General features: G+C 36.4%; 4 protein-coding genes across 4 annotated transcripts in view; 2 read left to right on the plus strand and 2 right to left on the minus strand.

Moving 5' to 3' along the window:
* Positions 1-3091: 3091 nt before the first annotated feature.
* LOC129880570 (calmodulin-binding transcription activator 4) lies at positions 3092-50822 on the plus strand. The gene is made up of 13 exons (XM_055954657.1): positions 3092-3423; positions 13798-13923; positions 14013-14128; positions 14308-14396; positions 14681-14726; positions 15081-15477; positions 31983-32080; positions 32282-32372; positions 32467-32690; positions 33478-34163; positions 48339-48924; positions 49161-49451; positions 50363-50822. The coding sequence occupies exons 1-13, from the start codon at positions 3411-3413 to the stop codon at positions 50459-50461; spliced, it is 2862 nt and encodes a 953-aa protein (XP_055810632.1). The 5' UTR covers positions 3092-3410; the 3' UTR covers positions 50462-50822.
* A 3204-nt stretch (positions 50823-54026) lies between these two features.
* Positions 54027-55204, plus strand: LOC129880571 (uncharacterized). The gene is made up of 2 exons (XM_055954658.1): positions 54027-54295; positions 54580-55204. The coding sequence occupies exons 1-2, from the start codon at positions 54122-54124 to the stop codon at positions 55009-55011; spliced, it is 606 nt and encodes a 201-aa protein (XP_055810633.1). The 5' UTR covers positions 54027-54121; the 3' UTR covers positions 55012-55204.
* A 63-nt stretch (positions 55205-55267) lies between these two features.
* On the minus strand, positions 55268-57804 carry LOC129880572 (nuclear transport factor 2A-like). The gene is made up of 2 exons (XM_055954659.1): positions 57327-57804; positions 55268-55493 (listed from the first exon to the last, which is right to left on the minus strand). The coding sequence occupies exons 1-2, from the start codon at positions 57621-57623 to the stop codon at positions 55419-55421; spliced, it is 372 nt and encodes a 123-aa protein (XP_055810634.1). The 5' UTR covers positions 57624-57804; the 3' UTR covers positions 55268-55418.
* An 11553-nt stretch (positions 57805-69357) lies between these two features.
* LOC129880573 (histidine kinase 3) overlaps positions 69358-72089 on the minus strand; it is a 6623-nt gene continuing 3891 nt past the window's right edge. Inside the window, exons 10-11 of the mRNA XM_055954660.1 lie at positions 70548-71680; positions 69358-70332 (exon numbers count right to left, since the gene is read on the minus strand). Of these exons, the coding sequence (XP_055810635.1) occupies positions 70068-70332; positions 70548-71680 (1398 nt within the window). The 3' untranslated portion in view covers positions 69358-70067. The remainder of the gene's footprint in view (positions 70333-70547; positions 71681-72089) is intronic.

Genomic DNA, 72089 nt, shown 5'->3' on the forward strand with positions numbered 1-72089 from the left:
CACCGGTGGTCGGATTCTTGACTCTTATCGAAGTTCTTTATCTCCAAAGATAGTAGAAGCTCTTATTTGTACTCAACAATGATTAAGATCAACTTCCAAAGAATGCAAGCTTGAAGATCTTTTAGAAGAAATTCAGAAACTTGAGATAGTTGAAAAAGATAAATTTACATATTTAACTCTTTATGAATATGTCTTTTATGTTTTAAAAAGTTTTAACGCCTACTTTGTTAAACTTTCTTCTTTCTTTTTTCAGAATATGCTGGCACAACCTTGAGCATTGATTAGTTTGGATGTTGCAATTGAAATTCATAGTGCAACTATTTTGCTCTTTGATAGTTAATTTTCAGGTTTTTGCTGCTGCTTCACCTGAAGTACTTTTGGATTATGCTATTGACTTATTTTTTGTATTTAATTACACTTTTATGCAAGCAATTAAGTGATCTTTCTCTGGTGACAGTTGGATATATGGTTCTTTTGTGTTGAATGTTGATCATTCGGAGGACTGTTTAAAGACCTTGTTATTTTTCTCAACTTGATTAATGAAAAAGTAATGTATATAATTAACCTTTTATGGGCTAGCCTTCTTAATTTTGTTGTTGTGGAGGTTGTACTACTATGCAGTAGTTGTTGTCTTCCTCGTGGTGGAAATTTTGTAATTTCTTTTGAGGATTTTTGCATATGCTGTTGTGCTGATCCGTGCTTTCAGTTTTCTTTCAAATAGTTTCATCTTGGAGAAAGGTAAAGTAGCAAGTTTTCTATTGGCTACGGCTGGAATGCTTCAATTACTTCATGCAATAGTGAAAAAAATGATGCTTCTTGAAGGACTTCTTTTTGTTCTGGTGGTTCCTATTCTCAGATTCAGTATCGAACTTGTACAGTCAAAACAGGCTGTCAATTTTTTATTTTTGAAGTCATTTTCTTCGTGGACCGTAGGAGTTGAACAATCCACCAACTTATGGATTTATGTTGCTGATATTTTGCCCTTTTTAGAGCTTATCATTTTAGCTTATATACTTTACAAGAACATCAGACATAGTTCCAGTCAGGACATATTCAAATTTGTTATTATTGGAACCATATACCTCTCTCTTATAGCTCTAGCTTGGACTTTAGATGGTAACTTATTTAGCTTATATACTTTTCTTCTGTCCTCACTATCTCTGAACGAGTTCAGATATCTTTGAAGATTAATGACAGTTGTTTTGAAATTCTATTGTTTTGCAGTATGAAGATAGTAAATAAGTTTGTCAATTTTTTTGCATTATAAAATATATTATTTCAACCCGTAAAAAACGAACCTAACCGATAAAACTGACAAAATTGATAAAAACGAAACCGATAGAATTTATCTATAATGGTTTGGTTTGGTTTGAATATTTAAAAAAATTGCCTTAATTGATTTGATTTAGTTTTAGCTAAAAATCGAGTTAAACCGGACCATGAACACCCCTAGTACAGAATAAAGGAGAAAATGTTTATTATTCATTTTTATTTGAAAAAATGATTTTTTAAAGCAAAATTAAAAACTTAAAATAATTTCCTCCCACCATTTGTATATAAAATAATTTTTGAGACAATATTAATTAATTGATACAATACGCATAATAAATATGGGATAAAATAATAAACTCCAATTTTATCCCAAAATTGTTATGGTTTATCTCACCAACCAAGCAATGTTATAGATTATGATAATAGAGTTTTTGACTAAAAATATCCCTTAATTATGAGGCAAACTTAAGGTACATCTATGTGTTATAAAAGTTAACAAAAAACATCTCTTATCTATGTTAAAAATTACAATATTCATTCTTCTGTTAGTTTCTTGGCAAAAACTAATGGCTATGGTCATTTTTCTTCCTCCCTTTTCCTGCTTTATTCCCTGTATTTTTCCTCTTCAACCTTCTAATCGACGTGTGACGATTTTTATGCAGTAGTGATCAGTACAGTAATTCGACGAGTGAATATGGGCTAAAATCCATCTGGATCAAATAGCGAAGGCCAATAGACAACGAAAATGAAAACGGATCGGATGAACAAAGACAGGAGAGGATTCAACGGAAGTAAAGGCTTCAGTGAAAATTCTTAGTACAAGAAACTCCATTTCTATATAATCTTTCAACCTTACTCTTTATGATATGAATGTTTCAACAATTGCATAAAATAGAAGATTTACTTAATCAATATACAATTTTTTTTTCTTTTTAAATAAGTTTTTCATTATATTTATTATTGCCAGTTCTTTTATTTCAATGCTTCAATTGTAGCTTTGATTGTTTTGTTCATATCTATTAAGACTTATTCCTTGATATATTTTTTCTTTTTTGATTTAAGTGTGCATTTGACAAATTGGATTTTGAATAAATTGATTGGTAGATGACAAAATCAATCAAGTTGCATGTAGTATTTTATGTTGTTTATTCAACTTTGAATTTTATCTTTTCTTGAATCCAAGTTGTCAAGCCAAACTGCCGACTTTTAGACCATAGTCGTTAGTTTTTTCCAAGAAACTAATAAAAGGATGAATATTGTGATTTTTGATTTAGATAAGAGATGTTTTTTGGTCACTTTTATAATATAACGATATACTTTAAGTTTGTCCCATAATTAGGGATGTTTTTAGCCAAAAGCTTAACTTATTCAGTTACAAACTGGAGTCAGCTGTAAACCAACAAGCTTACACGTTCAGATAGTCCTCTTTTTTTTCTTTCCAGAATAAGAGTCGATTTGGATGAGACCAACTTAAAGCCCCCTTTTAGCTTTTGGACGTGTTTGCCTAATGCTAACTTTAAATCATAAAATTCTTAAAATCAGTCAAAAATGAAAAGTTATGATTTTTAATTTTTTTTCTAGGTGCTTAAAGCCATTTTATTTGACCATGAAAATTACTTTTATATCCCTTATATTTTAACTAAATTCCCAAACTACCCTTTTTATTCTTTTAACCCTAAAATTCAAACACTTATTTTCAATATAAGCACTTTTATCCAAACACTCAACTACTTATTTATAAAAATAACTTTCAACACTTATAAATTCTAAAACACTTCATACATAAAATTATTTTTTTTAAGGCATCCAAACTAACTCTAAATTAACTAAAACAAACAAAACTCCATTTCTGAAGCGTGGTAGCTTTCACTCTCAGGCTCAGGCTGAGCTCGTTACAGAGGCTCTATCGACTCTTACAAAATTCAAGCCGTCCTTTTCCAGTCAAAATACACTCTCTCTCTCTCTCTCTCTCTCTCTCTCTCTCTCTCTACACCACCACCAGTGCCACCGTTGCCGTTTCCGTCTAGGACGATTTTGGGTGGCCATACGATCTGTTCAACTTTGGTTGAAAATTTGATATGAAAGCCGTCGGGAAGATTTCTCTGCACTTCTGAAGTTTTTATTCAGTGCTACAAATTATGACCGAATCAGGTAAAATAACTGTACTTGGATCACTTATGCGTTAAGCCCTTTTCTTTTATTCATTTATTCCTGTTACTGTGAGCTCACTCATTTTTGTGCTAAATCTCTTCAATTAGTTTTGTGTCGGGAAATGCTTTTTCTTTAGATGAATTGACTTCTGTGTTTCAGTATTTATGGAGTTGGTTAAACCCCTATATGTTCAATTTTTAAATCTTTTAATCAAGACAGAATTTTGACTGATCTGAGATACCAGATTGAAGAGCTACAATGGATGTCAATAATCATCTTTCGAAAGTACCTTTCTCGGGTATACGTTAGTAACGACTTATCCCAAATCTTTATGCGGATCATAAATCCTCCTCTTTATCTGGACATGGGACCGGCTATCCTCTGTCAGCATAGGTGGAGATACTTTTGTCTTACAAAAAAACAACATATTCAATGGAGTTTGAGGAGGGTAGATTGTATTCATACCTCACTCTTACCTTAGAGGAACAGAGACTTTTTTGATAAGCCTCAGCTCAAGGAAAAACAATCCAAAGCAGTCTAGGAAAAGAAGTAACGGAAGTATAAAAAACAATATATAATAACAAAAACAACACATAGTAACAAAACTATAATAAACTTATATGAAAGTCAAGGTACAACTAATCAACAGATAGTAAAATCAATCAAAGGACAAGAAACTATAAGGGAAATACTATGACTACTAATATGAATGGGCAACAAGACAATGTATTGCTACCTAATACCTTTTTGTCCTAATTCGTGACCTCCACAACCTCCTAACTCCTATCTAAGGTCATGTCCTTCATAAGCTAAAATTGTGCCACGTGTTGTCTAATTAAAGGAAAAAGAATTGAGTATTGAAAAGAAATAAGTTGAGTATACCAAAATGGATATAGAGGATTAGTATAGCTGACAAGTGACACCTACTAATTTGAGACGGATGTATGTATAGTTGATAGATTGACTATTTCCTGGGCATGATTTCCTTGGTTAGTGGTGATCTATCATGATTTCCTTGCTTAGTGGTGATCTAGACTTTTTTGGTTTACAAATGCTAACGGCATGTCAGACTGGAAAAACATGAATTACTATGTATTTTATTTGTGGATTGTCGTGGTTGTTGTGTTATTGTTTTATTGTCATGATATATTCTCTTTGGAGTGAGAATGGATGAGCTCTATCGGACAAAATTGCAGTATTCTATGCCAAGTGAAAGAGAATACTAATAAAGAAAAGCAAAACGCTATCCTTTACTTCAATTAAAAAACAGAAGCAAAAAAGTTAGTCTCTTTCAGCTGATTGACTAAAGTGAAAAGGTTGTCTCATTCAACTAATTGACTAAAGTGAAAAGGTTGTCTCAAGGGCACACTCACAACAACAACAACAACATACCTCGTGAATTCCACAAATGGGGTCTGGGGAGGGTAGAATGTGTGCAGACCTTACCATTATCTTGTGGAGGTAGATGTGCTGTTTTCGAAAGATCCTCAGTGCAACAAATCTAGGTACAAAGAAGACAGAGACAATGACGAAAAAATGGCAGGTAACAACAAAATAGTGGGATAATTGAAATATCAAAACAAGAACTACAATAATACTAGTATAATGACAATGACAAACACCAACCATCCTAAGCAAGACAATAATACACTACCTATTAACCTTCTACCCTAATGCATGTCTTTCACACCCTCCTATTTAGGGTCATGTCCTTGGTAACCTAAATTTGGGTCTTGTCCTGTCTTATCACCTCTCCCCAATACTTCTTCGACCTACCTCTGACTCTCCTCGTATCCTGTATAACTAACCTCTTGTACCTCCTCATTGGTGCATCTCCTATTCATATGTCTAAACCATCTTAATATTGCTTTCCTCATCTTACCACGGAGGCCACACCCACCTTATTACAAAATCCTCATCTTTAACCTTATCGCTCATAGTATGACCATACATCCACCTTCAACATCCTCATCTCCGCAATATGCATCTTCTGGACATGAGAGTTTTTGACTGGCCAACACTACGCCTCATACAACAAAGTCGGTCTAACGACCACGCTATAAAACTCACCTTTGAGCTTCGATGGTACTCTTTTATCACACAAGACTCCAGAGGCAAGGATTCACTTCATCCATGCCGCACCAGTACGATGTGTGATATCATTGTCGATGCCCCCACTCCCTTGAATTATAAACCCAAGACATTTGAATCTGTCGCTCTTGGGCACACTCACTTTTGATTTAAAATGGTTCTTTCTCCTCCCTCCCATGTTAGTTGGGCTTTGGCTTTCCTTTGTGCTTGCCTAGTCAGTCAGTCAATCAAGGTGACCGATAATTGATTATCTAGGCTTGCTCCAATGGGAAGGGCTAATTAAAGAGTGGTCTCCGACCGACCCTCTCTAGAAGTCTAAGGATCCCAGCTAGTTCGTAGTCCATGGTTAAACACCTCTTCTTGCATGGATTACAAACAGTGCAAAATAAATTCCTTTACTCAATGTCTTCAAAAAGGGGAAATTTCCCACCTACATAAAATGGAAGATCTTAACAGAGTAGCAGTTTGATGATATGCTATCCTGTTGTGAAATCATGCAAGAAACCTCACTTGTAAATGGTTAAACACTAAAATATTGCACATAATACTGACATAAGTTAGATGAAGTTGCAGTACACATTTGCTTGAATCCATCTCCTCAATGGATATCATAGCTCTTTTAACCCTCATCTCTCTTGTGCAAGTGAGCTCTTCCTATTCATGCCTTTCCCTGGATTCGTCTCATTGTCCATCCAAACCATTTCACGCATGGGATGGATAAATAAATTATAAACAATACCACTTGTGAACAGCAAAGGAGAGCCATTAATTTGTAAAGTCATTTAACATTAAGACTCATCATTTGATTGGCATATGAATAATGACATAATAGACTGAGTTGTTATGATAAAACATGGCTATTCGAGCTTCCCTCGGAAGTAAGAGAATCTGAACAGCCAATCTAAAACCTTAAGGCAATGACTGGAGTGACCCAAAAAATTTTAAACCACTTCGGATGTCATTTTATACTTGACGTGAGACACTATATTACCCACCCTTTGGCTAACGTGACTCAAGTTTGGAATTTACATGTGGACATATGAGTGGATTATGGGCATGCAAAAGGTTGATTTTGGTGCCATGTGAGAAGAATCTAAGCATTTAACACAGAGTACGTGAATGCGCGAGTTGCCTGAAGTTACAGTGGTTAGGAGAGATCAGAAACCTGCATGCAATTCGAGAGACTCAGGCATGCAGAAGTTTGAAACGAAAAGCTGTTTGCAACTTGAGCCTTATAAAAAAAATGTTGTTTGTAATTTGAGCCTTATAAAAATGTCGTTTGCAACTTGAGAGAGTTGGACATGCAAAACCTCTGTGGGCTTGCAATGCACATTGCTTGTGCAGTCTTTGTTGACCTGTGATGTTATTGCTTCTACTTTGGGGAGAGGTCTTAGTATGTCTAGTAGTTATTAGTATTCTCTATTGAATTTGTTTGTTTGCTTGTTTTGAGGTAAATACATTTTAAATGGCACTTGTGACATAAGTAGGCTTTTCATGTTAGAGATCAGAGGAGCAGGTGCAGACTTGTATTCAGTATCTGGGAGTAGATGTCAATGTGGAGCTGAGAAGAAAAGGCAACTATATGCGACCTCTTCTACTGCATTAATTTGGGTAGAAATCCAACATTTTTGAAACTTGTCAAATGGGTCAATCCAAGTTGACCTGGTCCATTAAGGGTTAGACCCGTCGGGTGTGGTCTCATAGGTTCAGTTCAAGTTCTTTACATGCCGGGTCTAACCCCTTTATGAAACACTTGCACCAGGTCTGACCCCTTGACCGCTAATCCCTTTAACCGGGTTGAACAGTTGAGGGGTTTTGATTATTTTGTTTTTCCAGATATGTTATGTTTATATTTATGTTATATACTTAATTAATAATATATCATAGTTAAGTTGTTAGATAACAAAAACTTATAAGAGACAAATACAAATTGTTACCTTTATAAAAACAAATATTCAGTTTGTCCCAATTTATGTGAATGTGTTTGACTGGGCACATAGTTTGAGAATGTAAGGAAGACTTTTGAAACTTATGGTCTAAAATAAACTATAAATATTTGTGTGAATAGGAAGTTCAAACTTCAATTATTACTAAATTTAGAATCGTGTAATTATTTTTAGGACTGACTAAAAAAGAAAGAGTGTCGGATGTCCTTCCTACTTATATGATGGTTATTTTCCCTATTACTAAAAGAATGAAGAAAAAGATCGACAAGTTAAGAAGAGATTTCTTATGGCATGGCAATAAAATGAACAAGGGTTTTAATCTGGTAAGGTGGGACGTTCTCACTATAAAAAGAAGAAGAAGCAGGGATGGAAATCAAGAATCTTAGTTTACATAACATGAACTTGCTACAAAAATGGTTATGGAGATTCAACTCAGAAGAAATGGCACTGTGGAGAAACTTTATCATTCAGAAGTTTGAGATAGAGACTAGAGAGGACGTGGATCACTAAAGAAATTACGAGTCCTTTTGATAGTTTTATATGGAGTCTACAAGAAATCAATGGCAGGATCTTCAGAGGAATATGGAAATCATGGTGGAAAATGGTAGAAAGACAACCTTTTGGTTAGATCACTGGCTGGGTCATAACACTCAAATATACCTTCTCGGATCTCTATTCCATAAGCTCTCAGACTCATGCTCTGGTAGATCAATTTTGGTTTCAACATGGATGGGTTGAATTAGAAAAATTGACAGGTTTCCAGTCTACTTCAGATGCTAGGATCTTTTGGTGGAATCTCAAAATATTCAGATAGGCGCAGATGCAGACTGAACAAGAAAGGTATCTTCTTTGTGAAGTCTTCATATCGGTTAAGGTATCCTGTTTTGTTTGGCTGGTGGTAAGCAAAGCTTGTTTAACTCGAGAAAATATACAAAGAAGAGGTCTCCAGATTTGTTCAAGATGTATGCTTTCTAATTAGGACGGAGAAAGTATTGAACATTTATTTATGCATTGTAGAATAACTACAAATTTGGGCACATGTTCATTTGTATTTGGGTATAAATTGGGTTATGCCTGGTTCTACTGAGGAGTTGGTGAGCTGCTGGAAGAGTGCGGGGAAAAGGAATTTTGAGGAGGATTAGTGGTAGATCATTCCAGCGTGTATATGGTGGAAAATTTGGAAGGAAAGAAATTCCAGATATTTTGAAGACGAGATCAGTCCCATCCGGAAAGTTTTGAATTGTCTTTCTTTTTTATTTTTGGTGTAAAACAGAATATGTGGGGGGAAGTAAGAGACTTGGTAGATGTAAGTGCGTAGTATTTTGGATAGGAGTTCCTTTTTTACCTTTTTTCAACGGTAAAGTTCCCCTCTTAACATGTTTTTGTTGTTAAGAATATAGCAATACAATGGGTTACCTGTTTCAAAAGAAAAGAGCGTCACATAAATTGAGACGGAGGAGTATAAGAATACAAAAGAAAGAAAAAAATTATACTTTATTAATTTTTGAATTTGAAATTTGAATGCTGAAAAGCATTCTTAAAAATTGGCTAACTCAAAATTTGAAATGAGAAAAAGAAAATAGCTATTTCTCATGGAAATAGAAAATCACCAACTTTACTAAAATGCAACTTCGCTAAGTATTACAAGCTATGTTGCTCGGACTCGGGTGCGGGTGTCGGATACGGGTATGGATCTAGAGGTCGGACTCGGCATGATCTAAATTTTAAGATTCGTGGGTTCGGATCCGGGTGCGGGGATTCGGCAAAAATAATTCAAAATTCTAATAATATAGCTACAAGAATATGCCTAGATTATGAGAGCTTTTCTCTTCTCATGTCGAAATTAATATTTAGTTTTTAAATAATTTTTTGAAATATTAAAAAATTAGAAACATCATGATTTTAAAGAAATAAAAGATGACAAATGTTGATAATGTTAAGAGTAAGATAAGCAATTTTAAAAGTCAATTAGGATAAAGAGGGAGAATATCTATTATTCAAAATTGAGAAGAGAGTTTAATTTTTAAAGCAAAATTGGATAAATAATTTTCACCCTATATAAAAAAAAATCTTATAACTGTGATTTGACAAATTTGAATGTACTAAGCATTCCAATTCTTGGCAACTTTTATGATAATTTTTTAATTTAAAAGTTCAATTGAGTATATGTAGGTCATTAGTGGGATTTTTATAATTAAGGGACAAAATTTAGGTGAAATAATATTGTAAACAATGTGCACGTGACTATCCACCTCTTCATTATACCAGTGTTTCAAAATGCACACTCAAAAGCCAAAAACAACAAACTCTCAAAAGAATCAAAAGAAACTGAGTTATCTTCCCCGGATGGTTGACCCAGTCATTTCCCCCAATTTCTTTAATCTCTCTTCTTCCCAGCAACCATGAAAATCGAAATAGGAAAAATTATGGACCTATTCAAGTCCCTCCCACCTGCTGCATACACGCAAGGCAAGTCGACCACTCTGCTAAGCAAACAATGTTGAAGACATCTGAAACAGTGATAGAGAAACTAGTTAAATTTTCTACATAATATTGAAGGTATGCCATCCCATGTCTTCAAATCTCTACTTTTTGTTATCTTGAGAAATCATAATCTCAAAATTTTTCTTTAATGTGGTCATGAATTTCGATCAAAGTGTCCGATCTCTATTGACCAGATCTGACACGAATTCCGTACCCAAACCCGTGTCGGTGTCGTGTCGACACGGGTACGGCGACAAAAGTGCCGGGTCCGAGCAACGTAGATTACAAGTAAATTTGACTAATTCTTATGGGAATTGTTTTTAGTAACTTTCATTTCTTAAAGGTAAGTTCTATAGAGTGGTGGTTAGACCGACTATGTTGGATGACCGGAGTGTTGGCATGTTAAGAACTCATATTCAGAAGATGAAAGTCGAGAGATGAAGATGTTGAGGTGGATGTGTGGGCATACCAGAAGACACAAGATTAAGAATGAAGATATCCAGGACGTGGATAGGAATGGCCTCTAAGCTAGACAAGATGTGGAAAGCGAGACTGAGATAGTTTTCCCTCGTGAGGAGGTGTGAACAGTTGGCAGTGGCGGACATCACGAGAGGTAGGCAGACCAAAAAAGTATTGAAGGAAAATGATTAGACATGACATGCCATATCTTGATCTTACTAAGGACATGACCTTAGATATGAGAGTTTGGAGGTTGCTGATTAGGGTAGAAGGTTAGTTGGTGGTTGCGTGTTCTCTCGTTTCCATGTGTGATAGGCTTGGTTGTTATACTTTTGACCTTCTTTCTTATTCGTAGTATTAGCACTATACTTGAAGTTTTTTGTTTTTCGATTTTGACTTCCATTGGTATTTTTTGTGCTATGATTATTGCATTATCTTGCTTTTGTTATTGTTCTTTCCCCTGTTTGTTGTGTTACACTCCCCATTTCACGTTGATTTGTTGTTGTTATTGCACCCATAACTGTATTCCCTTTTTTCAGACTGTTTGACGGGAGTTATGTTAGCCGTGGGTCTATCGGAAACTTCTCTATCTCTATAAGGTAGGGGTAAAGTTCATGTACATTCTACCCTCCGTAGACTCTACTTGTGGGATTACATTGGGTATGTCGTCGCCGTTGTTGTTGTTAGCCAATGGGTTATGGACCGGTTCATGAACAAATTTGATTAAGGGGTCAAAATAATGAACCCAACTCAAACCCCTCAAGTAAGAGGGTCGGGTCAATTAGGGTTTGGGGAGAAATTAGGGGCCTATTTTGAGAGGTTATATGAAGAGAAAATTAAAAGGAATGGCCAATCGGTCATTATTTTAGCGGAAAATGGCCCAATTATCAGCTAATTATCGAAAATGGCCCAAGTTTTGCTCCACTCTTAGCTGGCGTTTGTCCATAGATTTTCAATATTTTTGGGAAACTGGATTCGGGTAAAGTTTGGATTGAAGTTTGAACATGTCTCACCTATAGCTTTTGGGTAATATATATCACTTTTTTAAAAAAGAAACACGAAGCATGATTTATACCATAAGTTCAAAAAACTATTAAAAGTACCCACAAGTTTGACACAAACTTATCATTTTTTATAATGCACTGGATAATAACATTATCTAAAAATTATAATACAATATTTTAATAAAAACTACTAATAACAAAATTACCTGCTATTACAATTAGTTACGAAGATCCACCTTTGCAAAATAAATAAATAATACTCCCTCCGTTTAAAAAAGAATGACCTGGTTTGACTTGGCACGGAGTTTAAGAAAATAAAGAAAACTTTCAATCTTGTGGTCTTAAATTAAAGTTATGTCAAGTGTACAAAAATGCTCTTTAATCTTGTGGCCTGAAACATGCCATGTGGAAATGTGTTGCCAAAAAAAGAAAGTGGTCATTCTTCTTGAAACAGACTAAAAAGGAAAGGAGGTCATTCTTTTTGAAATTGAGGGAGTAAAAAACAATAGTAAATAGCTATTCTTTAATATAATCTTCCCACCACGACAAGCATGCATTTCCTGATCAGATGATTGAGAAGACAAAACAACATTGTTACTTTGAGGGGTTGGGTAGATAGAATTATTGTTGGTCATAATTAATGGGCTTTTATTTATAAAATATAAAATTTGGGGTAAATTTTAAAATTATAAAAGAACTAAACAAGTATATTTTGGCCCAAAATTCCACTTTCTTGTAGTTTTTGGGATTTGGGTTTTATTCCAAAAAAGAATTCCCAAAACTTGATAAATTTTATGCCCAAACAAATTTTGCCAAAAAATTTCCTAAAAATGCTTTCAAAATCTATGGCCAAATGGGTTCTTATTCTTCTCTCTCCCGCTCTTAAAATTTGAATTTTTTTATATTTGTTCTAGTAAATTTGTTATCCTTTTAAATTAATAGTAGAATCAATATCCATTTTTTTTCATTTGATTTTGTGATAATAGTGTGGATACATTGTTTATACATTATATATACATGGCTATACACTATTTATACAATAAGATATATTGTATACACATTATATAACAATGTATAAATGTTGTATAACTTGTATATGGATGTATATACTTTTCTTATATATACTTATACATCATATATAGACAATTATACACTATTTATACAATATGTATAGATACATACATTTCTTATATGTACTTATACATCATGTATAGACTGTTATACACTATTTATACAACATAGATACACTACATATACATGCGGCCATTAGCTGAATATTTTTTTTTGGTGCCCCGTATTTTTGTATAAGAAACCCTTATATGAACTGTTTCATGGGTTGATGACGCTCCACTTGACAAGTCTATTGTCTATGATCAATCCACTTCACACTACAGAAACACATTTTAGCGATTTTGTTTCCCTTGGCCAATTCGATCACGATATAGTAAGCCCCAAGGGACCTACCAAATCCTTATGCAAATTTTCAATAAAGTCGTCACATGAATTTTCGGTGCCTACTAGAGCATAAGGGAGTAATGGTACTGAGAGAGAGTAACTGTAGGTGGCATTATCCAATGTAGTCAGGAGAATGCTCATATTTTTTATAATAGGACGTCGATGAATAAATAAATAAATGATGTGGTAGTGGATGAATATTGTCAATTGAAGCATTGCTAACTCTAGCTTACCTGATTGAAATTGGAAAAGCCATGTTTCCTTTGAGAAGCAAATGTGTGTGATGTGGCCATAATTAATATCTACTTTCTCAGTATTTTTAGAAGAGGAAAAAAAGAGCAGAAAATCTGTGTACCCTGCTCCAAGTTTCATAAGGGCCACTACTCCTTCCCTAAAAGTTTGTGAAACTACAGGGATTTTGGTTGGTATAGTGAAAGAGCCTACATGGGATGGTTTGTGACGATAAATGAGGTAAGAAATATGAACCTGTATTGACAATAAAGCAATCTATCACTTCTAACTGTTCTGGCAGATAAATGACTTCAGTACTTGAAGCTAGTCCTTGGATTGTAAGAACTACTTGTACACTCCCTGGCAAAGGCTTCAAACGTCTTATGGTCTTCATTTCGGAGACATGTAACAGAACAAAATCCAAGAGTTCTGATCTAGCATAACATATGTGTAATTTAAATTTGTAGTGCGCACAGCACACCAAATATAATCCCGTTGTCACTATTTCTATTATGACTCAACTTTCTAATTTTATAGTTGTTCTCCATAAGTAACCACCTGAAACTGTTACTTTGTTAATATAGTTGTTTTCTTTGGGAAACTACTGATTGACCTTATGAATTTTGCCGCTTTGAGAATGGGTTTTAGTGATATGTATCTGCTGAACTAGAAGATTTAGCAACTGCTGCTATTCTATATTTCAGGATATGATATCAATGATTTGGTTCGAGAAGCCCAAATCAGGTGGTTGAAACCTGCTGAAGTTCTCTTTATACTGCGAAATCATGAGAACCACCAGCTCTCCAGTGAGCCATCTCAAAAGCCACCTAGTAGTCTCCTAACCCTCTTTCATTGGAATCCTGTTTTTAGATGGTTATCCTCTTTCATCATATCATCTGAGAAAGTGTTCTATCAACAGGCGGATCATTGTTTCTCTTTAACAAGAGGGTCCTCAGGTTCTTCCGTAAAGATGGTCATAGTTGGCGCAAGAAGAAAGATGGGAGAACTGTTGGGGAGGCACATGAACGCCTTAAGGTAAGCATTTTTATGAAACTCGTCTTGTTGATATTACAAATGACTTTCTAAGAAAATTTGGTGTATTTTTCACATGGATAGAATCAATCCTCAAAATGTGTGCATCTGATGTTCATCTCGCGTTTCCCTGACAATTTTTCATTGAATAAGAAATTCCAAGTTGTTTCTTCCATGACCAGGTTGGAAATGCTGAAGCCCTGAACTGTTATTATGCACATGGAGAGCAAAATACAAACTTCCAGAGACGCAGCTATTGGATGTTGGATCCGTGAGTGTACTTTCTTCTATTTATCTGTAAAATGGTGTTTTATGGGTATGATAACTTTAAAGAAAGAGGCACTGAACTCTCCAGAGTTTCAAATGATAGAGAAATTATTAGGAGTTGCAAAAAAATGAACAAAACAAATATGGAATGCGCTTAAGCTTAAGATTCTAGAGCTTCCTTTTCTGTCACCTCTCTCTCTCTCTTAATCTCTCAGAGAAAAAAGTTGGGTGGTTACTGATTGTCGATTTTTTTCTTTTAATTGTTCACAACTTTGCATGCTTGGGCAGTGCGTACGACCACATTGTCTTGGTTCACTACAGAGACATAACCGAGGTCAGTCTTCTGGAACATGTATACATAAATATCATGCCATGATAAGAGTTCTTGGTACCACCTGAAATTACTTCTCATCAACCAAAGGAGATCTATTCACCATTAAGTTTTTGTTCTTCAGTTTCAACCATCGTGTCTGTAATTTTAATCCTCTGTGAATGCTGCTATAATGTGATGTTGGAGGTGCTTTCCAAGATATCTATTCATCTGTATGTACAGCTAACATTGGAGAACTAAATATTTATTTAATGCATCTTATCAACCTGTTTATCATCTAAAACTTACGTAAGTTGCAATATAATATGTGAAAAGTATAATTAGTCCTAACATCATTTGTTTTACATGTGAGCACAGGGTAGACAGAATCCAGCCTTCATGTCAGAAACTTCTCCAATTTCTTCTGCTTTCTCTCCCAGTCCAAGTTCCTATTCTACTCAACATACGGGCTCTACTGTCATTGCCAGTGAATCTTATGAGCAATACCAGAACCAATCTAGCCCTGGAGAAATTTGCTCTGATGCAGTCATCAATATTAACAGGACGTCAGACACCACAGGGAGAACAGAGGAGGTCATCAGTTCTCCGGGGCTTGAGATGAGTCAAGCATTGCGAAGGCTCGAGGAGCAGTTAAGTTTAAATGATGACAGCATCAAAGAAATTGATCCTCTCTATGCTGATGCAATTAATGACGACAGTTCACTTATCCAGATGCAGGGGAATTCAAACAGTCTGCTGTTGCAACATCATTCAGGTTTGTCATTTTTATAGCTTAATATTATTGTAGAATGCATTCACTTGAGCCAAGGGTCTCACTTGAGCCGAGGGTCTTTCGGAAACAGCCTCTCTACCTCCACGAGGTAGTGGTAAGGTCTGCGTACACTCTATCTTCCCTAGACCCCACTTTGTGGGATTTCACTGGGTATGTTGTTATTGTTGCATTCTAACCTGTCTTTGCCTAGCAAGATACGTCTAGTTCTCCCTCTGCTTTCCTACCTCAGTAGGAAATTGGAAGTCTCTGATTTCAAAGAAAAAGCTGAGGCAAGAGCCATACCTTCTGGACATATGGATCCTTATGATTCTCTGCTTTGGATTTCTATTACTGGCAATTCAAAGCTTTGGGATTTGCTTACTTATTTGTGTTTTGTCATGAAGTAGGTAGATATTTTTGTCAATTTGTTTGGTGTGGCTGGCTGCTTGTTCTTGGGCTTGAAACTGTTGACCTGGACTCTTAACAGTAGCTTTTTTGAGTTAGAAGTGTTTGCAACTGGGTGTTTGGTTTATTTATTTATTTACCCTAATCATTTAACCTCAGCTTAATGTTGATTGGTACATCAGCATCTGAAGGTCCATTTTGGAGTTGGTCAAATACTGTACACCATTAGAGTTATTCCATTAAATTTAAACACGTAACTACTTATAGTTTTTCATGGCCCAAATAGGATTTAAGTAGTACCATTTTCTAGGCTTTTATATGTTGTAATTATCCACTAATGAATATTGTATCCGTATAATTGTGTTGTGGAATACTGCTTGTGTAAAGATCTTACCACTAGCATTTAAATTATTACCTATTAAAAAAAAAAATTAAAAAAAGTGAAAGTGTAGCTTTTAAGATCTGACACCAGTCATCAACTTGATGCCTCCTCTTGGATATTTACTTCTGTATTGTTACATTTACACAAAGAAAAGAGTTCTAGGAGCTGAAGCTCGAAGAATGCTAATGGCTACTCAGGAATTCTGTCCGAGATAATAGTTATGAATACAGAGAATTGAAAGAAGAGATATAAGAAGAAGATTGTTAATTCATTGAATGAGTATGATCTGTTACAATTGAGACTTTATAGCTAATACACAAAAATAGGGCTAACAACTTTCTAACTAACTAAATAACAATTGGAATGCTTATCAGGTAACTGTCATCTACAGTACTATAACAGAACTTGGGACTATAGTGTTAACAACTTTAGTGAAATGATGCTGTTTTAACTATTTTACTACAATTGATCTCCACTAACTCAAATGCCACATCATCACTACTAATCCATCTTAATCCAACTCCATAGTATTGATCCTGTAACTTGCATCAATACCCCCTACAGGAGAATAGACTTGACCTCAAGGCTGAAATGAATGGAACCTATGCTGAACATCTGAAAGAAATTCCCAAGTAGCCTGTTGAGAATCAATATCTGTCCATTTGATTAGCACCTGAGCAACAACTTTGTTACCTCTCTTTACCAACCTTCTTTCTAAAACAGCTTCAGGTAGAAGACAATAAGGGATTGACAAGTTAAACAGAGTGGGATGGTTAATGGCTGCAGGAAGTTCATGACACCTTTTCCGCAATGACACATGGAAGGTGAGGTGAATCAGGACATCAGGTGGAAGTAAGAGTTTGTTAACAACAGTTCCCACCTTAGCAGCAACAGGATATGGACCAACATATTTAGCTGCTAGTTTGTTGAAAGGTCTCACAGTAACAGAAATTTGCTGCTGAAGTTTTAAGTAGACCCAATCTTCAACTTCAAAAGACCTATGTTTGTCAGCTATGTCCTTCATTCTCTGCTGAGCCCTTTGCATATGAAATTTCAAGAGGGAAATAATGGCTTCCCTAGCATCTAGAGACCTATCAACCATTTCTGAAGAAGACTCTCCCACCAAATGAGGAAGGTGAATTGGAGGTTTTTGTCACTACCCGAGTCTACACCCTAGTTGTGACCGACACTTAGGATTGGAAACGACCCCAAGCGGACCCTTGGTACTGGCATGTTGCTAATCAACTAAACTAACCTTCTATGAAGTGCAAGCAGAAGCTAAAACATAATTAATTGAAATAAATACTCATGTATCTGAATGAAATGACTGAAAATATCTATGGAATTGATCAACTAATATCTGAATGAAAGCCTCTACTAACTGGAATGAAAAAGAAATAAGTTTCTTGGGACATGACCCCCAGCTACCTCAAAACAAATAACTGTCTAAAAATAAATCCTAAGTACTAGCTACTTCATGAAGTCCCCGAATGAGGAGGACTCACCAACTGTAGACTGGAAGTGCTGCAACCTGATTAGCCACAAGTGTGAGAGCGAACGCCTGAATCTATATCATAATAGGATGCAGTGCACAGAAAAGTATGCGGTCAGTACGTGGAATGTGCTGAGTGTGTAAAGGGACTCTAAACATAATCATTTTCGATAATATCATGCTATAAAACTTATCAGTTTTCAATAATCATGAATTAATGAGTGAAAGTAGAATGTCTTGAAATTTCGGTGAATGATTTGAGAATCTGCTTTCTAATCTGTATGGAAATTCTCTTCTATAGTTTTCAACTGAAAATATACATATATATGTACATATCTAAGCTGTTGTTCTGAGAAATCAGATGATAAATCAAGCATGTAGAAACAATAATACTTTTACTGGGGAGTTTCTTACAACCGACATATACCATATGAGCTTATGATATCCAACTTATAATCCTAGTTGGGAGGGTTGTCCTATACCTTTCTAGGGTATAGAATTGTCACGACCCAAAAACTAAGGTCATGATGGCACACATCCCAACGCCCCACCAGATGTGTAAGCCTAAAACTAAAACTCATATGAGACTCACAAAGGAGAACTCAGGCCGCAAAATAAACAAAAGCTGAAAACAAGTAAAATTCCAAAAATCGGGTATCATAAGTGTAAAGAGCATCTAATACACTGATCGATTCTGATATACTTCATAAGTCTTTGAATAATAGTAAAGAGTGGAAGTAAAAGCTAGAACTAATGGTGGTCCGAATCCCAAGACCTCATCATTAGTCTGAATAGTAAATATCCGCAAGAGAATGAGATCAGTTGCCATGCAGAATACCCTGACTAGGATCTGCATCAAAAAGGGACACAAAAGTAGGGGTGAGTACAATCCACATGTACTCAGTAGGTTTAATTGACTGAGTAAAAAGAATTAATCAAAAACTAGGAAATAAACTAAGGAACGCTTCCACCTGCAGGTAGAAAAGTCCCACTCTGGCTACGTTGCCGCCAATTTATATAGAACGACGCAATTAAAGTAAATACATAATTACAGTTCAATATCGCAGTTAAACAGATAGATCAAATATCACAGTTATTAATGCAATGCAATGCATTATGATGATGCAATGATATGATTGTACGATGGGATCAAGGTTGTCGCACAACCTGTTGTATACACCTGCTGAACTGTGCTACCAAGCAGGACCCATGGGGGTCTCGCTGACCATATTCCTCGTCACAATCTCAATGTATCAATTACTTCGCCACCCAGCTCGTGGCCAAGGACTCATGATACTAATATCTCATCCGCTTGCCACCTACTCGTGGTCAAGGATATATGAAAGGTGTCACATTTTCTTTCTCAAAAAGATTTTCTACAGTTCTCAACTTTGCAATGATCAATGATAATATGAATGAGGATGATTGCATTTACAACATATAAGGCATGGAGGTAATATTCAACTCAACATGTAGTACAAGGTTCAAAGTTCTCAAAACTTAACCTAAACATGATGTTCACTCTCAATAGACAGTAATGGGAAGGAAATACTTCAAAATAAATGTTCACCCCTTCCTCAACAATATCTCAATACTCAGGCAGGCTCAAACCCTCAACTCAACCCTTGAGGCGGGCATTACAAGTCAAATAACCTCTTCATATCTCTAAGTCAGTCAAGTCATGGATTACACAGTCTCAATCACAGATAAAATATCACATAAGATCCCCACTCGAGCTACACAACATATATAAGCCCCCACATGGGCATCACAATATAAATTATCTGTCCCAAACTACTCTACGACCCCATCTCAAAGTCTATAACATAGAATTTGACTAATCACCCCAACTCAGCCCTAAGAAGGATAGCCAAACCTACCTCAATTGCCGAAACCTCACTCGAACGCTCTACCAAACAAACAATCTTTGAATTCGACGCCCAAAAAGACAATCCACTATCAAGAATGAAACATACGCGTCATAAGGAGTCCAATGACACCCATATTGATAAGTTTCGGAATTGGGGGTAAAATAGTCCAAAAATTGATTAATCTCGAAAAGGGTTGATCTGGAAATTTCTTTCGAAAACACGTTCTACTCATTCAGAGAAGTTTGTGGGTGAAAAAACCATAAAAATAGACCAAGAAATCATCAAAAATTAAAGAAATGCGAAATCAAGGTTTTGGGAGTAAAATCTTCCTTTGAAACGTTGATTCTTGAATGAATTAAGAAGAGGAATTTAGGAGAAATTGATTAAAAAAAATATATAAGAGGGCTTACCCAGACGAGATTCTCCTAGAATTAGCTTAAAAATACCTTATCCCTAGATCCCAAATGAGTAACAATGGCGGAATGGAGGAAAAATGGGAGAAAACCCAACTTAACACTGTTCAGGTAAAAAATGACCTTCGCGATCGTGGGACACTAACCCCGCAATCGGGTAGTATTGGGTTGAGACACCTTCACGAATGCGAGCCTCTTGGCCGTGATCATGATGCTCTAGGGGGAGGACCCTTCGCGAACGCATGGAATATGACGCGATCGCAATGAGTAAGGGACTCAGCACCAAAATACAATTCACAGCAGTTTGTCAAGTTTAAAAATGCTCTTGATTGGACCCTTAAAACTCATTCAAGGTCTGAGGAAAATAAACTGGATATGTTACTACACTGAATTCGACATTGCAGACTCAATGGGATCGTCATATTTTCGAAAAGAAGTCGTTTTGACCAAAATACCCTTCCGGACCCTTTATTGACCTAAAACTCAACTTTTGGCCTAAAAGCTCAAAACGACGATTAAGGTACCGGGGCTCTAAGTCAATGTTCAACTAGACCAAACTCGACGTTCCGGATGCAACGGAATTGACAAAATTCTAAAACCCCCTAATCTATATCCGAAATCCCAACTACACACTTCAATTACACGGGGGTCATATCACCCTCCTGAACTATTTAAAATTGTAATTATTGTCACCCTAAAATGCCATAATCAGTTATGTATCTTGTGGTGTAATACAAGCGCACGCCACATCAATGCCACGTCAATGCCACATAATAAATACAATAAATTTATAATTATTTTTACTATATTTTTTTCCTTTCTTTTTTTCATTTTATACCCATTACAAAACCTCCATTATAACTGATGGCATCACCATCACCATCCCTAAATCCAACCCCCTCCTTGTCGCAATTAACCCGCCGGGAAGAGAAAGAACAATTAATTTTTCCGATGAGTGAAAGTACTCTCTATGGCTAGAATAATTCTCTCCCAAACGACGCTGTATTGATATTTCAATCGAATTTTTCTACAGCTTCTTCCATTGTTGCACAATTTATTCCATGGATTTTTGTGTCATTTCACAATCTTAATGCAATTTAGTTTTTTCCTCTTCCTAATGTTGGTTAAAATAGCAAACCCAATTCAATTAATTAGAATTTCTCCATTTTGAAGATACTCATTACTTTTGGGTCTTGATTTGTATTTTGTATATTGTTCATTAGTATAGCATGAATATAGGGGTTAAATGAGTTGAAGATGTTATGTGAGATTATATGGGTAGTGTTGAGGGAAATTTGTGTAAGAATGAAATTATTTCTCATGTTTGTTGGAGTCCACATTTGAGAGGAGAATTTATTTTTTTATATGAGTTCTTATAGAAAGAGATTATTATTTTCAGAATTTTAATTGAAAAATATTAACTAAGTAGATTTAAGGGTTAGGATTGATGAAGAAATTTTGTAGAGGAATGTGAAGAGTACAGGTTAGATATGAAAATGAAGAAGATGAAGGCACGTGGGTGGGTGGGTGGGGGAGGTTATTCAATGGGAAAGAGAGGTAAAAAAAAAGAAAAAAAGAGGAGATATTATTAAAAATAAAGTTTTAATATTTATTTGTGGTGTTCACTCTCTCAAAGAGAGTGAAATACACTAACTTTGCCACATAAGCATATAGGACCCCCGTGTAATTGGGATTTTGGGTATAGATTAGGGGGGTTTTAGACTATTTTCTCTAGTTTATTTGCTAAATTCATGCTTGAAATCATCAAGATTAAATAAAATGCTAAACCTTTGCTCAAAACTTGGGACTAGGAAACACTTGCAAAAACTCATGCATAGTCGCTTTAACAAGAGCAATAGTCATATATTAACATAAGAAAACTAAATTTCAAGAAGTATGCATAATTGGATATGAATCCTAATTCACAAAATCATGAAAATCATATTGAAAAATCTGAACTTTTGGATCTGAGGATGAAAGGAAGTCTTCATTGAAGTCCTACATACCTTAATTGCTCCAAATACCCAAAAAATATGATCTTGGAAGAAGAAGAACCACAAAACCTTTCTTGAACCTTGGAGATGAGTTCTTGAGAAGTTTTCTTGAAAGTATATGAATTTAATGTGTAGGAGGTATTAATTGGTGTTAAAATGAAGAAATTATGAAATTCTATTGTCAAATCTTACCTTGGATGATGGATGAACCTCGGAGGAAGTTGGGTTCTTGAAAACTTCTCTTTCTAGGGAAACTTTTCGAACTTGGGAGGTGAACCACGACTTTGGGGTCTTTTATAGCGTTTCTGATGTGCACTATCGCAAAAATACCGTATTGGGCTCGCAGCTGGCATGCAACAAGGCAGTAGCAACTGTCTTCAGTACGCTATTGCGCTGCTGACGGCACGGGCGCGCAGCAAGGCAGTTTCAGTAAAATAGTCATAACTTCATGTACAAATATCGGGTTGATGAACGGTTTGTTGTGTTGGAAACTAGACTCAAATGCCTTTAATTTGATATGTTATGGTCCACATAACTCTTCATATTTTAGGAGATATGCTCGATTGAAGTTGACCATGTATGGTCTTATACGAAAACTTAATCGATAGAGAAGCTTTCAACTCAATTTTGTGCCAGGAGTCCCTTATAACCTTAATTCACATCCAATACACTTTCCACACTTATGATTGGACCTTTACACCAAGTCACAATCAAATTCATTGGGTTCGGGCCTATACGCATACAGATAATGGTTCGGACCTTTGCTTAGAAGTTGTGGGTTGTTAGAGTTTCTGACCATATAAGAACTCATAAGGAGAACATTCAATGGTGGTGTGGTAAGTGGTATTATACCACCATTCAACAAGTGGAAGATACTTAGGACAATCCTTAGGGCTATCAGAGCAAAAACACCTCAAGTAGGTTTCAAGAGTTCTGTTTAAGACCTCAGTTTGACCATCTGTTTGAGGGTGATGAGCAATACTTCTCTGCAGATGAACACCTTGTAATGTGAATAATTCTTGCCAAAAGTTGCCAAGGAAAACAAGATACCTATCACTGGTGATTGTAGCAGGCATACCATGGAGTTTATAGACATGATCCAAGAAGCATTGAGCTACTGATCGTGCAGTGTATGGATGGTGCAGGCTCATGAAGTGTCCATACTTGCTCAATCTATCAACAACCACCAATATAACCTCCTTTCCCTCAGATTTAGGCGAACCTTCAATAAAATCCAAATATGTATCTGTCTGAACCCCATCAAGGATTGGCTATGGCTGTAAAAGCCCTGGATGTGTAGAAGCATCATACTTGTGCCTTTGACAAATGTCACATTTATTGATAAAATCTCTAACATCTTGCACAAGAGACTTCCAATAAAAAAGAGACTACAATCTCTTAACAGTAGCATCCATACCAGAGTGATCACTCTGACTAGTAGAATGCCAAAGCTCAATAATGGTTTTCCTCAACTCTGCATTTGAGCCTACCACCAACCTACCTTTCCATCTGAGTTGATTGCTATACCATGTAAAGAACTTAAAAGGATGAGACTGTAATTTAGTGATCAAGGTTTGGAGAGAAGCATCATGTATCCAAAATTCTTAATTTGCTCATACAATGGATCGTGAGGAGACACTAAGGATATAGCCAACAATTCAGACTCACGCATCCTAGATAATGCATCTGCAACTTTGTTATCAACCCCTTTCTTGTACTCAATGGAAAAGTCAAAAACCATCAATTTAGATATGCAAGCAACCTGGAAATCAGTGTGAATATTATGCTCCACAAGTGTTTGAGAGCCTTCTGGTCAGTTCTTAGAAAGAAAAGCTCGCTTAGTAAGTAGTGTGACCATTTAGACACAGCAAAAATGAGAGCAAGAAGTTCCCTATCATATACAAACATAGCTTGATGTCTAGGGGCCAGAGACTTACTAATATAAGCAATGGGATGCCCTTGTTACATCAATACAGCTTCACTTGCATCAGTCTTTACCACAAAGGGTTTGGAGTAGTCAGGCATAGCTAAAACATGAGGAGAAATCAAAGCTTGTTTAAGCTTCTCAAAAGTTGTAGTGCAATTATCAGTCCAGATATAGCCATCCTTCTTAAGTAGATCATGTAAGGGTCTACCTGTTAAAAACCAAAACCTTGAATAAACCTTTTGTAATAACCAACAAGTCCCAAGAAACCCATCATCTGTTTAATATTGCTTGGGACAGGCCATTTCTCCACAACTGTGATCTTTTTAGGATTAGTAGAGACTCCTTCCTTACTAATAAAATGACCTAAGTACTCAACCTTAGGCACCCCACATGCACATTTGGACATGTTAGCATACAACTGAAACTTCTGCATCAATTCAAACACAACCCTTACATGTTCGATGTGATCAGACAGTCTTACTGTAGATGAGTATATCATCAAAGAAGACTAACACTGTCTTCCTCAATAGTGGTTTAAAAACTGAGTTGATGAGACTTTTGAAGGAAGATGGAGCATTCGTTAAACCAAATGGCATGACCAAAAACTCATAATGGCCTTCATGAGTTTTAAGGGCTATCTTTTGAGCATCCTTTTCATACATTCTCATCTGGTGATAGCCAGCTCTAAGATCAATCTTAGAGAACACCACAGCACCCCATAATTCATCCAAAAGATCCTCTAAAATTGGAATTGGGAACTTATCTTTAATGGTCAAGTGATTTAATTCCCTGTAATCAACACAGTCTCCAGCTTCCATCTTTTTTTCCCAACACACACCACAGGTGAAGCATAGGGGCTAGTGTTAGACTGTATCACCCCTTGATCAAGCATCTCTTGCTCAAGTTTTTCTATAATGTCCTTCTTAACACCAGGGTATTTGTAAGGCCTCTTATTCACAGGACATGCAGATTCTACCAATGGAATCCTGTGATTAAAAGTACCTCTATGTGGCGGCAAAGTAGTAGGCAATTCAAATATGCTAGCAAATTGATCAATTAATGTTGATAATTCAGGTGCAACTGTAATACCTTGATCAGCTTGGATATTGTGGCACTAGTGTCGCTCCTCAACATCATTTAGCAAGGACATCATAAAGAACCGAGTATCCTCTCCCTCCAACCTATTCACTGCCTTAGCTCTTGTTGCCTGTAATGTAGTGCTAGCCCCTCTCAACACATGCCTTTTGCCTTTATATCTTAACTCTACTGTCCTGTTCTTGAAGTCAAACAAGATTCTGCCCAGAGTATTCAACCATTGCACCCCTAAGACAATATCCACACTACCCAATGGAAGTAACAGAAAATCAGATGCAAATGTAGTACCCTGCATTACCCACTGCAAATCTTTGCATACAGAAGTTGCACTCGTTTACCATCTGCAACAGTGACTGATTGAGCCATGATTGTGATGGTTTTTGATACGCCCAAACTTACACTTCAATTAAGAAGTATAAAGCGGTCGCTGTCAAATATCGAACCCAACTAGGTTGTGGTCTAACCCAAGGGAATGCGGAGGAAATAAGTCTACTAGCATTTAAACTCAGTGGTAGTCAATATTTCCAACCAATAAACATGCATAAAGTAAATGAGGGGTTTTGTTGTTTTAGTAAGTAAATGTTTTAACAGACTTAAGGTTGTAAACAATATGAGATGGTAACTAGGATTGTGTTCCCCATGACATGTAACTCAGTAGTCGTTAGGTATTGGTGATATCGTATCAATGCATCACATGCAAAATCTAGCAAGTTATGTACATCTAAACATCTCCCAATCATATTAAATGTATTTCACTCATCAACTTTCGGTCTCAGAGTGTATTACCAACTAACCCTTGCTTTTGATCTCAAAAAACTATCCCCTCGCGGGCTCAAGTTCTTAGACGGAGGTTTAGACCTCAAATCTATGTTGTAGTTTTTTTTTCTTAATTACTACCCCTCTATGGAGAAAGTAATGAATAAAGACGAGTTTTAACGCGTGCGCTCTTTAAAAGGAAAACAAGATGAAGAAAACTACAATGTAATGCTAAATATGACAATCACATATACGTTTGCCTACTTCATTATTGAGTCATGGTTCCCACAACCCTAGTTATGGGTTTTGCTACTCATATTCGCAAGGAATGAATCAAGAATCAATATAGAATTCATGAGACAATACTTGCGTATATGAAAAAGTAAACCTTGATTCACAAGACGAAGAATGAATCAAGAATGAACAAAAGATTAGATTGCACATTTGAATCTTGAAAAGTAGTCGAAGTATGTTCTCACAATGGTCACAATACTCAAAAATCGGTAAAAACCCGTCATCCTTGAAGTAAAACGAGTTTGGGTATTTATAGAAGTACAAAACCCAATCCTAAACCAACTAGGAAAACATAAGTTGGCAGAGTTCACTCCAAGGCTTCACAATCCGTATTCTCTATCACACCCCATGGGCCTTTGCTCCTTCACGGGCAATCATCATGTCTTGTGTTCTTCACTACGCCTCGTATTGGGGTCCATGGTACTTCCCTTGAACAATTTCAACTTCTTTCAACAGGTCCTTCACGAGCTCTGATCACGAACCATGGTGAACTCCAAGCCAGTGAAGGGTCTCGTGGTGTTCCACTTAGCCAAAATTCCATCAGCTTCAAGCTTCAACCATATCAGCATAACGCCAGCCACCATGGCCCGTACAGGGCACCACTGACCGTGGTGGCACTCGTAATCCCTGGCCTGCAACATTTCTCAGCAAAAATTCCTTAGATCTTCAAAATCATCCCAAAACTCATGCAGGACTTAGTTTTCCTGTAAAATGAACAAAACACACATCATATCCACAGAAACATGCTTGAAACTCACACTAATCCACCGTTTTGAGCATCGAAAGTGTCGTAAATATGCGACACATCAATTTTTACACCCTAGCATCTTGTCCACTTCTTAGTCAATGAAATTGTGGGTAATACCAGTGTCAATTAAGACCTGCAATGGCCTCTTTTCATGGTAGCCAGTGACTCTATGGTCTGATAACCAGTCACTCCTATAAATGCTTGGACTGATATGGTAATGAATTCATCAACCTCCTCCTTATCTTCTGTATCCAAGTCTTCTTCCTCTACCACATCCACCATGAAAATCTGTCTGCTGGTCTTGCATTTGTGACCAGTGTTATCAAAGGCGAAAAGCGCAAAAAAGCTCTAAGGTCTGTTGGGGCTTTAAGCACGAAGCACAAATAAAGCGTGGGTTTTAATGAAAAAAGGCGCAAACGGAGAAAAAAATACAAATATGTATGTTTAGTCCAAGACTAATAATTATAAACATGCATGACTAATATATGACCAAAGAAATTGAAAACAAATTATGATAAAGTGAAATATCAATTGTTTAGTGTCACTTCTTAAGAAGAGTCTCATTGGCAAGGAAAAGTTTGCCTTTGAACCTTGATGACGACACTGAAGCGCACATAGAGCGAGGCAAAGCGCTCAACGCGTTTTGAGCCTCGCTTCAGGGCTTAAATGCGCTTAAAGCGCGCCTTTGACTACATTGTTTGTGACCCAACACATACTTTTCATCACAGAAAAAATAAAGACCCTTATGTCATGACCCGCCACTTGATTATCAGAAAGGGGGAGAATCTAGAGTCTTGAAAAGGTTAATAGAAGACTCTAGAATGTCTAAGAGAATTTTTGAAAAGATTTAGATAAATCTAGAACATTGTAGAGAAGTCTTGATAGCCCTTAGAATACTCTAGATTGTAGAGATTTCTAGAAGAGGGACTAGTTTGTAAATATGGAAGGACTTGTGTAGTAATTATTATTTGCACTTGCCCCTAGTGAATAGTATAAATAGGAGGGGCCATTCATTTGTACAACCATCAAGCAACAAACAATCTTCCTAAGCAATATACAAGTTGTCACGACCCAAAAACTGAGGTCATGATGGCACACATCTCAAAACCCAATCTGATGTGTAACCCTAAAAATAAAACTCATACAAGACTCCCAAAGGGGAAAGTGATGCCACGATTTAAATAAAAAGAAAAAAAAATAAAGAAATTATCCCAAAACCTGGTGTCATAAGTATAAAGAGCATCTAATACAAGGTTCGAATCTGAAGATACAACATAAGTCTCTGAATGATACAAAAGACTGAAAAATAAAGATAGACTAGTGACGATCCGAATTCTAGGACCTCACCACTAATCTGAGAATACACAATCCGCTAGAATATTAACTGCCACGTGGGGTACCCCGACTAGTATCTGCATCAAAAAGGGACACAGAAGTAGGGGTGAGTACAATTCACATGTACTCAGTAGGTTTTAGCTGACTGAGTATAAGGAATTAATCAAACCTATGAAATAAACTAAGGAACGCTTCCACCTGCATACAGAAAAGTCCCACTTCGGCATCGGTGCTGCCAGTTTATATATATATTGGCGCGAGTAAAGTAAACCCATAATAACAGCTCATAATCACAATTAATCAGATAATTCAAGCAGCACAGATATCAATGCAATGCAATGCAATATGATGATGCAATGATGTGGTGGTACGGTGGAATCAAGACTATCGCACAGCCTGTCGTATACACCTGCCGAGCTGTGCTACCAAGCAGGACCCATGGGGGTCTCGCAGACCATATACCTCAATCACAATATCTCGTTATCCTTGCCACCTCCTCGTGGTCAAGGGATCACAATGCATCCACTACCCTGCCGGAAAACTGCCTCGGTCAGGGACTCAAGATACAAAGGTTAGGATCACAATGCATCCACTACCCTGCCGGAAAACTGCCTCGGTAAGATACAAAGGTTGGGATCACAATGCATCCACTACCCTGCCGGAAAACTGCCTCGGTCAGGGACTCAAGATACAAAGGTTTAAAGGTGTTTCATTTTCTTTCTCAAAAAGAATTTCCATATTTCTCAACTTCCCATGTTTCATGATATGATGAATGAGGATGAATGCATCAAAACACATATGCATGGAAGTAATAATCAACTCACATGTGGTATAAGGTTCAAAGTTCTCAAAACTTAACCTACACATGCTATTCACCCTCAATAAATAGTAACGGGGAGAACACACTTTCATTTAAATATTCACCCTTTTCTCAACAATATTTCAATACTCAAGTATGCTTAAAACCCCCAACTCAATCTCTCAGGCAGCATCACAAGTCAAATAATATACTCAAGCCTCTCTCTTAGGCAAATCATAATTCACATGCTCTCAAAGCAAATAAGATAACAAATAAGGCCCCCACACGGGCTATGTAATACAAATAAACCCCGTCACGGCAACACATTAATAAATAAGCCTCCACACGGACATCACAATATATATAACATTCTCAACTCATACTACAACCCCATCCCAAAGTCTATAACATATGAATGACTAATTACCCCATCTCAATCTCAAAGAAAGATAGCCAAACCTACCTCAATTGCCGAAGCCGCACTCGAATACCTCCACCGGACAAGCAACTCTCGAATTCAGCGCCCGGAATGACAACCCACTATCAACAATGAAACATACACGTCACAAGGAGTCCAATGACACCCATATTGATAGGTTTCGGAACCGGGGGTAAAATGGTCCAAAAATTAACTATTTTCGAAAAGGGTCAAATCTGGAAATTTATTGAACAATCCCATTCTATTGGTAATAAGGAACTCATGGTTGAAAAACCCATAAAAATAGAGCTCAAAACGAGTTGGAAATCACAATTTTCCTTAAATTCGGATTAGGGAAGAAACAAAGATTTTTGGGGTTTGAAACTAAAATTTAAGAGTTAAAATCGTCAAAAACTTAATGAAAAAGGAAGGTTTTAGGTCAAAAATCACTTACCCAACACTTTGCCTCAAAAATCTCTTCTCAAATCACCTCAAGGAGTTCAAGAACTCAAACAAATGATGAAAAATATTGAAATGGGAAGAAAGGGGCATTTTCTGCCCAAAAAGTTACTGTTCACGCGTGTTACTGTTCACGCGTGTTTTGTACAAATTTTCGAAAATCACCCTCAAGGTCATTACACAAGTCTTCTTTAAAAAAGCTCTTTTGTCTTTCTTAAATCTAGTGTTCCTTAGTGATCTAGTCCAAAAAGGCTTACTTGAGCTTACAAGATCGTGAAAGAGTCGTAAGTTGTCGAGTGCTGCACGGAAGTCTTAGTGGAAGTCTAAGTTCGTGACACTTAGCTCTCTTTTCATCCATCTTTGTTGCAGTCAGTCTCCTTCCATTGTTATTACTGCTGAATCTGCCTGGCCTATTAGCCTGTGTCTCTACTGGTTTCTTGAAGGAAGTAGATGGAACTACTGCTTTCTGAAAGAAGGGTGGCTTCATGTGGTTGGGAGTAGGCAGTATAGGGCCTTGTGCTGGTCTAACAACAGATCCCAAACCCCAGGACTTAGCCTGTGCTTTAAACACCTCCGCTTGTAAATTGCAATCTTATAGGCTTGCATCAAGGTTCTTGGAGGTTGTATCCTAGCATTCTTATTCAACTCAGCTTTGAGTCCTCCTAATAAGCAACTAATGGTGTTTTCAGTAGATAAGTTCACCCCTGTCATCAACCTATCAAACTCAGCTTGGTACTCCCTCACACTACCCTTCTGAGTTAGGTTCTTCAAAGCCTCCATAGGATCTTCAAATTCTTCCCCAAACCTCCCACTCAAGGCTCACACATATTCAGTCCAAGAAGGATCCAACATAGAACTTCTAGATCTCATATAGGACCTATGGCAAGTAATGGCTTCACCCTCTAAATAAATTGATGCCACTTTTACCCTTTGATCAAATGCAGTCTCATCCATATAAAAAAAACTGATCAACTCTACACAACCAATCCCTCAAATCTGGACCAGAAAATTTGGGGAATGCTACCCTAGAGCAACGCGTAAGGAAATTGCTAGAGTGGTGTGTCTCTTTAGGGTCTGGTTTCATGTTGAATTTCCACTGACCCAGCTCTATCATTTGAAGATTCTTCTCTTCCTTTTCCCTAATTCCCAAACGAGCCATAGTTTCCTTGATTTCTCCCAATTCCTCATCAGCTTGAGAGTTTCTATCAGTCATGGAAGTCATTCCCTCCATTAATTTCTGCAACTGTTCTTGAATCTGAACCAACCTATCCTCCATTTCTCCTGAAGATTGACCTTGACTCTTGCTTCTAGTTCTTTTCATGCCAAGAATCGAGTGGATCTGATACCAATTGTTATGCTTACACAAAGAAAACAGCTCTAGGAGCTGAAGCTCGAAGAATGCTAATGGCTACTCAAGGATTCTCTCCGAGATAATAGCTATGAATACAGAGAATTGCAAGAAGACGTAGAAGAAGAAGATTGTTATTTCATTGAATTGAGTATGATCTGTTACAATTGAGACTTTATAGCTAATACAGAAGAATAGGGCTAACAACTTTCTAACCAACTAACAATTGGACTGCTTATCGGGCAACTTTCATCTAGAGTGCTATAACAGAATTTGGGACTATAGTGTTAACAACTTTAGTGAAATGACACTCTTTTAACTACTCCCTTCGTCCCATGTGACACTCTTTCCTTTTTAGTCCGTCCCAAAAATAATGTCACCTTACTATTATTAGAAACAATTTATCTTTAAAATTGCTCTTTTACCCTTAATGAAATGAATTTCAATCACACAAATATCTATGGATGATTTTAGACCACAAGTTTCAAAAGTCTTCCTCTTTTTCTTGAACATCGTGCCAAGTGAAATGGTGCCACATAAAATGGGACGGAGGGAGTACTTTACTACAATGTGTATCCACTTACTCAAATGCCACATCATCACTACTAATCCATCTTAATCCAACTCCATAGTATTGATCCTGTAATTTGCATCACGTGTCTTTTGTATGCGTTGTTTCTTGTACTTATTTTTAACTTTAGATGGAGTTCTCATCTTTTTATTGTTCAGAAGTGATAAATGTGAATATGCTGATAAGAGTGTTCCTCTGTAGGTGAGAGAAGTGAATCTCATCATCAAGATCTGACCCAGGATGGTCAGATGTGGAAGGATATGCTGGATCACTACGGGGTTTCTGCAGCTGCTGAATATGTGAGAGAAGTGTACTTTGTAGTTATCTCTGTTTCATTAGGACTGTAGATGCATATAACATTAAAATATAGTGTGAGATTTGACCTTATTTCAGGGCCTTCTGGCCAAATACAACATCTGCCTCTTCTCATATACTCATATCAGCTATGCTATTTAATTTTAAAACTTAGTCATCTTTTTTCCTGTCTGTACGTACCATAGGCAATGCTTCAAACCTCATCAGAGAGAAGGGCCATAGAAGCATATGAAAGCTACAAGGGGCCTAATTTCAGCGACAAGGAGGCTCAGACGGGTAATAATTTTTTTCACCTCCAAAGGATAATTTATGTCCACTACCTCTAGAATGTGAGTTAGTTAATTTCTGGAAAACTCGTATTTCCTTGCAGCTCCTGTACCAGCTTTTAAACAACTCGAAGATTTCAAGTATCGTACGTATCCTCCTGATATAACTACTTTTGGATCCAACCCTGACGAGTATATGACAATATTTGACCAAGATCAGATTAGTTCTTCTCTTGAAGATGAGATGAGCTTAACTATTACTCAGAAGCAGAAATTTACAATTCGACATATATCCCCTGATTGGGGGTATTCATCTGAGGCAACAAAGGTATATGTCATGAATTAGTTGATTGTTGCTGTTTGTACCACAAAATTTGTCTGCGCTCCATGGTTTTGGACTTGGTAGTGTTTGTTGAACTTCTGTTTTCTGCATGTGCAAGTAATGTCGAAATTTCCCCAGTGGATTGCTTGTATGTTTAAAACAAGATACGCATTATATTCCCACAAGTTGAGTCTGGTGAGGGTGGGGCTATACACAGACCTCACCCTACCTTTGTAGGGTAGAGAGGATTGCTTATATGTTTGTTTAGTCATTTCTAATTTCAGTATCCTATTTTCCATGCACCAGTATCTTATGATTATTATGGCTTCCAAAGCACACAGATTTCCATAATTTTGCGACTGGCTACTTTAAATGGTATTACTTCAAAATCTTGGATGAAATGCTTTATTTGATGGCTTAATGTGGCTCATTATTGCTGGACACTGAAAAATAATATCACACTTTAAAGTAATAAAAGGTCAAAAGGAAGAAGAGCTGCTACTGGCTCCAGCAACCAAGTCATGATGGCTAATTCAGCTGTCTTTTATCGACCTTGGAGATGCTCAATGATGAAAACCCCTTAAACTTAGATATCTTTGTTCAGTTGAAATCCCTGTAAACTTTGATAGCTTTCCAAGAAAGCTGTTTTAATCCTTCTGTCTACCTTATATGTATGACCATGATCAGGATATCGATAAGTTAGTTACTATGGTGTATTTAATAGTTTTCAACTGGTTTTCATCTAGTTATTTAAAATTATTATTATTTTGAACATTCTAGCTCTTCAATGCAGGTTGTTATCATTGGATCTTTTCTTTGTAATCCTTCAGAGTGCACGTGGACTTGCATGTTTGGTGATATTGAAGTTCCTGTTCAGATCATTCAAGAAGGTGTCATCTGTTGTCAAGCTCCTCGTCACTTGCCTGGTAAAGTCACCCTCTGTGTTACTAGTGGCAATCAGGAGTCGTGCAGTGAGATTAGAGAGTTTGAATATCGGGTTAAGCCTGATGATTTTGCTCGAAATAATCAGCCTGATGTAGAAGGAGCTTATAGAAGTACAGATGAACTGTTGTTACTTGTCAGGTTTGTGCAACTGCTTTTATCAGACTTATCTGTCCAAAAAAGAGAAAGTTCTGAATTAGCCAATGATTTCTTGGAAAAATCCAAAGCAAGTGAAGATTCATGGTCCCAGATCATTGAATCTCTTTTATTTGGAACTTCAACGTCAATGATAACCATTGATTGGCTTCTTCAAGAGCTTTTGAAAGACAAGTTCCAGCAGTGTCTCTCTTGTAAACTGCAACGAAAAGATAATCAGGTAGGCTGTTCTTTATCTAAGAAAGAGCAAGGAATAATTCACATGGTTGCTGGATTGGGATTTGAGTGGGCGCTGCACCCAATTCTAAATGCCGGAGTCAGTGTTAACTTCCGTGATATCAACGGCTGGACGGCCCTGCACTGGGCTGCACGTTTTGGGAGGTAATCTATGTTTTTTGTTGTTTAATAAATGACTTCTCTAATTACTGTACTTCAGTTCTCATGTTATGTTGGTATCAGTAGCAAAAGAAGCTGGATTAACAACTTTTAGGAAGTCAAACATGTCCCACTTCTAGCCCCCAGGGCTTTGGCCTAGTAGTAAGAGTAGCAATGCGATATAAGGTTTAGGTACATGACCCATTGTCACGACTCAAACTACCCCCTAGACGTGACATGCAAATAGGATCCCAAAAGACTCTAAACAAGCCACTTGACATAAGCATGACACTAAGATAATCAACACAATCAAATAAATCAAGCGGATTATAAATCTCAAATGGAAATCTCAACATAAAGAGAATCTGAGGATCAAAGACCATAAGTGGAAATGCTATGTCTAACAATAAGCCTCTATCATAGATGAGATGCTAGAATGTGTCTCTAGCTAACTCGAATGTATAAAACTGAAAGTAAAGTTTGAATGAAAGTCATATGAGGCATGTCCTTGAAACATGAGGACTCACCAATCAATAGGCAAGCTGATAGGATTCAATACTAACCGCGGCCTGAAGGATGGGCCTTAGAACCTATATTATGAAACAATATATGCAAAAATATGCGGTTGGTACTATGAAATGTACTGAGTATGGAGAACATGCATGAAATAACATGATATAATACATGATAAATATGAAAACATGATAATGCAATGACTAAGCTAAAAACATGACATAACCTTGTCAAAAAATCATTTAAAACATAGTACATGATCAATGTAATGCTCATAAAAGAATCATAATCATAACATAAGTGAGAGATATTGTTAAGTTTAGTGTACTTCTCCCACACCGAAAAGAGAATGTCCTACTTGCCAAGGTAAGGACCATGATCATAAGTTTAGGTGGATCCACTAGCTAGTCTTGTCCAATCGGGACATCCTATGGTGGCACGTAATTCTTGGACCTTGGTAATCGCCACTAGTCCAACTCGGTGCTAATTAATGTTCTCAATGAAAATACATAACATATTCGTGGTCTTTGAAATGGTAAGGATCTAGTAATACCAAGTTAATCATAAGACTCAAAATCATAAGAATAGCTCCTTTCAAAATAGCATGATTCATAACATCATCAATGCATAAGAGACACTTAATCGAAAACATCTAAATCATGAGTCTTTTCATAGTCAAATCGCACATCAATCGAATGTGGCTAAATCATAATAATCTTTCATCATGAGAATACTTCAATCGGAAGCAACCTAGTTTCATGAAAATCATATTGACACTTTATTTGAAAGCATCCTTGAAACATAGTTTCTTCAAGTCATAATGCATGCATAACCTTCGAAACCTGATTTCAAAATCAACATATTCATATTGCATGGGTTCATGTAAAAATCATTGAAATCATGCAATTTTGATCAAATCATGCATAATAAGATCAATAGGAATGAATAAGGTAGTAATCAATTGAACCCAATACATAATCATAGAAACTCTAGATTTTTTGATGAAATCATAAAGAGAACTTCAGGATTTGTTGGGATTCAGCAGATGAAAAAGGATCCATTGATGAATTTCCCACATACTTTATGATTCCTAACTTTGAAATTGAAAGAGGAGACTTAAAGCTTGAAGAACCCTAGAATTTGCCTTGAGGGAACCTTGGAGAAGAAGACTTGAGAGCTTTTGGGGTTTTGAGTGAATGAGATTTATTTGAAGTGTAAAAGGAGTTATATGGCTTAGGAATAGTTTAGTAACGACGTGGTTTAGGGATTAAAAGGATAGAAAAAGACCCAAATAACCCTGAAAAAATAATTGTCGAGTGGCCTACGAACCCATCTACTGCCCGTAGATGCTTTCGTCCTGGTCATCCGCAGATCACATCACTGAAAGCCCAAATTTCTGGACCCAAACCACGAACCACTTCTACGAACCGTCTGTCCTTCCACGGACCGTCTTGTTGAGCTGTCAAGCAAAATAGTGAAATTATTGAATCTCTGATCCAAGACTACGAACCAACACCTATGGGCCGTGTAAACTTGTACGGTCCGTACAAGTCACTCGTACAACCTAATGTCTCATCACCAAGTCTGGAACCTTACTCTACGAGCCTCTTCTATGGCCGTATAGGCTTCTATAAACCATCCTGTTGATATGTAGGAACTCACCTGCAACTTGACATTTTCCAAACCTTCAGGACATCATCTATAGTCGGCAACTATGGACCGTGGAACCATGTACGGTCCGTAGATTGCACTCGTAGACCAGTTGCACCAGAAACTTTTCTACATTTTCTTTCCAATCAAACTTTTCAAATTTCGAGGTGTTACAATAACTCTCCCTTGGGAACATTCGTCCTCGAATGGACTCAAGCTAGTATGAATAGAGTAGGGAAAGAGATCTAACAACCCAACATGAATGCAAATCACATCATAATGCATAAAACCAAGGAGTAATCGACCCCAAGCTAAAACATGAAATTAAAAAAGATTTCATAAACATGCATGCATATGGAAACATGAGAATAGCTGAAATGCATGAATCCAAAAGAGTAAACATGAGGAACCAATACCTCAAGCTAAAACTGAAGCGGAGGGAAAGAGATGAAGATACCGTGACATCATATCGGCTTTGGCCTCCTAAGTAGCACCCTTAACTAACTGATTCCTCCAACGGACTTTTACTGAAACAACTTCTTTATTTCTCAACTTCCGAATGATGATCCAGAATCTCAACCGGAATTTCTTCATAAGAGAGACTTTCCTTAGATCCAACACTTTCTAATGGCACAATCGTGGTCGGATCTCCAACATATTTTTTCAATAAGGAAACATTGAACATCGGATGGACTGATTCCAACTCGGAGGGCAAATCCAACTCATAGGCCACATTGCCATAATGCCTCAAAATCTGACAAGGGTTAACATATCTAGGACTGAGCTTTCCTTTCTTACCAAACTCATCACACTTTACATAGGTGAAATTTTCAAATAAACCCAATCGTTAACTTCAAATTGAAGCTCCTTTTTTCTCATATCGGCATAGGATTTATGCCTACTCTGGGCAATCCTCAACCTTCCTCTAATGAGTCAAACTTTCTCCATAGCCTCATGAACTAATGCATGCCCTATCAAAGCATAATCTCCAACTTCAAACCAATCAATAGGAGACCTACAACTCCTACCATAGAGAACCTCAAACGGAGCAATCTAGTTACTAGAATGGTAACTATTATTATAAACAAACTCAATCAATGGCAAATGATCATCCCAATTACATTTAAAGTCGATCACACAGGCTTTCAACATGTCCTCCAAAGTCTGAATAGTCCTCTCGGCTTGGCCATCGATCTATGGATGAAAAACTGTACTAAGCTTAACCTGAGTAATAAGATCCTTTTGAAACAATCTCCAAAAGAGAGAAGTGAACTGAACTGAGTACCTCTATCAGAAATGATGGATAAAGTAACACCATGCAGTTTCACTATCTCTCAAATGTAAAGTCTAGCATAGTCCCCGGTTGAATAAGAAGTCTTAACCAAAAAGAAATGTGCAGACTTAGTCATTTGGTCTACAATCACCCAAATAGAATCAAATTGTCAATGCGTACGAGGCAAACCTATAATGAGGTCCATATTTAAATCTTCCCACTTCTAAGTAGGAATATCAACGTTTTGAGCCATATTGCTTGATTTCTGATGCTCAACCTTAACTTGTTGGTAATTTGGACACTTAACCACAAATTTCGCGATGTCCTTTTTCATGCGATTCCACCAATAGACTTCCCATTGCGGTACATCTTAGTGGATCCCGGGTGGATAGAATATCAAGAATTGTGGGCTTCTGCTAGAATTTGTTGCCTCAAACCATCAACATCTGGAACACACAATTGACTCCGTAATCAAAGCACACCATCTTCCCCTTAAGAGAAAGCCTCAACGGTCTTTCTTAAGAATTGTTTCCTTCAATTCAACCAAGATTGGATCCTCATTTTGTTTCGCCTTCACATTATTCACAAGTGACGATTCTAAATCGTTATGAACAATAACTCAACCTGTCACGACCCAACTCTGTAGGCCGCGACTGGGGTCCGACCTGGACCCCCCATACACCTATCTATTGTTGTGGTCACATTGAATCGTAAATAAGATAATATCATGCAACAGAGCTCCACTGGGCGATAATATTTTCATAAACCTGTAGCCCTTTTCATTTGTATCACAACATGACAGGGCACGCAAGCCGACAAGGCTGCCATAACATAATCACGTATATCGTATATTAGGTAGACCCAGCTGAATCAAACTGACATACACAACCCACATATACATGTCTGCAGACCTCTAAAAATACAAATGACAACATATGGCAGGACGGGCCCCCGCCGTACCCCCGAATGGACAAAACAATGTTATACATCAGTGGACAGTATCAAAAATTAGGCCCCGATACAATGGAGCCTCTTCCAGCTGAGCTGCGTGGAATTCTAAGCTGACGAACTCCCAAAACCTGTATCTGTACCTGCGGGCATGAACGCAGCCCCCCGAGAAAGGGGGTCAGTACGACATATGTATTGAGTATGTAAAACGTAACATAGTACAACTGGAGGTATATCCAAAATAGAGAAGCAGGGGAACCAATTATCAAATCAAAAACATGTCCCAGTACTCTGTGAATCACAAAAACATGCATGCTCAAATTTTCAATATAGTCGGCCCCGTCAGGGGTCCGGTGAATCATATATGTAGTATCAGTATCAGGCCCCGTGCCATTGCCACCTTATTACAACACATCATCATAGTATTAGTATCAGGCCCCAGATCATCGCTACCTTATTACAACACATCAATAGTATCAGTATCAGGCCCCAGGCCATCGTCACCTTATTACAACACATTATATATATACATATGGATGCCAGCCCTCTAGCGAGGGACTCGGTGAACAATGCAGTGAATTGCACGAATCTGATGACCGGCTCGGGACTCGGAGAAGAAGTGTTACAATATACACGAGTAGAGTAGTGAAAGACAAAACACAATTTAAATTATTATCTGAGACTCAATGAAATCATCAAGTGAACCCTCACCTGGGGATCAGGGTAGAAGGTATCTGACGTAGACTCTCTAACTGTCACTAAGGACTATGTAAAAAAAGGAGTTTTTAGAAATCTTAGACGTATACCAATGTGAAATATCTTATAGCAGTCCGAGCATTGGTTGTCTCAGAGCCTTTCTTTTTTACAAACAAGAGCTTAGTCAAATCAATTGTTATACAGTCATATAGAAGACTCGAAGATAGCAGCTTACTACTTTAAAGTTTAAGCATTCAAAAGTGAGTGAGGGTCCTGAAGTCATATTCAGAACCTAGGAATGGAATTACCCCCAAAGCTCATATCATATCCTGCTTACATCTAAGGCATGCCAAAAGAGAAAAGATAGGCTTTACATACCTCTACCAAAAACATACCAAGAGAAGCTTCACATACCTTGTCTGAATTATTCCTTATCCTGTTTGCCTCGCTGTCCTTTGAACCTATTCAACATGAAAGTAATATGAATATCAACCCCTCTTAACTTTCCAGCACCCTAGGTTACACCTTAGTATTAATGGAATCTATTTCCTTAGTCGTTTCCCCGACTAGTTCTGTTATTTGCCAAGGCGTCGCCGAAAATTGGGCAGCACCTCCCCTATAATGTGCCCTATCCAAATTTCTAATTAGGTCCCTAAGACCTACAGCCAACCAACAACAACAACCTGCTGCAATTCATACCAACAATATACAATATAAACTCCAAATGACTCATTCAAAAAGATGATATCAAATAGGGCGTCTAGTCTTTATTCTATAACGCCTTTCATTATACGAAACGAGGGGTCGTGTGGCTGCAACCAGCAGCATCCACATCCCTTTTAGAATGCATTTAGGCCCTGCAACAATACATTTCACCCTTGCAGCAACAACTCACTCAAAACTATCAAAACGTGAATTCTGGACAGCTTACTGTTTTACCTTGTCGCTTCGTTTACGAAGGGGTAATGGAGGGAAACAGGATTTACGTCCTTCATGAAAGTTATAGACATGTGTCTTAGGGTCGCATACAATTTCGAATAACCCCTACATCAATTCTGTACAAAAAGATATGCCCAAAACACCAACAGCAGTCCGTGTAAGATTTCCAAAACCAAAATCTGGGCAGTACCTCCTCTACACTTCATCACCCTTGTTCGAGAAGCTAAAAGCAAAAATGTATTTTAAAGTATAAATGAAAGTTATAGACCTATGAAATACCTTCCCAAAACATATTGAATCAGCCGAAACGAAGCTATACACAAGAAGTTATACCAATATTACTAACAACTGTCCCCTCCAAAAACGGGTTTGTTAACTAGTTTTTAACGTTTTCCCTCTTTGTTCTTTCAACTTTCTCTCAAGTTCCAAGCTGAAGAATTAATTCCGTAGACATCGTAAGATACATATATACACCTCCACGGGGTTGAGGAACATCATAGATAATTAATTCACGGAGGAAAATTGAAGAACTTACCTTAATTTCTTAGAAACCATGGCTGCCCCTTTCTCTTCTTCTTCTCACGTTTTTCTCTCTATGTTTTGGGCTGATTTTTGAGTTCCAAATGACTCAAGAGTCATTAACATACATATATATGGTCCCTTAGGAAGTGACACGTGTCAAGCCCTTATTGGGCCACGGATCCACCCTTAGCCTCCAAGGCTGCCACGTGTCCTTGGTGGGGCCCACCCCCAAGTAGGTGGGTCACCTACTTGACCCCAAGCAGGTGGGTCACCTGCTGCCATGTGGCACTTCCCTAGGCTGCCACATGGCACCTCGTTTTGCTGCCACGTGTCGCCTTCTCCTCTCCCCCGTGGGTTCGTAATCTCGTCTTGTTTTAAGAGTCGATGTAATCCGTACTACGTAAGCTTGATATATCCTTAAGTAGCTCAAGTGTATAAGACCTTTAACTTAGTAGCTTACGTAGGTAAATCGAGTCCTACGACTCAGTTTTTTAGCCTCCAACTCTTTCCGGATTCTCACGACTCTATTTCCAACCTTCCCTCTCACGAGGAATCACATTCTTCTTTCCTTCGAGTTGTTTAAAGTGTGTGGATAGTTGGGGTCTCATGGCTACTTCTAAGAAGATTAGGGACACGTTTCAAGGTTCAAAAGTGCGGGGTGTAACATCCATTTTCTGAATCAACCAAACGGACTCCCAAACATACAAGCCTATGAACATCATGAGCCAAATCCTTTTTCTCATCCCCAACACGAGCAACACTATCCATGGACAATCTACTAAGCGCATCCGCCACAACATTAGCTTTACCCGAATGGTACAACACACTCATTCATAATCCTTTAACAATTCGAGCCACCTCCTTTGGCGAATATTCAAATCCTTTTGATTAAACATGTATTGCAACTCTTATGATTGGTGAACAGATCCACATGAACACCATAGAAATAATGCCTCCAAATCTTCAAGGCAAAAACCACTGCCGCCAACTCAAGATTGTGAGTCGGGTAGTTCTTCTCATGAACTTTAAATTGCCCAGAAGAATAAGCAAGGACCTTGCTATGTTGCATCAACACACAGCCAAGACCAGTGTGGGAAGCATCACAGTACACAATGAAACCATCTGGTAAAGTCAAAACTGGGGATGCAATAAGTTGAGTCTTCAACTCTTGAAAACTCTTTTCACAAGTATCGGATCACTGAAACTTGACTTTCTTATGACTCAACTTGGTCAAAGGAGAAGCAATAGAGAAAAACCCCTCCAGAAATCGTCTATAGTAACCGGCTAAACCCAACGAAATTCCTAATATCTGAGGGAGAAAGAGGTCTAGGCCAATTTTTTACCGCTTCCGTCTTTTAAGGATCAATCTTTATGCCCTCTCAAAAACAATATGGCGGCCAAGGAATGCTACCAACCTCAACCAAAATTCACACTTGCTAAACTTAGCAAATAATTGACGATCCTTCAAAATCTGTAAAACAATCCTCAAATTGTCTGCGTGCTCATCCTCACTCCGAGAATAGATCAAGATGTTATCTATGAAGATAATGACGAACATATCCAAATACTATTTGAACACTTTGTTCATCAAATCCATAAAAGTTGCAGAAGCATTTGTTATCAAAAGACATAATTGAAAATTCATAGTGACCATACCGAGTCCTGAAGGTCGTCTTCAGAATTTCACTCTCTAACTCTGAATTGGTGATAGTTTGATTTGAGGTCTATCTTCGAGAAGAAACTGGCACCTTTAATTGATCGAACAAGTCATCAATCCTTTAGATGGGATACTTATTCTTGATTGTGACCTTTTTCAACTGATGATAATCAATGTACATTCTGAGAGAACCATCTTTCTTACGCACAAAGAGGACTGGAAAAACTGGGCCTGATGAAACCTTTATCTAGAAAGTCCTTCAACTAATCTTTCAACTCCTTAAGCTCAGCTGGAGCAATACGGCAAGGAGGAATAGAGATAGGCTGAGTATATGGAAGAAGGTCTATGCCAAAGTCGATTTCCCTTTCGGGAGGAACTACGAGAAGATCTTTGGGAAACACTTTCAGAAATTCATTAACAACAGGAACAGACTGAAGAATTGGGGCTTTGGAACTAGTATCTTTAACATGAATTAGATGATAGATACAACCTTTGGAAATCATCACCAGTAATGATATTGTACAATTAAGGGCCTTTTGACTAATGAGAAATACTCCCAGGGACTAATCCCAATATTTTGAACTAAAGGTCTTTTTGACCTTTAGGAAACGCTTCCGGTGGACTTAATTTGTCAGAATCCTTCCATCCCTCTTTCCTCCACTTTCTTCTCAACTCTTATTTCTTCTACCCTTCTTCCATGGATAACAACATTTATTTTAGATTAGGGGGGAAATCCTATGATCTGATAGAAACCAGATCATCTTTTGATATTTGGTACATATGGGTGGAGAGTGCAAAGCTTTATATGAGAAGAATGAAGATCAGTAGGGGCACACGCTAATGTGGCTTTGTAATAGATTTAGGGAAGCCTCAGGCATTAAAGGAAAGTCTTTTGAGATTTGGAAATGCAAAGATATTTCCATCAGCATTTATTGCACCTTAAAGTTCAAAAAATTGGTAAGTTTATCTCTGTTATTTCAGTTAATGGCAATGATAGGTCAGTGATCATTTTACCAAAAAAATTCCTTTAATGAGGGGTGGGGAGAGTTGGCCCAAAAATACACAATTTTATTTCTCAAAAATCCAATCTACAAGAGTCGAACATAGAGAAAGGAGGTCTCAGTTCATTGAGACTCAGAGGAGAGGATAGCTACAAAGAAATAATATAAAGAAAGAAATAGTGCAGTGGGGACCAAAGTAAGATATCGGCGGCGTCTCCGGGAGGGGACAGGGGTCCCCTGAGTAGAAGTCTGGTTGGCATATTCCCCAACTGTGAGGAAATACCCACCAGAGGCAATTCCATGACCAACAAGTGTTTGAAAAGAGCCTAAATGCAACCTATGTGGCATTGATCCCCAAGAAGGTGAGGGTTGTGGAACTGAGAGATTTCTGACCTATAAGTTTGATAGGTGGAATATACAAGATCATTGCCAAGATACTAGCAGAAAGGCTAAAGAGAGTGATCAGTAAGCTTGTAAATAAACACCAAATGACCTTCATAAAAGGTAGGCAGATAATTGATGCAGCACTAATAGCAAGTGATTGTGTGGACACTAGACTCAAAGGAGATGATCCAGGAATTATGTGCAAGTTCGACATAGAGAAGGCTTATGATCATGTCATTAGGGGCTTCTTGATCAGGATTTTAGAGCAGATGGGTTTTGGAGAGAACTGGCTAAAGTGGATTGACTATTGTATAAAAACTGTTAGGTTCTCCATTTTAGTGAATGGAGAACCTGCTGGTTTTTTCCCATCAGAAAGGGCTCTAAGGCAGGGAGACCCATTTTCTCCTTTCCTCTTCATCCTAGCCATGGAGGGCTATAATAGTATGATGTGAATAGCTATCCAAAACAGTTAGCTAAAAGGCTTCAAGGTCAGCAACTCTTCACAAGGGGAAATGCAGATTTGTCATCTGCTTTATGCAGATGACACAATTATTTTCTGTGAAGCCAAGGCTTAACAGGTTGCCTTTATAAGAATGACTTTGGTAGTTTTTAAAGCAGTCTCTGGTTGATCAGTAAATTGGAGGAAAAACAGTATCTTTCCAATTAAAGAAGTTCCTCAACTTCAGAGCCTGGCAAGGATATTGGGGTGTAGAATAGAGAAGCTTCCCTCAACTTACTTGGGCATGCCATTGGGACACAAACATAAGGAGCTAGGAATTTGGGACGGCATAATTGAAAAGAGAGAAAAAAATTGGCCAATTGGAAAGCTCAGTACATCTCTCTTGGAGGGAGAGTCACCTTAATAAACTCAGTGTTGGACTCTCTTCCAACTTATGTTATGTCTTTATTCCCTATGCCTGCCAAAGTGGAAGAAAGACTTCACAAACGAGAAGAGATTTCTTGTGGTTAGGGAATAAAGAAGGGAAAGATTTGCATTTAGTCAAATGACAGACTGCACAATTAAATAAACAATCCGGTGGACTTGGAATAAGAAACTTGGGGTTGCAGAATAGATGCCTCCTTTCAAAATGGCTATGGTGGTTCAACACTGAGGAACAAGCCCTGTGGAGGGAGGTGATAGTCAACAAGTATGGGTTGAATGGAAATTGGGTCTCCAGCTCTGTGAACAACACTTATGGGGTGTCATTGGAGAACAATAAGGAACTTGTGGCCTGATCTAAGTAGAAATATAGTCTACTCATGGATGGAATATTGTGTTCAGAAGGCATTTGAATGACTGTGAGATCGGGAGAGTGGTTGAGTCTATTACAAGTTCTTAATGGGTTCAATTGGTTATCAGAAGAAAAAGATTATTCTATTAGATGGAAACATTCTAGAGATGGAAGCCTTTGTGTTAACAAGCTATATATTAAGGAGGTGAAGGAGCATCCAGGTTGTAAGCCCCTGGAAGCAGATTTGGAGGAACAAGGTGCCAACCAAGATAAAGTGTTTCTCTTGGTTGGTTGCCAGAAGAGCATGTTCCACACATGAGAAATTGAAAAAGAGAGGTTTCCAATTGCCTCTTGGTGCTCTCTCTGTAATGAGACTGAGGAAACCAACAACCACCTGTTCCTCCGTTGTAGAGTGACAACATAATTGTGGAACCTTTTTCTGGGACTAACACATACAGAATGGATTAAGCCTGAGCATATAGCAGATCTACTTAGTTGTTGGATCAGTAGAGGGGGAGAAAATCTAAGAAAAAGTGGTGGAGTATAATACCATCATGCAATTGGTGGTCTATTTGGAAAGAAAGAAATAGCAAATGCTTTGAAAACAAGGCTAATTCAATAGAGAAAGTCAAATGTAACTGCTTGACAACTTTTTATTTTTGGTATAAAGAAGAAAGGATAGAAGAAGCTGCACAAATTTTGGATTTTATAGGTACTTTAATCTATTAGCCTTTTTGTTCTCTTGTTGGGAACTAATTTTTGGAGGTCTCCCGCATATCCTTAAAGCTGAGGAATACAACTTTATCTTCCTCAAAAAAAAGAAAAAAATCATCTTTTTGGCCTTAAGGTAAGAGAGCTATAACATGGAGTTCAGTGTACTGCTCCACACCGAAAAGAGAGTCCTACTTGTCAAGGTAAGGACCATGATCATAAGCTTAGGTAGATCCACTAGCTAGTCTTGTCCAATCGGGACATCCTACGGGGCATGTAATTTTGGGACCTGGGTAATCGCCACTAGTCCAACTCTGTGTTAATGCTCTCAATGGAAATACATAACATATTTATAGTCTTTGAAATGGTAAGAATCTAGTAATACCAAGTTAATAGTAAGACTAACAATCATAAAAATAGTTCATTTGAAATATCAGGATTCATAACATCATCAATGCATAAGAGACACTTAATCGAAAGCATCTAAATCATGATAGTCTTTTCATAGTAAATTCGCACTTCAATGGGAAGTGACTAAATCATAATAATCTTTCATCATGAGAATACTTCAATCAGAAGAAACCTAGTTTCATCAAAATCATAGTGTCACTTTATTCAAAAGCATCCTTAAAACATGTTTCTTCGAGTCATAATGCATGCATAATCTTCAAAACTTTATTTCAAAATCAACATGTTCATATAGCATGGGTTCATGTGAAAATCATTGAAGATTAATAGGAATGAATAATGTAGTAATCAATTGAGCCCAATACATGATTATAGAAACCCTAGATTTTTGGATGAAATCATAAAGAGAACTTGAGGTTTTCTTGGTACTCAATGGATGAAAACGGATCCATTGATGAATTTCCCACATACCTTGATGATTCCTAGCTTTGAAATTGGAAGAGGAGACTTGAAGCTTGAAGAACCCTAGAAATTGCCTTGAGGGAACCTTGGAGAAGTAGACTTAAGAGCATTTTGGATTTTGAGTGAATGAGAGGGAATGAGATTTATTTGAAGTGTAAAATCAGTTATAGGGCCTAGGAATAGTCTAGAAACGACATAGTTTAGGGATTAATAGGATAGGAGAAGACCCAAATAACCCTGGAAAAATAACTATCGGGATGACCTACAGACCCATTTATGGTCCGTAGATGCTTCTACGGATCGTCCTGGTCATCATAGATCACATCACTAAGAACCCAAATTTCTGGACCTAAACCACAAACCACTTCTACGAACCGTCTTTCCTTCCACGAACCGTCTTGTTGAGCCGTTGAACAAAGTACTGAAAGTACCGAATATCTGATCCAAGACTATGAACCAACACCTACGGGTCGTATAAATTTGTGTGGTCCATACAACTTACTCATACAACCCAATGTCTCAACATCACCAAGTCTGGAACCTCAACTTACGAGCCTCCTATACGGCCCGTATAGGTTTCTACATACCGTCCTGTTGGTCCGTAGGAACTCACCTGCGACTTGACATTTTCCAAACCTTCAGGACATCATCTACAGCTGGCCACTATGGACCGTGGAAGCATGTACGGTCCGTAGATTGCACTCGTAGACCAGTTGCACCAGCAACTTTTCTGCACTCATCTTTCCAATCAAACTTTTCTACTTCTGAGGTGTTACACCCATGTTCGAACCAAGATGCAAACAAAAGCCTGGCATTTAAGTGGAGAAGGGTAGAGGAGGGGCATCATCCATAAAGTTTTATACCGTGCACCACCGGGATATGGATTTTTCAGTTAATTTAAAGATTAGAAAACCATATGTCGCTTCTACATTCTGTGTACAACAACATCATACCAAGAATCCCACGAGTGGGGTCTGAAGAGGGTAGGGTGTACGTAGACCTTACCTCTACCTTGGGAGGTGGAGAGGTTGTTTCTGATAGACCCCTGACTTAAGGTAAAGCATATCAAAGCAGATACTAGAAAAAAACATGACAAAGCATTCTTAAAAAGGAGCAGTAGCTACAACAAATAGTGTGATAATCACAGTATAAGAGATAGTAGATAATACTAGAAATCTGAGGACAAGCACTATTTGAGGAATACTACGACTACTAGTAAGGGAAGCAAGACAACGCTCTATTACATACTAATCTTCTACATTGTGTGTATACATACAAAAAGTATGAACTATGAACATGAATGATATTTTGATTTTTGCCATAGTCGCTCAGTTGTAGCAGCTTTACAAAAAGTATTTTTGTCTCGTTCCTAATTTGCCTTTTGTCTAAATTTTAAAGTTGAGCACATTAGGCAGTATTTTTCAACTTTTTAAATTCATTGTGGAGTAATATATCTCCAACATGGAGAGATTCAGCTTTAAAGCACTTCATGGATGTTGAGATATCGGGGTGATGTGGGTCAGGCGCATGTCACAGGCCCGTCATGCACCGAGTATTAATTGTACACCACTGGCCCTTAGAGATTTTTCGATTATTCAGGAAAAAAATACAACAATAATAATAAAGAGAGAGATATCCGGGTGAACTCCTTGAATCTTTATCCCTTTATATATGTCTCTGTCTATGTTTGCATGGGTGGTGAATTTTCTTATGAGAATCTCTACAAGGGCCTTATGTGTGGTACCGGTAATAAGCCAGTTTATTAAATATTCATATCTGTGACAGGGAAAAAATGGTTGCTTCACTCATCGCAACCGGGGCATCTGCTGGAGCTGTTACGGATCCCTCTTCACGAGATCCAGTTGGTAAAACTGCTGCATCAATTGCTTCCAGCTGCGGTCATAAGGGACTTGCAGGATATCTTTCAGAGGTAGCTCTCACCAGTCATCTTTCATCCCTCATATTAGAGGAGAGTGAGCTCTCAAAAGGTACTGCTGATGTGGAAGCAGAGAGAACTATTAGTAGCATATCGAACACAAGTGCCACCATAAATGAGGATCAGTGTTCTTTAAAGGACACTTTAGCTGCAGTTCGTAATGCAGCTCAGGCTGCTGCTCGTATACAGTCTGCATTCCGAGCACATTCGTTCCGCAAAAGACAACAGAGAGAATTTGGTGTTTCCGCTGCCACAAGTGGAGATGAATATGGTATCCTCTCAAACGATATTCACGGGCTTTCAGCTGCATCAAAGTTGGCATTCCGCAACACGCGAGACTACAACTCAGCAGCCTTAGCTATTCAGAAGAAGTATCGAGGATGGAAAGGCCGGAAGGATTTCCTTGCATTCCGCCAGAAAGTAGTGAAGATACAGGTGCTTTTAATGTTTGAAGTCAAAATTGACATTTTAAGCCATTATACTCGAAATGTGAAAATTAAGTGGTCATAGACTTCAAATAAAGTGTAATCATACATTCGTCATATTTTTTGTTACGGGTTGGGGTTTGTTTTTTTTTTTTGGGGGGGGGGGGGGGGAGATGGAGAATGTTTGGAGATTAAAAACTAATTCGTTCAGCAGAGAAAGTGACTTGCTGGTGATTTCCATGGCAGGCTCATGTACGAGGCTATCAGGTTAGAAAGCAATACAAGGTATGTTGGGCTGTTGGAATCTTGGAGAAGGTAGTGCTAAGGTGGCGTCGACGAGGTGTTGGTCTTCGGGGATTTCGACATGACACAGACTCAATTGATGAAATTGAGGATGAAGATATTCTCAAGGTGTTCCGTAAACAAAAAGTTGATGCTGCTCTTGACGAGGCTGTCTCGAGAGTTCTATCAATGGTTGAATCTCCAGGGGCACGCCAGCAATATCATCGGATTCTTGAGAAGTATCGGCAAGCTAAGGTAAGCTAAAGTACCATTCTACTATGGCATTTCTGTGATTAATATACATGAGCTAGTGAACTTCCAATAGATGAATGTTTACTTAGTAATTTGCATGTGGAATGCTTTTTGTACATCATTTGGGAATGAACTAGATCCGTCCTCTATCTCCTTTGTAAGATTTTAGGGACATGGATGCATTGAAGTATATATTCCATTATGCTTTTAATTTTCTTTTACCTTTTCTTGAAAGGCTGGGAAAAAAAGGTTTTTTTTTTTCCCATTTCCTTGTATCACATAAATGTAAATATTTGATTACATGGCTTTAGAGAAGATGTCGTAAAAGTAGTCAGGCTCTGGAGTAGTACACAATGGAACAAGGACAAACTAAAATCCAACTCTGAGGATATTGGTGGCGGTATCCATGCAACTGGAAAAATATGAGTGAATGAATGTTTGTTGGTTTTTTTAAAAGATGGGGTAGCAAAAAAATGGTTAAAATGACTCTCTTTGGATTAAAATGTCTTTCCATATTTTTATTAAGCATAGGAGGGCTTTAAATAACCAACTTAAAACAAAAATCTGCATAATTTAAATTCAAAACTAACTAAAATGTCTCAACAAACTAATCTATCTAACAGAACTTTAAAATTCAAATTATCTAAACTTAAGCAACTTATTAAACTTTAATTACTGCAGTAATTAAAGTAAAATTCAACAATGTTCTTGTGTGTCTGAACTATTTCCAGCCTGTCTGGGATAGGGGTGGAAACATAATTATCTTTTTGATCCATATGTTTTGTCCACAGTATACGTCATTCTTTTGAAGAAGTTTTTAAACTTTAAGGAGGGGGATAGGGAGAATTTAATTCCGCTTTCATAGTTCAAAATCAGGAAAATCAAATAAACTAATAATCTTTGTTGCACGGCAGGCTGAACTTGAAGGAGTGGACAGTGAAGCAGCATCAACTGCTCATGGCGACATGTCTAACATGGAAAATGATGGCTTATACCAGTTCCCTAGTTATTAATTAACTGGCCTCTTCATTGTCATCCAAACTAGTTTCAGTAGGTGCAAAAACTATACATTGAAGTTTGGTTATTGCAATTTGTAAGTCATTGTGAGGTATGTATTTGTAGGTGCTTCTGTTCATAATATGTGTATAGGTTTGATAGGTTCAGGAATTGGAACTTTTTAATATTGGATGACTGCAGGATTAGCTTGGAAGTTTTTTCTTTTCTTTTCGACCATGTTCTTTTGTGCTTGAGCGCCTTTAGGTGCTAAATAGTTGATCTTTCAAGGGTAAATACTAGGCATGACTGCTTATTTGATTGTGTTAATTTCAGGAAAAGTTTAAACATATCAGTAGAAATTCTCAACCCTTGTAACTATGTTTGGTAACAAATCAATCTCAAAGTCAATGGGGGTTTTAATCTGTTGGTTTTTCAATAAAGAACTTTAGAAAATAACAGACAAAGACTTTGAGAGAAAAATAGTGTAATGAGGCTAAAGAAAAAAAAATTATTTTTCTTTCTTGGACTTTACATTTATAAGAACAAAAACAGTAAAAATAAATAATGTAAACTAGCCTAGAATATCTCTGCAAAATATCTTAATAAATTAATTACTAATAAATAGGAAAAACTAACTATTAACTTGGATTTATTCAAAAACTAAATAGTAAAATAAAGTTACTACAGTTCAAAAGCATAATTCTAACAATCCTATTTGCTTGAGTAATTGCAAATTCTAGACTTGTCTGGAATTGACCTTATTAACAAATCTGTCAATTCATTTTTTGTCTTGCAAGGCTTGTGTGCATCTTCTGTTGGAGTAAATATAAAGTTTTTATCTTTCATTTTAACTTGTAAAATCTCTTGCTTAGTGGAATCAAAGATCTGACAATATTTGTCACCAAATAATAATTTAAATCCTTTTTCCATTAACATAAAGAACATCTTCAATTATTTTTGTACATGAACTTGAATTGATTGCAACAGATCCTTTTCCTTTTACAGGAATATAGTCACCATTTTTAATTATGACTTTCTTATTTTCCATAGACACAGTTTTTAAAAAGATTTCTATCATATGTCATATGGTTTGTACAACTACTATCAATCATCCAAAAATCAGATTTTTTGGTTGAAAAGTAGATTGCTACAAATAAATAGTCTTCTTTTTCTTCAGTGGTGACTTGGGCAACTGCTTCATCTTTTTGAAATTTTTTTTTGCAAATTACAGCATCATGACCAAGTTGTTTGCAGATCTTGCATTGTGCATCTGGTCTCTTCTAACATTTATATGGAGGATCTCCATTTTTGTCACAGTGCTAACAAGGTGGGTAATTTTTAAAGAATTTATCCTTGCTTTGAGTTTTGTGACTGATTGCTAATGCCTCTTCAACCATGTCATCTTGTCTCATAAGCCTCCTTTATTCCTGTGCCTGCAAAGAATTTAACAATTCTGTCAAGAAAATTTTGGACAGATCTTATGTGTTTTTCAAGGTAGTTATACATGCTTCATATCTTTCGGGCACTGTTACAAAAAAAATTCAACAATTCTTGAATCTTTAAATTTAGTGCCTAGCAGCCTTACCTTGTTAACAATACCCTCATTAACAATACCAAGCAATCTATCAAAGTATTCCTTGACTATTTTTGACTCTTTCATTCTTTGCAATTCGAATTCTCTCATTAAATTTACTACTTTCATTTCTCGTATTCTTTCATCTCTAGCATATTCTTTCTTTAAATAATCCCAAATTTCTTTTGGTGATGTGAGAGTCACGATTCTCGTGAAAATAGTTGTTGAAATAGGTGCAAACAAAGTTGTTTTTGCCTTGGATTTAATGATTTTTTTCCCTTGTGACTCTTGATTTGGGCTACAGTGGAATTATTCGACAGCGGATTAACTACATAATCCTCTTCTATGGCTTTTCAAAGATCAAGAGCTTCCAAGTAGGCTTCCATTCTCACAAGCCATAGTTGATAGTTCTCACCATCAAAAATTGGAGGAGCCATTTGTGAAAAACTATTTTCGGAATCCATTTTTTCACTCACATGTCCTCAAGAAAAAGGCTCTAGATACCAATTGATGGTTTTTCAATAAAAAAAACTTAAGAAAATAACAGAAAAAGACTTTGAGAGAAAAATACTGCAATGAAGTCCAAGAGAATTCTTTTATTTTGCTTTCTTTGACTCTACATTTATAAGAACAAAAACAAAATATCTTAATAAACTAATTACTAATAAATAGGAAAAACTAGCCAAACAATTATTAACTTGAATTTATTCAAAAATTAAACAGTAAAATAAAGTTACTGCAGTTCAAAAACATAATTCTAACATGATCTCCCATTATACAATAGTCTCTGCTAAATCACAATAATCTTGTTGAGTCTATTTGTTTAATTCACAAAGTTCATCAATCAAAAAGTTAAATTTGTCAAACAGGACAAGCAGAGCAAAACATACGTTCATGTGTTGTCAATGTACAGGAGAATTGGATTTAATTTTGCACAAGTCGTGATTTCTCTTATTTTTCAACAATTACTCGATTAGACACTTGAATATTATTAGAGTCCGTTTGGATTGGTTTATAAGTTATTTTTAAGTTGTTTTTAGTTTTTTTGAATATTTGGCTGGTTAATTTAAAGTCATTTTATGTTTAAAATAATCCCCAATAAATAATTGTGTTTGTTTGAATTGACTTATTTTGAGCAGTTTATAAGTTGAAAAAAATAAATTAGATTGCACCTATTTGTTTTTTAACTTGTAAATAATTTTTAACTTATAAGTTAATTAAAATAAGTACATCAAATATATTTGGTCCCCCTCCCCCTCGCCCGCCCTCCAAAAAAAGATGTTTATTTTAATAAATGGAGATGCTGGGCCAAGCTTTTAATAAAGAAATAAGTGTTTCTGAATAGTAGTAAAAATATTTTTCAAATAATTTAGTCAAACACAAATTATTAATCTCCCAAAATATTTTCTTTCACAGAGCACTCTGATAAGAATTACACCTTAAAATAATCTAAGTTTGATCAATCATGCTATAAGATTAGTTTTCAGCCATATGCATTCAAGCAATTATAGCGTGGAATTGGCTTAATTTACAGTATTTGAATATACAATTGACATCTTTCTAGTCTAGGATATAAAACTATCATTCTTCACCATTTCATTTTTATAAACCATGAGATGAACTTTAAGATGGCGAATTTCACTATTCGTGTACTCCATATGTATGTTATAAAATATTTGCCACTTTATTTCTTATTATTCAAACTAAACGAAGTTAAAAGATGTATCATTTCATTATCTTGATAGGAGGAAAAACAACGCAATTAAATTTACTTTTGTGTAGTTACTGAAATATTTATTTATTTTTCTCCAAATATTGATCAAATTAGCTTTTGATAAATGAAACCCATCAAACTAATTTCCTTTCTAAATTCAGCATATTCATCAAGTTATTTTCAAAAAATAAAAATAAAATTAGTGGTACGTGTGAAGGGATGAATGGTTAATGTTATCGGCGGAAGCTGAAGTGGATTGAGGTAGCTGTTGACTCTCTCTCTCTCTCTCTCTCTCTCTCTCTCTCTCTGATTGTATGAGTGACCCACACCAACAGACAGCCACTAATTAACACGTCTCTCTTTGAAAGTTGAAAGAAGCAACTGGAAATTATGGAAAGGGAAAAGGAAAGGGTGAAGAAAGTGGAACTCATACAGAAAGCAATCGACCAACTCCAATCAAAAACATGTCATCTTCTTGATGAAAGCTTCGTTACCGTTGATGTTGATGATGATGATGATGAAGCCCGCCACCGCCACCAACTCCTCTCACAACTTTTAACTCAGGTTTTTTATTTTTATAAATTATCTCATCATAATATGACATAGGTTATGAATGATCGATCATAACAATTAATTAATACTAGAAGCAATTGACACCCCATAAAAGAAGAGATTCAGATCCCCGTATTGCGCTCGTCTCGCCTTTTACAATTCTAGTTGCTTTCTAAGGTCAATCTCTTTTTGTTTTCATCATCATCACACTAACCAAATTCCTGCTAGTAGACTAGTGTATCCATTTTGCTTTTTGGATTAAGAAATACGGATTGTATTAATCTAACTCTTTACAGCTGGATTCACTGAAAGAAGAAGCCCCATTTGATCAAACGAATGAATCAACCAACGCTCCGGTTGAAATTGAAGACGAAGAAAAAGAAGAAAAGGTTGTAAAAGAGCTAAGGAAGATACAAAAGCAGAATTTTATCACTCAATGCCTTTTATCAGCTATGATTCTCCTCACCTTGACATGGCAACTATCGGAGGTCTCTATGATTTTGAAAATGAAAGATGGATTAAATCATCCCTTTAGATCCATTACTAGTATGATTACAGGCTGGATTAAGGGCCCTCCACCTGTATTAAATGGTCGAGATGACGATCTCAACCACTCTGCAAAGCAGCTTAAACATCAAGTTGAGGCTATGTCTCTCCCCAGACTAAAAGTTCCGGAGCTTCCACATATGGATTTGCCATCTTTCGACTTTATCAATGAAGAAGACTAGCGTTTTCCTTTCAGGATTTTACATTAGTGTTTCAACTCGTGCATATAATATTGTAAACCGTATGAATAATATAAGGTATAAGGATTGGTTTGGTTGAAGCATGGATTCATTGTGCAGTGTACTTTGTACTTTTGCATCATTTGTTTTCAGCATAAACTTCACAAACCAATGACACTCATTTTTTGATCTTCAATACAGGTATATTGATGTCATCAAATTGTCATTCTCCAATAAATAAACATCAACAAAGCAGAAATACTCTAAAACATATTAGCCATAGCATGTTCTAAAACAAGTACATGAAGGAGAGACAATATCACTATTTCAAGAAACTTGAATTTCATCCAGTGTCTAAAACGTAGAATAGACCCAACTACATAACATGAGTTGCATTCATCTTGGGCATATCAGCCATAATTCAACCGGAAAATGTCATTGAACACGTAAAAGCTTCCTTGTGATGATGGCATCAGATGAAACATCTGCAAGAAAAGGAAAGTTGGAAGTATAAGCAACAGAAAAGAAACAAATTATCAAAGAGCAACAGAAAAGAAACAAATTATCAAAGTGTCTTCATAGACGTACCAGGAAAACATCTAAAGGAATGGCCAATACTTTGTTTTTTAAATGTAATAAGTTTTTTAGAATTCTTTGCTTTAAGTGTAATAAGTCATATAGGAACCAGTTAATGTTATTTAATTTCATTGCCCAACAGGGGTTAAATTAGCTGAGGGGAATAAAATCTCAGAGAAGCCAGCCATTCACCACATATATCAAAGTTTACCAAAATTTCCATCAGAATGAAGAGGTTAAATCTGAAACTAAGTCATGCCTGAGCCAAGATTAAATTTCTGTTCCTTTTTCTTTAAATGGCATTATTAGGAGGCTGGGCATCGCTGTCCAAAGACTTATATAACATGTGACATAAAGGCGTCCGATACTTTACACATAGAACGAGCATACCTTCATCGAGGGTGGTACAAGAAATACAAGCACAAGTCCCACAGAGATCGATACCGGTAGCTTTAACAATAAAAACTGATTTTCTATCCACAATTCCTAAAATGAGAATACAAGTTCCACAGAGATCGATCTCAATAGCTTTAACAATAATAACTGATTTTCTATCCACAATTCCTAAAATGAGAATACAAGTTCCACAGAGATCGATCTCAATAGCTTTAATAATAATAACTGATTTTCTATTCACAATTCCTAATATGATAACCCTAACAAAGCTAATGTCCGATAAACTCACTGAGAGTGCATCGATAGATATGTTTGAGAATAAGAAATCAACAAAATCAAGTTGCACATTAAAGTCTACTATGAGGGAGTCACCAATTAAAAAAAATCTACTATGACTGAGTCGATCATATGACACTTAACAAACCCAAGCTCAGTATATCCTAACCAAACCCCCTATTATCAATATTGTATTATCTTCTGAAATGTAAAGAAAAACACCAACACTTTTATGGTAGTGAAAGGCTTTTACAAGCACTGGAAACAAAAAAGGATACAGTATTACATTTTGATAAAAGAAAAGAATATCATATACATCATGCACTGAATATTGAAATGGCATGAAATGGATTTTAAAGATGTTTGAATTGAAGCACAATCGTTGTATCAGATACATCACACAATCAATTCAAATGAAAAACTAATGCAAACTTTTAATTTCTGAAAGTAAGGAATTTTTGCTCTCTGTTATTAGCATGACAATGACCCATGTTTGCACGGGCAGAACATAAATGTTATCTGAAGAGGGTACTAGACAATGAAGGAGTACAAGCCTAACTGTGTTCGGAATACTTCATGAGCAATAGATTTTAGAAGCAATACTAGGAACCAAATAACTTTATTCACCTTCCTCAGAATGAATTTGGAAAATTGTTAATCCAAATACCAAAGTAATTCAACTCAAGCTGAAGGCTCACACCATTCACAAGCTTGATTCTCATTTCCACCCACTTAGCATTCAGAACAAAACTTTATATACATTTCCTGAGTATGAAAGGTAGCATACCACTGAAGCTAAACTCCACCACTGATTATGACTGATGTTAAAATTTTGATAAATTTCCATCAATATTAATAGAAAATTCTCGAATATTAAACAAACCCCAGTAGAGAACAAATCATAAATTGCACTAAAAAAAAACCCAAATCAGGAAATCATCTAACAGACACAACATCAACAACAACCCACTGAAATCCCACAACATGGGGTCTGGGGAGGTAGAATGTAAGCAGACCTTACTCTAACAGATAATAGCAGAAAATTGAAACACATAGTATCATTTTAGAACCTGGCCAAACTTAAGAGCATGTTGTTCGCCGGCGAGCTGGAGATGACCTGAGACGACGACAATCATGCCTCCGGCAGGACCAGAAGGCTGAAAATCAATAGTAGTGATACTATGCTGACACTGCTGAAAGGGAAGGCTAGTAAGTTTTGCCACAATATTTTGGGAACCTTGGGTTTTAATGCCTTCAAAAGTCAACATGGAACCTTCTTGGTACAGATTTCCGAGCCCGGCCCGGTTGGTATCGAACGTGGAGTAGTAGTGCTCCACGAATGCCTTTGCTACTTCGTTAGGGTCCATTTTCCGATGAACTTGTGTAGTGCCTAAGCCAAGGATAACCAATCGATGTTGGAGGTGAAGGGTTTTTTGAGTAGGTTGGAGGGCTTTATATATGAGAAAAGAACAGACGGCCGCCTATGGTGGCGTCAAATCAACGCCTTGTTGTGTTCTTTTTCTTTCTTCTGATTAGGGCAAAAGTTGAGAAAGGAGTATTCCTATATAGGCATTGCACCAATTTTTTTAATTTTGATTTGATACGAAATTTTAAAAATTAAAAAATATTTTAAAATTTTATAATTAAAAATTAAAAATAAATAAAATGTACTTAAATTATTTTAATTTTACTAATTTTAAGCACGTCACATATAAAATTGAAATTAAATAATTATCAAATAGGAGATAATATATTTTTTGAAACAAACCCAAAAAAAAGAAAAACAAATTGACTGAAACAGAGGGAGTAATTTATCAATTTAAGTAAGAATATAGTTAACTAAGGTTAAAAAATAAAATTCATGCAATTATATGTGTTATTTATTATTAGTTTAGTGCAAACCTTGAATTTAAATAATTTATCATTATAGCTTAATTCAGAATTGGAGCCAAGTAGTTGTAACCCAACTCACACTATTATTTTAATGGTAACATATGGCTTTCAACTTAATGTAATTGTCACACTCCTATTTTTTCACCGCCCCGCTCTAATATGAAAACGAGTTTTGAAAAAAAGAAGAAGGTTTGTCGAATTAAATTGACTATTTTAAAAAGGAATTATTTATTAAATCGTCACTTAGAATTGAGTTTTGATATTCCAAGTCACCTTATTTAAATCCCTAATCAAAAGGAAGTTAACTCTTTATTTTATGGTCTGTGAACAAAAACTTCAAGTAAGAAATTCTGTTAATCGAGAGGAAGGTGTGAGGCACCCCTCGAGTTTCGTGGTTCTAGCACGGTCGCTTCATTGACTTATATTTGACTTGATTTAATTTTTGAATATATTATGCTAATGAGTTTAGAAATTGCTTATGTCCCGCCTTCTTTGATTTATTTTAAACTTATTTTAAAACTATCTTATGTTATTAATGTGTGGTGTACTGGCAGCTACGTTCTCTAGTCATGCTACTAATTATTCATTTATTTGTATGTCAAGCCTAAAATTTGTTTAATGTTCTAATATTTTTCTACTCTTGTTATCGGCCTAATCATGCTCCTAACATTCAATTAAAATATATTCAATTATCAAAGTCATTTAAAAATCAAAAGGTTATAAATTATTTTTGTTAGAAATTAATTGATGCAAGTTACTAAAGTCAAAATTCAACAGCCAAAGTTAATTATATAGATTGACATAAACTTATTTATTTAATACTCTGAATAGATTCATCACTTAAAACATGTAAAGAAAATTGCAGATTTTTTATTTTATTTTATTTTTTCTCCTCAAAAAATAATATTATTTAGATTGCAAAGTGAAAAAGTTACTTAACTCATTCAAATTTATTCTCATACAAATATCAATTACTTACATAACTTAGAACATCAAGTTCTGTGTTTTAATCAAGAACAAGTTAAAAATTGAACCTTTAAGCATGCAATAAGTAATCACATGTTATACCAAATTTACTTTTAAAGTTAATGATATAAAATGTTCAAATACATTTCAATATTATAAAGCCAAAGTTAAACACACGTAGAATTTGAGCAACTTCGTAACCTTAAAATCAAGTCTTTTATAGCCGTGAAATTAAATCATACAATGAAGATTAAGTGTTATCTTTTGACAAAGATTAATTCACAACAACAAAGCACGTACAATCAACTGATTTTCAAGAAATAGCAAATACTAAACTCCTCTACAAGATCTAAATCGGAGCCAACAAACAAGAATTCAAATGGTATGATGAACTAAGTTTTTTTTTTCTTGTTTTCTCCTCTTTTTGTGTTTATACGTCTTTTGTTGGGTTTTTTTTTTTTGTGTAATGTATTATGGATTTTTGTGAGAGTTTTTTTTGTTATGCAGGTGAAGGTATGTATATAGTGTATGTTTTATGTGTTTGGGGAATGAGATTTGGAGTAGTGGAGAAAATAAGGTGCGATGAGGTGATGGTGAGTGAAATAATGAAAAAGAAGGGGTTGTGGGAATTATTGATTTTTGGATTTATTTTAGAAGATAAAATATTAAATTAAAAAATTATAATAATAGAAATATTAACTAAATCCTTTCATACTAATAAAATATATTAAAAAAATTAAATGGCTAATCTAAAATAAAATGTAACTAACAAAAATATTAAGATAACTAGCTTATTTAACCTAAATTAAAAGAAAACATATATGTTTTGTAAATTTTATTTTCTTTTAAAATAATTGAAAATAAAACTTACACTAAAATGTGGCTCTATTTTTATAATTTTCAAATCTTTTTAAAATGAACTTACTAAAATAAGATAAAATCAAAATATCTAATTTAGATATAAAAAAAATATTTAAGCTGTAAAAATGATGTAAAATCTCGAGTTTGGTAAAAAAATTACGTATCTACAGTTTGCCCCTCTTTAACTGAAAACACAAAGTGTTTGCAGACAAAAAAGTAGACAACGTAATAAATTTTGAACGAACTCTTATTTAAAAGGAAAGAAAAAAAGGCGGTCGAGGCCTGGTTTTGGACAATCTACATATCTCAGGTTATAAGGTATTCAGGTCACGTGTAGTTTAAGAAGATGAAATAATGGGTTGGAAGTCAAATGAGGTCCCATCGATGCTCCAGTTCGCAACTCCTGATTTTATATGAAAATGAAAGAAAAAAAATTAAAAGAAAATAAAAGCCCAAGATCCTATCTATGTAGCTTCTCTTGAATCTTGACTTGAGTCTTCAAGGCTTCTCAAGTGGTGAGATATTCATTTTCATTTCAACGAACTTGAAGGTTAACTTGTTCTTCAGGTGGTTCTGCTACTTGACCTTGGATATTGACCTTGATTTTAAGGTAAGCTCTTGCTACTTGAATTGAAAATGAGCTTGAAAGTTGACAATGCTTCCCAGATAAGACCTTGAGCTTGAAATGTGGATTAACCTTATTCTAAAAGAAGATCTCTAAAATCAAAACAAACAGAAGCAATAACACAATTTTTTGCCCCGATTTGTGGTAAAAAAAATTCTTGAATATGAATAAAAGATATTGCTTAGCTTTGTTCGAGACTCTGAATGACTTGATCTTTGTTGCAATATATTCTTCATATGGTTCTGAATGTTTCAGTCAAACTCAATTCTTTATGATGATTCAGTTAAATTAAGTTTTGCTGGTATAAGTTCCATTATCCAGGAAGATCCTGCTAAATCTTATTATCTATGAGGGTCCTACTATATTAAATCTCATTGTTCATGAGAATCCTGCTAGTCCCATTATCTAGGAGGGTCCTGCTAAACTAAACTCATTATCGAAGAGGGTTCTGCTAGTCCCATTATTCAAGAGGATCCTGCTAGCTCTATTGTCCGGGAAGGTCCTGTTAAATTCCATTATCTAGGAGGGTTATGTTAGTTTCATTATCCAGAAGGGTCCTGTTAAATCTCATTATCTAGAAGGGTCCTGCTAGTCCCACTATCCAGGAGGGTCCTGCTAGTCTCATTATCTAGGACGGTTCTGCTACACTAAATCTTATTATTCAGGAGGGTTCTCCTAGTCCCATTGTCTAGGAGAGTCCTGCTAAATCTCATTAACCAAAAGGGTCCTACTATACTAAATCCTATTATCCAAGAGGGTCTTGTTATACTAAATCTCATTATCTAGGAGGCTCCTGCTAGTATCATTGTCTAGGAGGGTTCTGCTAAATCTCACTATCCAAGAGAGTTACTACACTAAATCTCATTATTTAGAAGGGTCTTACTATGCTAAATTCAATTATTCAGGAGGGTCATGCTGTACTAAATTTCATTATTTAGGAAGGTCCTGCCATCCGAAATCACATTATCCAAGAGGGTCCGGCTAATTCCATTATTCAAGAGGATCCTGCTAAATCACATTATCCAAGAAGGTCCTGCTAAATCTCATTATTCAGGAGGGTCCTGCTAAATTCCATTATATAAAAATTCATTTTTAGTTGTTTTGTTCATTCGTATATGCGAACGGGGCATGTAGTATCCAATATGTCTTAAGTAGCTAGAAAATTTATTGTACGATTAAGATGGTGCCCCTCTTAATGAATTTTATAACCTTTTATTTAGCTCACCTTGCCAATATATAGGTCACATCCATCCCGAGGTCCAACTTTGCGTCATTTATGATTGGATATTTTAAGTTTAATAATTATTCCTTCAACTAAGTTATCGGTTGTTTGACGTTGTGAATAAATCTTATTTTTCAAGGGACATGTATGTTTCATGTCTCACTCTATATTTTTGAACATTTCAGATTTGTTGATATTTGATGCTTTCATCAACCAATTACACTATTCAGACACCCATATAAAGGTATAACTGCAACATGAATAAAATTAAATTAATTTCTAAAAATATATATGTATAATAAAATTTAGCAAGCTATACACAATTGCATCTTTAAAACATCAGACTTATTGTATATGCGTAAATACAAATATAAACAACTTAACACTCACAGATATATTTGTATACAAATACAAATATAAATAGTCATATAGTGGCAGATACGAATATATACAAATACAATTATTAGATAAAATTTGATCTCTCTATTCAAAATTGAAACTTATGGGCATATTGTGCCATCACAATCTTTAATGTTGCATTGTCTTTGTATACTTTGTTGGGGGAAGGAAGCACCACAACTAAAGTTTGATATGATAATAAATAAATAAAATAAATTGGACACGAGAATTTTACGTGGAAACCCCTCAAACAGATAGATGAGAAAAACCACGGGATAGAAGAATTTCACTATGATAATATGGGAGTACACTGCTCTCAAATATGAGGAGAAAACAACAATAAACACTTCTCTCTTATAAAAGGAACAACTGCTAAAGAGGACACTCAAGACTACAATATTTATCATGGTGTATAACTCTCTTTGTATTTTTACTCTCACTTTTCTGAATAAAATAAATGAGGGAACGAGGCCATCTATTTATAGGAGGATAAAAACGCGTTAATTTTCTACGCGTTTTGTCAAAGTTTTACGCGAAATTTCTGTCAACTTTTACTTCTGTCAACTTTTGCTTTTTCAAAAATTATTGCATTTTTCTCTCTTTTTGCTTTTTACTTTTTGACTTCTTGCATTCTCCCACTTGAAGATTTAATTGAGAATCAATTAACTTTTCACACCATTCTTTCTATTCAATTACTGCAATGTTACGTTTCTGCTAGGCCAATAGAAGATCGACACCATTTAGACTTGTTACTGTTGATCGGCTTCATAAATATATCTGCTAGGTTGTCATTAGTGTGAATTTTCTGAATATCCACACTGCCTTCTTCCACCTTCTCACGGAAAAAGTGATATTGAACTTGTATGTACTTTGTCCTTGAATGAAATGTTGGATTCTTTGCAAGATGCAAAGCACTCTGACTGTCACAAAATAGAGCAACCTTCTCTTGTTTGTGCCTGAGCTCCTCCAGTAACATCTGCATCCATATTTCCTCTTTGCTAGCTTGTGTAGCTGCTACATATTCTGCTTCCGTCGTAGATGTAGCCACGATAGATTGCAGTTTTGAAACCCACCTTACAGCTCCTCCAGCAAGAGTAAACACATAACATGTGGTGGACTTATTTTTATCAAGATCACCTGTATAATCTGAATCAACATAACCTTTAATAGTAAAGTCTGATCCTCCATAACACATTGCAACATCTGAGGTACCCTTGATATATCTCAGGATCCTCTTAATAGTATTCCAATGTTCTCTACCAGGATTAGCCATGTATCGACTAACCACTCCCACTGCTTTTGCAATGTCAGATCTTGTACATATCCTGGCGAACATTAAACTTCCCACTGCTAATGCATACGGTACTCTAGACATCTCTATCCTCTCTGCTTCATTGCTAGGACTCATATTTGAGGATAACTTATAATTAATAGAAAGTGGGGTAGAAATTGACTTACAGTTTTGCATCTTAAAACGTCTCAAGATTTTCTTCAAATAGTTCTTTTGAGAAAGCCAAATCTTCATATTATTTCTGTCTCAGTGAATTTGCATCCCTAGAATCTTGTTTATTGGTCCCAAGTCCTTCATTTCAAACTCCCTAGCCAACTGTGACTTTAAATTTGTGAGACGATCTTTGTTGGGGCCTTCTACCAATATATCATCAGCATACAACAACAAAATAACAAAATTGTTATCACCAAATCTCTTGTAATAAACACAAGGATCTGAACTATGTCTGTTGTATCCAAGCCTTATAATAAAGGAATAAAATCTCTTATACCAACACCTCGGCGCCTGTTTGAGACCATATAGAGATTTGTTCAACCTGCAAACCAAGTTCTCTTTTTTCTGTTCTTCAAAACCTTCTGGTTGGAGCATGTAAATTTCTTCTTCAAGCTCTCCATGAAGAAACACAGTTTTGACATCTAACTGCTCCAAGTACAAGTCAAATGTAGCACACATCGCCAGGACCACTCAAATTATTGTGAGTCAAACCACCAGAGAAAATATCTCATTGAGTCTATACCTTCTTTCTGAGCGAATCCTTTCACCATCAATCTTGCACGATACTTTTCCACTTGGTCATTACCATTGCGTTTGATCTTGTAGACCCATTTATTTCCAATGTCCTTCCTTCCTTGTGGTAATTGAACAAGATTCCATATTTTATTTTTATGAAGAGCTTCAATTTCCTTTTGCATTGCTGTCATCCATAGAGATGATTCTTGGCCTTTCATAGCCTCGTGAAAAGTTGAAGGCTCTCTATCTTTTGTTAATAGACAGTATGCAACATTGCTCTCTATAGAATAATTTTAGTGCCAAATTAATTCTCTTCTCTACCTAGCTGACCGTCGAACTTGTGGAGTTTTGATCTCAGCTTGCTCTTGTTCTTCATGCTCTGGTGCTGCTTCAAAAGAAACTGAAACTTTTTTTCTTTCTTCAACTTCAACTGTAGTAGTCTCTGATATTTTTTTTTGAAGTGCTTCCTTCTTTTGCTTGTATATTATTTTCAATAAATACAACATCCCTGTTGATTACCACCTTGCGGGCTGTGGGATCCCACAAGTGATACCCCTTAACTCCATCAGCATACCCTAAGAAAATGCATTCCCTGAATTTCGGATCCAACTTCAATTTTTCTTGGGTGTTGTACATAACATAAGCAGGACTTTTGAATTTATGTAAGTGAGAATAATTAGCTGGTTTTCCTGTCCACATCTCCATTGGCGTTTTCAGATCAATTGCGGTTGATGGTGGCCGATTGATCACATAACAAGCGATTTTGACTGCTTTTGCCCAGAATTATTTTTCCAACCCTGCAGTTGCCAACATAGCTCTTGTCCGTTCCAACAAGGTTCTGTTTATCCGCTCTGCTACTCTATTTTATTGTGGAGTATATGCCATCGTGAACTATCTTTTAATACCTTCTTATTTACAAAAGTTATCACATTTATCACCAGTGTATTCTCCTCCATTATCTGTCCTCAAACATTTGATCTTTTTCTCAGATTCAAGTTCCACCCGCGCTTTGAACTCTTTGAAAACTGGAAAAATATCTGCCTTTCTCTTGATTGGATACACCCAACTTCTCCTGGAGTAATTATCGATAAATGTCACGGAATATTTTTCTCCTCCTAAGGACTCCATCGGTGCTTGCCAGACATCAGAGTGGACCAGATCTAATATCTCCTTGCTTTTAGCAGAGGAACTGCTAAACTTCAGTCTATGTTGCTTGCTGGTAACACAATGCTCACAAAATGGTAGTGAAACCTTTTTGAGCACTGGAAGAAGCTTTTGCTCAGCAAGAATTTTCAAACCTCATTATGACATATGACCAAGTTTACGATGGCATATCATCGTTGATTCTTTAAATAAACTTGCTGATGCGGTTGATGCTTCTCCTTCTTAGTGTGTTTCACCTTAAAGCACATATAGATTTGCCGTAAGTTTTTCAGCTTTCATCACTACAAGCGCTCTTTTGGATATTTTCATGACTCCACCACGAGTCTTATATGAACATCCATTATCATCTAATTGTCCCAAAGACAATAGATTCTTCCTCAAGTCTTTTACATATTGTACCTCCTAGATGGTGCGTATCGTGCCATCATACATCTTTATTTTGATGGACCCAATACCAATAACATCCAAAGCATGATCGTCTTCCATGAACATAGACCCTCATGAGATAGGATTATATTGATGGAACCATTCTCTTCGGGAAGTCATGTGCCATATTGCTCCTGTGTCCATGATCCAGACATCAGTGAAACATATTTTGCCTTCATTATTTGATATTGATTCACTACATAAAATATCTCTATCATCCAGGGTACTTGCAACATTCCCTTGAGCATTTGATGGCTCAGGGTGTTCACTCTTCTTCTTGAACCGATAATTTTTCTTGAAGTGCCCTTTCTTGCCACTGTTGTTACACTTGATATTCTTCTTACTTCTTGATTGAGATCTACCATAATTTTGACTCCCACTGGGGCCATGTTCCGTTGGTCTTCCTCTCACCATCATCAAAGCTTCAGCTTGCTGCGAACTTGCTTGTCTATCTTTTTTATTTTTGCACCGATTTTCTTCTTCTAAGACAGCGGCTGCAATTTCATCGAAAACTAAACTGTCTATATTGTTCGTTAGGTTGATGATGAGTTGATCATACGAGTCAGGTAGACTTTGAAGAAGAAGCTCTACATGTTCAGTCCCCTCTATTTTGCAACTCATTGTTGTAAGTTGCAAAAACACAGTATTCAAAGTATTGATGTGTTCAGTAACTGACATGGACTTTTTCATTCGAAGAGTGTACAATCTTCTTTTTAAGAAGATTTTATTATGCAAAGACTTGAACTCATACAATCTTGTAAGAGTATCCCATATTTCCTTTCCGTCCGTTTTTCAGTCATACTAGACAACACTTGATCAGCTAGTGCCAAGTGTAGATCAGCAACTGCGTTGCTGTCTATGTCATTCCACTTGATGTCATCAGTAAAATCTATGGGCCTTCCTTCAATTGCAGCTAAGAAATTGTCCTTTCTCAATATCGCTCTTATTTTTATTTTTCACAATGAGAAATTAGTTTCATTGAATTTTTCAACATCAAACTTTGTTGTACTAGACATTGTTATTTGTTTCACACCCTTCTAGATCGTTTCTGAATATTTTTGCGAACAATCATAATAAATTGTACTGTCACTAAAAAGTACTATTCATGTGAATAGTACTTTTCACCAAATTTTACTATTCACGAAATTTTACTATTTACAGATAATATCTTCGCATAAAAAAGACAGAATAATCGAGGGCTCTGATACCACTTTTGAGGGGAGGAAGCACTACAACTAAAGTTTGATATGATAATAAATAAAGAAAATAAATTGGACACGAGAATTTTACGTGGAAACCCCTCAAACAGATAGAGGAAAAAAACCACGGGGTAGAAGAATTTCACTATGATAATATGAGAGTATACTGCTTTCAAGTATAAGGAGAAAACAACAATAAACACTTCAATCTTATAAAAAGAACAACTACTAAAAAAGACACTCAAGACTACAATATTTATCTTGGTGTATAACTCTCTTTGTATTTTTACTCTCACTTTTCTGAATGAAATAAATGAGGGCACGAGGCCCTCTATTTATAGGAGGATGAAAACGCGTAGAAAATTTACGCGTTAATTTTCTATGCGTTTTATCAAAGTTCTACGCGTAATTTCTGTCAACTTTTGCTTCCGTAACTTTTGCTTTTTCAAAAATTATTGCATTTTTCTTTTTTTTTTTGGCTTTTTACTTTTTGACTTCTTGCATACTTGATCGACATTACTTCATTTTGATTAGTGTCAAAAATAATGTCGCACTTGATCACATCGAATACATCTACTGGCTCATCGACAACTGCAAACACCAGTGCTTGTCTATTAAATGTATCATTTGCATCTATCCCACAAACACCTAAACACCTACACCTTCCTTGAATAATTTTTTCACGGATATCAACATATTATTATCCTTATCAAATACACTTACATACAGTAGATACTTCCTAAATTTCTTTATTTCTTATTCAATAAGATATATACTTTGACACCCATCTCGTTGTGTATCTTTAGAGGTGCATCGCTTCCTTCAATATTGTATTTCAGTTTAGTATATTTTATTCTTTCATCAATATCAAGTTGGTTTGTAATTTCATCAATCAGTTCATTATATGTCACATAGTTTTTTAACACAATTACTTCTATCATGTAATCAACATAGCAATTTTTTTTATTTCAAATACCAGAATGTCTGATCAGAACAATTATGCTTGTCATTGGTATAAAATCTTTAAAAATTATTTTAAAAAATGATAATTCAATCTTCTTTCGAAATTGCTACCTAAACAGAGTAATACAACCAAAAAGGTGTGCATATGTGTTAATGTCTAACCGAATTAATAAGTCATAAACTAAAATATAATAACCAATGTCAACATAAAAGATTGAAATTCAATACTTCAGATTAACACCGTCAACAAATTGATACAAATTTATCAAATGGATAAATACAATGCGATCACAATCACGTTTACAAAGAATCTACATAATCCAAATATGAATCAAAAATACTTTATGCCAGTGGATGAAGAACACTTGAGCAATTCTGTTGAATTTTCATCTTTTTGTATAGAATTTACGTTTTCGAGTTTGAAAGTTTTTTGAATTTTCAAAATAAACGATGCAACATTATCACTTTAGACTCCTGTTTCAAACTGACAGATTTTTAGGAGTAATTTAAGTTGTATTACTATATCTAAAAATATCATATAGCGCATTTTATAGAAATTAGTTAAATTGTATTTGTATTTTTTCCTATTTTACCGAGAAATATAATTGATACATCACATAGCAAACTGAAGTTGTAGCTATGAATTCTAAAAATTGAAAAATAGCTAAGTGGACCTAATAACGATTAAATATAAGTTATTTTTAAAAATTTCTCTAATTCTTTTTACTGCGTGTCCTTTTCTTTATTCAAGTTCAAGAGGAAGATACAGAATCCAACATCTATTGCGGGGGTGGGGGGGAAGTTGGAGAAGTTGGTAAATCAAACCCACGTTGGCCTAACTTGCATGTGCCAACAATGAAGCCTAAATTAGGCAGAAATTCACACAGCATTTTTAAAGATTAAAAAGTTAAATAAACACAAACAATAGCAGCAAAACGTCGACAGCAGGGTTCGAACCTGCGTAGGCGAAGCCCGGCAATTTCAAGTCTGTCTCCTTAACAACTCGGACATATCGACTTCAGTCATTCTAAAAACTGGGAAACCATTTATATTGGCTACCAACAAAGTGTTTTGGATCACAAAACCACTATTTCTATGTTTATTCATGGTGTAGAGATATATATTAAAAATAAATTGTTTTTTAGACAACGGTTAAACACCGTTGATTGTACAACCAAGGTGGCAGCAAATGGTAGTTAGTAAATCCCCGTCTTACCTAAAACGCGGTCTGTTGGACACTTGTGACCCATCTACATATGACAACAAACTCTAATTGCCAATAAGATACATTTCCTGTACAAGCTTATGGAGTAGTAATATATCTTACTGTATAAAATGGGTTAGAAATTGGCTCCACACTGAGTTCGTATAAACTATATACTCGTGTAACTTCCAGAGTATCAAATACTTGTACATCTGCAACATGTAAATGCTTACTATCAAAATGTCCATCAAACTTGTTCTTTGTACTATACACAAGCAAAAAAAAAGAAGAGCAATTCAGCTGTTTGCTGTCCCTATGTTTATGTCAACTATGACTGACTGAACTAAACCTTTTTTCACCTATTATGACTACTTCCCTATGTGCCTTGTAGGATTTGAGAATATACATGAAACATATTTCTGTTACAAACAATGTTTGTTGCTATATAAACTATAACCACTCTCTATGCTAACTTCAGGCAAAATCCATACTGAGAAGCCTAAAGCATCAAAAGGATTGAAAACTCTTTTAAGGTTTCTTTCTTGATGAGACAAGCACAAGTCCTCCTCCACTCCTCAAGCTTGGAAGATGCGAGATCAAACCCCCAACAAAGAATCCAAAAGTAATCCTTCAAGTTTATGTACATTCTGTGTGTAGTTTCAGAGATTCATTCCCTGAAAAAGAATGCACTGGAATCCAAGTGGTTGACATCAAGATTTTGAACAAGTATTCTAACCTACAAAAGTAATCATGCTTGGGACATAGAGCACTCGCAGTTCGAAAAAAGAAAATGCGAACGACCCCGAGGCACCATGAAGTCGATGGCATTTCTACTCGAGGTTATCATAAGAATTCACCAGGAATGCTCTTCAGGTATTCTGATTTGGTTTGATCTGGAAAAAGCGTGATACTTCTTGATAAAGCTGCTCAGCCTCAAATGGCTTCGAAACATAACCATCCATTCCACATTTCTGACACTGTTCATTTGTAGCTTGAATTACGTCAGCAGTCATGGCTAAAATGGGCACTTTCCAGCTTGAAATATTACCATACGCTTCAGAAGGAAGCTGTCCAAGTTGGATACGGCTATTGATATCAGATTCCATTTCGCGGATTATTTTTGTAGCTTGAAACCTGTCATTTAATTTATAGCGCAACTGTCAGCTTAAAAGCAACTTAATTTGTCAAACATAACACAGAGCTTTTCCATAATCTCAGATGCAGCCCAGAAGATGCGATGAAGGAATTGCTATGATGGGAGCAGAAGCTCATAGTTACGCAAAAATAAGCAAGGAAATATAAATTAGGTCCAACAGTGGTAGAAAATATAGGTTTCTTAAGAAACATACCCATCCATTTCTGGCATCTGAATATCCATGAAACAGGCATCAAATTGATGAGGTGGTTGTAAAAAAGTCAGTGATTTTTTTCCACTGTCTGTGCAGACAACATCAGCACCATACTTCTTCAGTGCAGCAGCAGCTACTCTAAGGTTCACGTTGTTGTCATCCACAATCAAAATTTTTCTCCCCTGAAGGAGCTTGGAAAGAGAGAGACCGGAGAGCTCTCCATTCGTACTATTTCCTTTGTTACCAACACCCATGGCTCGTTGGAGTGATGCAGCAAGCATACTTGCCCTTAGCGGCTTCATGATGACAAATGGAGTAGGAAAACCTTTGGCTGAGATGCCTGCTCGGCTAGAATTTATAGAATTAGCTAATATAAAAAGTGTGGGAGAAGTACTAGTGTTGATCTTTCTTAAGTTTTTGATAAAGAGACTTGACTTTCCCAAATCAGTATCCCACACCTCCTGTTCAATGAGGATCATATTTGTGACTCCATTTTCAGTTCTTACATAAGACAAACCATGATTCAAATCTAAGACCACTTCAGTATGGACTCCAAGTCGTTTCATGTGATACTGTGAGACCCTTGCACGGACAGTTCTTGGGTCAACAATTAAGGCTCTCATGCCATGGAAATCTGAAGAAACAGTGTTCGATTGATTGTTTATTTGCTGGCTCTTCTTCTCATTCCAATTATTGTGGCCATTGGTGAAAACAGCAGTAAAAGTAAAGGTAGATCCAATCTTTGGCAAACTTACAAATCCAATTTCACCTTTCATAAGCTGTACCAAACATTTGCTTATGCTAAGTCCAATACCAGTTCCCCCATGGATGCGAGCAATAGAAGGACCAACCTGCATGAAGGGGGTGAATATACGAGATTGAGCATCTAAAGGAATTCCAACACCAGTGTCTTCTACTGAAACCATTAGATTGATCTGGTCCAACGAGGAAGATGTGAGAGAAGATCCATCTTGATTGAAACCCATGAAACTTCTCCAGCTCTGTTGTTTATCGGCTACAGGCAATCCACTCAAAGTGCTCTTTAGCAATGATTCCATCTTGAACTCCTCAGCTGACTTGATCACTTCCTCGACAAGATGGACCGTCACAAATATATGACCTTTCTCAGTGAACTGCAAAAAGACATTATACTTTAGAGAGTGTGAAGTGATCATCCAACCCAAATCCTTAAGTGGGCATACCCACAACTAATCCCTTATATATGTAATTCTTGATTTTATATATCACCAAAACACTTTCTTGTCCTTATATATCAACGTGAGTCATTGTATATCTGTGACAACCTCCTTACTGTTACGGCTTACATACTTGATATGAGTCATTCCATATCTTCGACACTCCAGACTTTAATGCACATTTACACGTGTAAGAATAGGTTTACCAAAAGTTGATGCTGATACCTTGTCATAAAATCTAACCATTCAATCTAAAACCAATTAAATTGGGCACCCCAACACCTTTAAAGAATCCTTTAGATGCCTTTATATCCCGGATAAAACAATAACGATTACGCCCCAGTCC

The sequence above is a fragment of the Solanum dulcamara genome, chromosome 2 (assembly GCF_947179165.1).
Source record: "Solanum dulcamara chromosome 2, daSolDulc1.2, whole genome shotgun sequence".
Taxonomy (NCBI): Eukaryota; Viridiplantae; Streptophyta; class Magnoliopsida; order Solanales; family Solanaceae; genus Solanum; species Solanum dulcamara.

What these genes read in the sequence shown, in the direction of transcription:
- LOC129880570 (XM_055954657.1), top strand. An exon ending in TGGGCTGCACGTTTTGGGAG is followed by an intron (nt 34,164 to 48,338) that starts GTAATCTATGTT and finishes TATCTGTGACAG; the next exon opens with GGAAAAAATGGTTGCTTCAC. An exon ending in AGAAGTATCGGCAAGCTAAG is followed by an intron (nt 49,452 to 50,362) that starts GTAAGCTAAAGT and finishes GTTGCACGGCAG; the next exon opens with GCTGAACTTGAAGGAGTGGA.
- LOC129880571 (XM_055954658.1), top strand. Translation starts at nt 54,122, where the DNA reads ATGGAAAGGGAAAAGGAAAGGGTGAAGAAAGTGGAACTCATACAGAAA. An exon ending in TCTCACAACTTTTAACTCAG is followed by an intron (nt 54,296 to 54,579) that starts GTTTTTTATTTT and finishes AACTCTTTACAG; the next exon opens with CTGGATTCACTGAAAGAAGA.
- LOC129880572 (XM_055954659.1), bottom strand. Translation starts at nt 57,623, where the DNA reads ATGGACCCTAACGAAGTAGCAAAGGCATTCGTGGAGCACTACTACTCC. An exon ending in ATGCTCTTAAGTTTGGCCAG is followed by an intron (nt 55,494 to 57,326) that starts GTTCTAAAATGA and finishes CTTTTCTTGCAG; the next exon opens with ATGTTTCATCTGATGCCATC.